Source organism: Pituophis catenifer, unplaced genomic scaffold (assembly GCF_029215685.1).
Source record: "Pituophis catenifer annectens isolate HBS135680 unplaced genomic scaffold, rPitCat1.0.hap2 SCAF_6, whole genome shotgun sequence".
Classification (NCBI taxonomy): Eukaryota; Metazoa; Chordata; class Lepidosauria; order Squamata; family Colubridae; genus Pituophis; species Pituophis catenifer.
This window is the reverse complement of record NW_027256886.1, coordinates 84717317-84788979: the sequence shown is the minus strand read 5'-3', so window position 1 is coordinate 84788979 and position 71663 is coordinate 84717317. Positions and strand designations below refer to the sequence as shown.

General features: G+C 44.2%; 2 protein-coding genes across 4 annotated transcripts in view; one reads left to right on the top strand and one right to left on the bottom strand.

Moving 5' to 3' along the window:
• Positions 1-7653, bottom strand: part of PLAC9 (placenta associated 9) — an 18390-nt gene extending 10737 nt beyond the window's left edge. Inside the window, exon 1 of the mRNA XM_070946063.1 lies at positions 7558-7653. Coding sequence (XP_070802164.1) covers positions 7558-7612 — 55 coding nt within the window. The 5' untranslated portion in view covers positions 7613-7653. The remainder of the gene's footprint in view (positions 1-7557) is intronic.
• An 11628-nt stretch (positions 7654-19281) lies between these two features.
• On the top strand, positions 19282-58035 carry LOC139318402 (L-threonine ammonia-lyase-like). 3 transcript variants are annotated; one of them, XM_070945830.1, is made up of 12 exons: positions 19282-19530; positions 22043-22069; positions 25098-25434; positions 27244-27360; positions 27553-27794; positions 36421-36586; positions 38583-38679; positions 43568-43637; positions 49231-49356; positions 52628-52795; positions 54233-54290; positions 57747-58035. In XM_070945830.1, exons 1-12 carry the CDS (start codon positions 19430-19432, stop codon positions 57843-57845), a joined length of 1608 nt encoding a protein of 535 aa, XP_070801931.1. In that variant the 5' UTR covers positions 19282-19429; the 3' UTR covers positions 57846-58035. The 3 variants fall into 3 exon arrangements, with proteins under 3 accessions (XP_070801931.1, XP_070801932.1, XP_070801933.1); XM_070945832.1 differs by having other exon boundaries at positions 19443-19728; XM_070945831.1 differs by lacking the exon at positions 22043-22069.
• The last annotated feature ends 13628 nt before the right edge of the window (positions 58036-71663 follow it).

Here is a 71663-nt window from a genome sequence, read left to right as displayed (position 1 = left end):
AAATATTTCTGGTTTTAAATCAATGGGCTGCTTTATCATCTTTTCCAGCCATGTATGTATTTTTGTGGGGATGCGGTGGCTCAGTGGCTAAGACGCTGAGCTTGTCGATCAAAAGGTCAGCAGTTCAGCGGTTCGAATCCCTAGTGCCTCATTAATGGGGTGAACTCCCGTTACTTGTCCCAACTTCTGCCAACCTAGCAGTTCGAAAGCACGTAAAAAATGCAAGTAGAAAAATAGGGACCAACTTTGGTGGGAAGGTAATAGCATTCCATGCGCCTTTGGCATTTAGTCATGCCAGCCACATGATCACAGAGACGTCTTCAGACAGCACTGGCTCTTCAGCATTGAAACGGAGTTGAGCACTGCCCCCTAAAGTCAGGAACGACTAGCACATATCTGCGAGGGGAACCTTTACCTTTATGTATTTTTGTCCAGTATGTTTTTTGCTTCTACACATGTCCACCACATATGATAATGCTATTTTTGTTTAATGTTTCTAGTAACAGAATCTTTCAAGTCTAAATGTCGTTGCCCCTCCCTCTCTTTATTTATTTATTTATTTATTTTTATTTTTATTCATTTCTATATGCTGCCCTTCTCTGGAGACTCAGAGCGGCTTACAATGCGTTAAGCAATAGCCATCATACTTTTGTATATTATCTTCTGAGAACCAGGGAGGGTCTTTTGGATTAGGTCAAGGACAAAGCAAGCTAGTTTTTCAAAGTTACAGGATGAAGTGCAGGCTTTGCTCCAGAGTGAATAAAACAATATTTTTGGTGGAGAACAGCCAAGAATGAGAAATGGATGTTTGTCCAAAACTGTGACTGCGGATGAGACAATTGGACTGCTGAGATCACTGTCTCCTACAGAGAAGATTTCTTGAGAAGACAGCCTAATTCTCTTCCAGGCAAGGTAATTGCTTTCTTGAAATGTTCAGGACGATTTAGAGGCTGGAATTCCCTGTCAAGGGAACTGTGGCATTTCCTAGCAATCTCATGGGGCTTCTTGAGTGACAACATGAATAATGACGCAGAGTTGAGAGGGTTTCTCAAAACGTGGCCACGTTAAGATGAGCGGACTTCAACTCCCAGAATTCCCCAACTAGAAACCCCTCACTTCCTGACCCGATAATTTTTTCTAAACGAAACTGTTTTAAAACAAATACATAGAAAGCAAGGAGAGAAGCAGCCTGGAACTAAGGAGAACTTTCCTGACAGTGATAACAATTAATCAGTGGAACTGTTTGCCTCCCAGAAGTTGTGAGTGCTCCATCACTTTCAGGAAGAGATTGGTCCAAAATGGAAAGGTTCTCCCCAGGGGTGGGCTGCTGGGGGTTCGCAGGGGTTCGGGAGAAGCTCTAACTAAGATTCTGTATAGTTTGGAAAACCCCCAAATCCAACTCCTGGATGGCCTTTCCCACCCCGCCTCTCCCCTCCCAGGAGGCCCATTTTGGATGCAGACAAGTGCATGGCGAGCGCAGAGGGTCGGGGAGGGTGAAAAACAGGCCTACTGGAAATTCAGGAAAACTGGGTCTCCAGAGGGTCTCTGGAGCCTGGGGAGGCCATTTTTGTCCTCCCGCAGACTCGAGGAAAGCCCCCAGAGCCTGGGGAGGGCAAAAATGCCCCTGCTGCTATGGTGCAGGAGGCCAACTAGGCCATGCCCACCATGGCCACGTCCATCCAGCAACCGGGCAGAGAACTCCTTGCTAAAATTTTTGAAACCCACCACTGGTTCTCCTGCTTGAAAAGGGGGTTGGACTACAAGACTTCCAAGACTCCTTTTCAACCCTGTTATTCTGTTCTGTCCCATTCTGGCATAGGACAGAAGACGCCAGCCACTATTAATGTATTATTTTACAGAAAAGTTTGGTGTTTGGGATAAAAAACCATCCTGGCAAATGAGGTAATTTTTTTGGCTAAAGGATGTTTTGTTTTGTTTTTTTAAAAATCCAGGTCACCTATGCAAATGGGGTCGGGTGTAATTTATTCTTTTGTCAATTTAGAATGGGTTCTGTTCAGGGGTGGGCTTCAAAATTTTTAGCAAAGGGTTCTCTGCCTGGTTGCTGGGTGGGTGTGGCCATGATGGGTGTAGCCTAGTCAGCCTCCTGCACCATGGTGGGGGGGCGTTTTTGCCCTCCCCGGGCTCTGGAGGCTTTTCTCGAGCCTCCGGGAGGGCAAAAACAGCCTCCCCAGGCTCCGGAGGCCATCTGGAGGCTGGAAATGGGCCTGTTTCTGGCCTTCCCAAACTTCCAGTAGGCCTGTTTTTCACCGTCCCCTGCACTTACCTGCATCCAAAACGGGCCACGTGGGGACTCCTGGGAGGGGCGGGGTGGGGTGGGCGAGGCCAGCCAGGAGTGGGATTTGGGGGTTCTCCGAACTGCACAGAATCTTAGCTAGAGGTTCTCCCGAACCCCTGCAAACCCCCAGCAGCCCACCCCTGGTTCTGTTTTGTTCTGTTCTGTTTTGTTGGGGAAAAAAGACACAGAACCATGAGGACTCAGCGATGAACATCTGGACTTGTCGGCACGAGGACAAACTTTGTCAAAAGCATTCCTGTGTCCCCAATTTGGAACAGGATGGAGTTCCTCTGCAAACAGCTCAAACGTCTATTGTTACCATAAAATGGTCTGATTCATTCCATTCTGGCTTGTTTACTGGCGAAGGTCTCCTCCTTCCAACAGATGACATCAGTCGGGTAAAAATGATCTTGGCTTAAACAAGTGTCTGCTGTGGTTATGCTTGCTTGTGTGCCCAGAAAGCAAATAAATCTTTTTTCAGACACTCACATATTTTTAAGAGCATGGAATTCATGGGTCTTATTGGGATTATTATAACACTTTGCTCTTAATATATTGTGGGGTTATATTTACTCTAAAAAGGGATGCGGTGGCTCAGTGGCTAAGACGCTGAGCTTGTCAATCGAAAGGTCGGCAGTTCAGCGGTTCGAATCTCTAAGTGCTGCGTAATGGAGTGTGCTCCCGTTACTTGTCCCAGCTTCTGCCAACCTAGCAGTTCGAAAGCACGTAAAAAATGCAAGTAGAAAAATAGGGACCACCTTTGGTGGGAAGGTAACAGCATTCCGTGCGCCTTTGGCATTTAGTCATGCCGGCCACATGACGATGGAGACGTCTTCGGACAGCGCTGGCACTTCGGCTTTGAAACGGAGATGAGCACTGTCCCCTAGAGTTGGGAACGACTAGCACATATGTGCAAGAATAACCTTTACCTTTACCTTATATTTTACTCTAATCTTCTAACAATTCTGTGAAAACTGGAGTCTCTTAATAAAATCTGCTTATAACTTTCCCTCAGAATCCATTTTTTAAAAAGTTTGCAGCTCCCTAAATACTACATATAAATATTTTTTAAAGTAATTAAATATTTAAACCTAGTCTAGTAAAGGCCACAGTGCAGTGGAAACAGGTTCCCAATGTTAACTCCTCATTTAATTTGTGTTGGCTTGTTGAAAATATGTTCCCTGTCTGAGGACAGCAGAATAAATATTCCCACGTGGTTATTTTAAGATACATTTCTGATTGCTTCTCAGTCTAAGCCTAAAATAAAAACACTGCAAAGAATTTTGGGGTTATACCAAGATTAGAAACCTTTGAAAAGGTTCTGAAAAGAAAATGGATTTCTACTTCAGTTCTCAAACTTTACAATGCTATGATCTCCTAAAATGATTAAATGAATTTGTTATATGAATTTCTGATGAATAAATACATTTCAAGGGAGGGAGGGATGGACGGAGAAGGGAGAAAGGGAGGGAGGAAGGGAGAGAAGGAGAGAGGGAGAGAGAAAGGAGGCAGGGAAGGAGGGAGGAGAGAGAGAGGGAGGGAGAAGAAAGAAAGGAAGGAAGGGAGAGAGAAAGGAAGAGAGGGAGGGAGGGAAAGAGAAAGAAGGGAGGGAAGGAGGGTGGAGACAGGCAGGCAGGGAGGGAGGAAATTAAATGAAATAAGGAGAAGGGAGGGAGGAAGGGAGGGAGGAAGGGAGAGGAGAGAGGGAGAGAGAAAGGAGGGAGGAAAGGAGGGAGGGAGGAGGGAAAGAGGAAGGGAGAAGAAGGAAGGGAGAGAGAGAGAGAGAGGAAGAGAGGGAGGGAGGGAGGAGGAAAGGAAGGAAGGAGGAAAGGAAGGGTGGGAGGGAGGGAGGGAGGGAGGAAGGAAAGGAAGGAAGGAAGGAAGGAAGGAAGGAAGGAAGGGAGGGAGGGAGGGAGGGAGGAAGGAAGGAAGGAAGGAAGGAAGGAAGGAAGGAAGGAAGGAGGAAAGGAACATTTGCTTGCTTTTCAGCAACATTTCAGCGTTTGGCTTTGAAACTTGGATTGGGGCATACAATACCTATATCATTTTGATGACCTTTGGCCTTTGGGGTATAGATTTGAGCTTTGAGCTTTGTAAGGACAGGTGATCGATTTAGAACATCAAAAACTGATTTGGCAGAGACAAATGTTAAATTCAAAACTTCCTTGAGCACCATGAAAAAGCCGCAAAGGTTTTGATAGGATTCTTGTGTTTTTGACAAGCCAACTAAGCATTCTAGTTGATCTTGAGTGGTTGAGAAAATCAAGCAGGGTTGACCTGCGTTAGGATTTGGATGAGGGACCATCAGGAATCCCCAAAAACATATTTTAGAAGGAAACAATGCCAAACCACTTCCACATCAAGCAAGAAAACCACATAAATGGATCTGTGAAGAATCAGACATATGTCAGGGTTCCAAGTAACACCCCCAACCAAGTAAGACTCCAAGGCAAGCAATTCCTCAAAGATCCATTTTATTGGAGATGTCATATTGGCATATCTGGGAGAACACGAATCTGAAAGCTCCTCACCCAAATGAAAGTCCAAGTCCCTTCCCCTGCACCCACATGTCCATCACATGGTCCAATCAATCCACCTTCCCAACTGGAGATGCCTCCCAGTCACGCCACTCCAAGTGCAGGCTGAACGTCCTTGACTCCCAGAGAAAAGAATGTTGTTATGGCTAGATATCTCTACAACTCCATGCAACCCCCCCACCTCCCAGTTTCCCACAGCACTAAGTGTGGCAGCCCCGAAGATCCAAAAGAAAAGATGGCCTCCAGGGCTGACACTTGACTTAAATTGAGCATTGCACTTTATATCCTATAACTATCTGATAAAATGGTCTCGGGACTATTCAGAGATACTGCTATAGGTAGTGACCAGCCCATGTTTTTTAAAGAGTTAAAGGTAAAGGTAAAGGTTCCCCTGCACATTTGTGCTAGTCGTTCCTGACTCTAGGGGGCGGTGCTCATCTCCATTTTAAAACTGAAGAACCAACACTGTCCGAAGACATCTCCATGGTCATTTGGCCGGCATGACTAAATGCCAAAGGTGCACGGAACACTGTTACCTTCCCACCAAAGGTGGTCCCTATTTTTCTACTTGCATTTTTTACGTGCTTTCGAACTGCTAGGTTGGCAGAAGCTGGGACAAGTAATGGGAGGTGAACCCATTACGCGGCACTAGGGATTCAAACTGCTGAACTGCCGACCTTTTGATCGACAAGCTCAGCATCTTAGCCACTGAGCCACTGCATCCCTTTTTTAAGAGTTAGGACACAACATCTGCAGAATTTTCTATGCAAGATTAGAAATGTTCTCCTTGGGGAAGAAAACAGAGATATTGGAATGTCATTTGTGCATTTGTATCTGTGTATACACAATGAGTCATGTCAGCGAGAGTTTTATGATCCGTCGAAAATAACCCCCTGAAAGACGTAGAAACATTCCTTCGAGCTCTGTGTACACTGGATACAGCAACCTTTACTTCCAGGTAAATAATTACAGGCTTAAAACCTTCCTAAAATTTGGCTTTGATTATACAACAACTTTTCAAACTTATCTGACACAAATACCCTTCAAAAACCATCCCTGCCCATCGAGCAACCGATTCAGTATTTTGCAAACCATTTCCCATATCTGCTGTGCTATTTATTTCAGGAGACATCGTGCATGTGAGTTCATATTGATGCTTTAGCCAAGGAAAGGATTAGATTGTTGATTAGATTATTGTTTAATAGAACTGCAGAAAAAAACAATTGCTACCAACCTGCCTTCCATTGAGGACCTGTATACTGCACGAGTCCAAAAGAGGACTGTGAAAATATTTACAGACCCCTCATATCCTGGACATAAATTGTTTCAATTTCTACCCTCAAAACAATGGTATAGAGCACTGCACACCAGAACAACTAGACACAAGAACAGTTTTCCCCGAACGCCATTACTCTGCTAAACAACTAATTCCCACAACACTGTCAAACTATTTACTAAGTCTGCACTACTATTAATTTTCTCATCCTTCCTAGTACCTATCTCTTCCCACTTATGGCTAGATCCATGTTGCTTGTATCTTTACAAATTATATTGTTTTATTTGTTTCCTAGTACGATTTGATTGCTTATTTAGTAACCTATGACTATAACTAAGTGTTGTATCTCACGATTCTTGATGAATGTATATTATTTTTCTTTATGTACACTGAGAACATATGCACCAAAGATAAATTCCTTGTGTGTCCATTCACACTTGGCCAATAAAGAATTCTATTCTATTCTATTCTATTCTATTCTATTCTATTCTATTCTATTCTATTCTATTCTATTCTATTCTATTCTATTCTATTCTATTCTACTCCCCAAATAATTGGGCCACTGAGACTTTCCTACTCATAGAACTGCTTCAGAAAAACTTCCGCAGCCAAAGGTGTTTCCAGCAACAATATTTGCACCTAACAGGGGGATAATCCTCTAATCAAGCTTCTGTGTTGTTAATATTACTCTTAAGATTGAGTGAGGACATTGAGGACCTGTATACCACACGAGTCAAAGAGGGCTGTGAAAATATTTACAGACCCCTCGCATCCTGGACATAAACTGTTTCAACTCCTACCCTCAAAACGACGCTATAGAGCATTGCACACCAGAACAATTAGACACAAGAACAGTTTTTTCCCAAACGCCATCACTCTGCTAAACAAATAATTCTCTCAACACTGTCAAACTATTCCCTAAGTCTGCATTACTATTACTGTTAGTCTTCTCATCATTCCTATCACCCATCTCCTCCCACTTATGATTGTATGACTGTAACCTTGTTGCTAGTATCCTTAAGATTTACATTGAGTGTTTCCCTATGACTATCATTAAGTGTTGTACATTATGATTCTTGATCAATGTATCTTTTCTTTTATGTACACCGAGAGCGTATGCACCAAGACAAATTCCTTGTGTGTCCAATCACACTTGGCCAATAAAGAATTCTATTCTATTCTAATCTATTCTATTTTATTCTATTCTAAGATCTGGGAAAAGCTTTGAGTGCCTGCCAATCTTCCCTAAAATGTATTTGTTTTCCCCAGTAAAACATAGTCTCCCTTTAACTAAAGAACAGACTTGCATGCCTCCTCCTTGTCAGGAAATTCATCCACTTTAAAAGTATCCTCCACTCCCCATTCAAACAAACATCTTTTACCCTCTAAATCATTTCACCTTTGGAAATGAACGCCGAGGAAGCGTTGCAAGCTTTTAAAACACTTACCCGGGTCTCGGTGGTTCGATATTAAAAGCAAAAGAAGAAAGACAGTGTAATGCATGGTTTCGCAGCCTCTGTCCCTCTCTCCTGCTTTTAGCAGAGGACGAGAAATAAATAGCTTTTCTTCCCAGGATCAACTTTTGGCAGAATAGCTGGGATTGGTAAGAAAGAGTCTGAGCTCAGCCAAATTTCTTACGTCGCCCTCTTGCCTTCCTCCCCTCCCTTCTCCTCCCCACCTTCAAACAACATAGAGTCTAGTTATCCATCAGGCTCCTTCTGAGCCAGGTCTGCCACCATGAGAAAGAATATTAATTTATTAATTTATGCTTGCTTGTGAATGGAGGGCGCTGGGAACCTTCTGCTGGTCGCATGGATGAGAGTGAAGCAGCTACTTTAGTGGTCTACATGTGGAATTTTTAGCATGCAGAGGAAGAAGCAGAGACTCTAGAAAGAGTGCAGAGAAAAGCAACCAAGATGATTAGGGGACTGGAGGCTAAAACATATGAAGAACGATTACAGGAACTGGGCATGGCTGGTCTAGTGAAGAGAAGGACCAGGAGAGATATGAGAGCAGTCTTCCAATATTTGAGGGGCTGCCACAGAGAGGAGGGGGTCAAGCTATTTTCTAAAGCACCTGTAGGCCAGACAAGGAATAATGGATGGAAACTGACCAAGGAGGGATTCAACCTGGAAATAAGGAGGAATTTTCTGACAGTGAGAACAATCAACTCATGGAACAGAAGTTGCCTTCAGAAGTTGTGGGAGCTTCATCACTAGAGACTTTCAAGAAGAGATTGGACTGCCATTCGTCAGAAATGGCATAGGGTCTCCTGCTTGGGTGGGGGGTTGGACTACATGACCTACAAGGTCCCTTCCAGCTCTGTTAATCTGTTAAAACATTAACGGGAATTCAGCTCAACTTGAAGGGCAACCTTCTGTTTCTACAGCATGGATTTATTTACTCCATTTATTTATTCCATTCCGTGCCTCCATTTTTAGCCGGGTAACAGAATGGCTAAATCAATCCATAAACCGCTATACAGCACAATGAAGCGGCATGTCAGTCAAAGCGCTACTACTCTTTTAGTAGTCAAAAAACTAGATACAGGGAGTCCTCATCTTCCAGCCATCCTCACTTAGTGACCATCCGAAGTTACAACTGCACTGATAAAAGTGACTTATGACTGTTGCTCGCACTTGTGACTGTTTCAGCATCCCCAAGGTCACACGATCAAAATTCAGAGGCTTGGCAACAGGCATGTACTTGTGACAGTTGCAGTGTCCCCGGGGTCACATGATCTGACAAGCCCAGTCAACGGGGAAGGCAGATTCACTTAACAACCTAACTTAACTGCTGCAGCGGTTCATGGACTTTTCATGGGCCGGACTTTTTGTTGAGCCCTTAAAACCTATTTTTTTCAGTTAGCCGGGCTGTCCTGATTTTATGGTGGGTTTTTAAAATTTGATATTGGTTTTGAATTGAAATGTTTTAAATTATGGGCCAAACTTTATTTAATTATTTTAAATCTATTTTAACTTTTGTGTACAAATGTTTTACTTTGGCTGTTTACCGCCCTGAGTCCGAAAGGAGAAGGGCAGTATAGAAATCTGAAAAATAAATAAATAAATGGAACAACTGGTGCAAGAAAGGTCGTAAAATGGAGGAAACTCATTGGGCCACTGTCTTGCTTAGCAACGGAGATTTTGGGCTCAGTTGGAGTCATAATTCAAGAACTGTATCTCCTCATTCTCAACTTGGCTTGAAATGTCTGCCCTTGTATGTTGTCCTTCCTTGCGCTGGATACTCACAGAGTTGGTTTTCTGCCATCAAATCTACAGAAAAAAGAAGAGATGCTAAGTTTGGATTCCTACAGACTGAGACTGGCTGGTTTCCCATTGGCTGGAACTGAGCCTGCTTCCTGCTGCCCAAGTTCTTCCCTTTCCTCTACAAGAATGCAGGTTGCCATGACAACTTTCCTTGGTAACAGCAACCATCAGGGAAATTTCCCAACAGTGAGAACAATTAATCACTGGAACTGCTTGCCTCCAGAGGTTTTAGGTGCTCCATCACTGGAGATTTTTTTAAAGAAGAGACTGGGCAGCCATTTGTTAGAAATGTTGTAGGGTTTCCTGCTTGAGCAGGGGGCTGGACTAGAAGACCTCCAAGGTCCCTTCCAACTCTGTTATGGTGGTAAGTGCTTGAGTAAGACAAGTTGATGTTGTCCTTACCGTAAAGTTATCTTTTTCCATCATTGTCCAAGGAGAAACCTTGAAGTGTGTAAGATCTGCCAAACTTTGTCACACATCACATTGCAGGGAAATCAAATGACTAGGAACTAAAACAATAAAGGCAGAAGGAGAATAGAATAGAATAGAATAGAATAGAATAGAATAGAATAGAATAGAATAGAATAGAATAGAATAGAATGGAATGGAATGGAATGGAATGGAATGGAATGGAATGGAGTGGAGTGGAGTGGAGTGGAGTGGAGTGGAGTGGAATGGAATGGAATGGAATGGAATGGAATGGAATGGAATGGAATGGAATGGAATTCAATGAAATTCAATGGAATTCAATGGAATTCAATGGAATGGAATTCAATGGAATGTATTTAGAATAGAATGGAATGGAATGGAATGGAATGTATTTAGAATGGAATAGAGTGGAGTTGAATGTATTATAGAATAGAATAGATGGGAAGAATAAAATAGAAGCAGAATTATTTTCTGCTTGATTGTTTGTCTGGAATTATTCCTTGCTTATCTGGAGGCCGCTGGATAGGAGGGAGGGAGGGAAAAGCAGTGGGGAGAAGGGGGGAAAGGAAAGAAATTGAGAGGAAGGAAGGAAGGAAATGGGGAGAAGGAAGAAAGGAATGGAGAGGAAGAAAGGAAGGAAATGGAGAAGAAGGAAGGAAGGAAGGGAAGGGAAGGGAAGGGAAGAGAAGAGAAGAGAAGAGAAGAGAAGAGAAGAGAAGAGAAGAGAAGAGAAGAGAAGAGAAGAGAAGAGAAGAGAAGAGAAGATGGAGGGAAGAAGGGAGGGAGGGAGAGAGGGAGGGAAGGAAGGAAGGCGTGCGGAGTGTATCTGCACTCTAGATCAAAAGGGGGAAAAGAAGGGTATTTGGAATGTGGCTTGCAAATTACCTCCCATAGTGATGCCCTGAGTGGTTTCTAATCTGAATTTCTTTTTTTAATCCTCACCAGAAGGTTAGTCCCATCACCTCTGTTCAATTTTTGGATAGAATTTTTGGACAATTCTCTTGTTGATTGAAAGACACAGTCTTAAAGGAGTCTGGGACCCCTTTACAAAGTTGCATTCCAATACTCCCATTTGAAGGAGAGGAATAAAAAGAGTCTTCCTCAAGACGAGCTTTACTCAGCGAGACTTCATTGAAATGTCCACAGATTTATTCTTTTTCCTGGCAATGATGTTTAGAATTTTTTGTTTGTTTGTTTTCACTTCCTAAATCTGGGATTTCCTTTTGGTTCCTGATCAAAATGCTAACCTCTCCCAACCCTGCTTAGTTCCCAAATCCAAAGAAAATCAGCTTTGTGCTGCCACCTGCTGAGACAAATAAATAAATACAATATATTACAAACAAATACAAATGGCAAGTCCATTTAAAAGCTGATATTATCCTAAGAAAGCTCTTGCTACCGAGAAAGAGAATTTTTTTTTAGCCTTTACAACTGATGATGTTACCTAGTTTGGTAATGAGACATCTTGCAAGAAAATAACGAAACTATTTTCTCCTTTATTTTAGCTCTTAATGTAATCCTGATTAACAAAGTTAGTTAATCCTTAACTTAAGCCATTGGAACGTGGGTTCCATGTACAACTGGGTTAAAGACACAACTTGTGCTTTGTTTAATGAACTATTCATAGTTGCAACATTATGAGAACATTGAAAAAAAGTGTGCTACATCCAGTTCTCACACTTACGACTGGTTGCAGTGTATCCATGATCATTGATCAAAATTTGGTTGCTCGGCAACTGGGATACATTCGTGACAGTTGAAGGATTCTGAGTTCATGTGATCACTATTTGCAGTCTTCCCAGGAGCCGTCCAACAACCATAGTCAATGGGAGAAATCAGATTCATTTCACAATAAATAAATGAACGTTCCTGATTAGGGCACAAAAGCTTGTAAAATCAGGGGTGACTCATTTAATGACTGCATTGCTTAACAATGAAGGTTCCAGTCCTCATTGTGGTTGTAAGTCGAGCTATCTGTAGAAATGAAAGCAAAACACAGAAAATTAACTGTTTTGGAATTGGCTGAAAATGTTGCTAACATCTTTTTGGATGGAGTTAAGAGTTGAGTTAAGAGAAACGGATATTATTTTAATGTATGCTGGTTTCCCTTCTGCTTCAGGGTTGATTCCAAAACACAATGAGTCCCTCATATTTTCACCATATTAGGAACTTAGCTCAACATAAAATTGCCACCAGCATTTCCTACCCATCTGGGAAGTGTGTGAATCAACACAACCTTCCACTTTTGCAGTACCCAGAAGAAGTTGGGTCAGACTGCAATGGAGTGAAGAAGGAAACCAACATTAGAAATCCAAGTTCCTGGCTCAAAACTTCAACAGGACGTTCAGATGGCAATAAATGTCAGACAGACAAAGTTGGAAGGGATCTTGGAGGTCTTCTAGTCTAACTCCCTGCCCAAGCAGGGAGACCATTTGGGACAAATGGCTGCACAATCTCTTCTTGGAAACCTCCAATGATGGAGCACATCCACAGCTTCCGGAGGCAAGTTAATTGTTCTCTCTGTCAAGAAATTTCTCCTTAGTTTTAGGTTGCTTCTCTCCTTGATTAGTTTCCAACCATTGCTTCTTGTCCTGCCTTCTGGTGCTTTGAAGAATAGGTTGACCTCCCTCTTCTCTATGACTGCCCCACATCAATGGTGGGTTGCTCCCGGTTCGGACCAGTTCTGCGCATGCACAGAAGCAAGGCTCGTGTGTGAGCGAAGCGCGTGTGATCCCGTTGCAAACTAGTAGTAAAGGTAAGTAGAACCCATCCCTGCCCCACATGTACTGGAAAACTGCTATCATGTCATCCTAATCTTTCTTTTCAAACCCAATTAGACATACCCAGTTCTTGCAATCAGGAGAAGGGAAAAAGGGCAACAGGAACATTCAGTATTAATTCTTTAATATTGAAGAGGATTAGAGAGGATTGAAAAAGATTAGAAGGTCAGAGTAAGGGGAAAGAAACCCAACGGTACGCCAAGGAAGAAGATCATGAATTGTATTGAACACTGTTCCGTTGAATAATAAGGCTCTTTTGTCCCAGTTTGCTCCAAATCTAAGATGGATACTTAAAGACTACTGCTAGTAATTCTGGACGAATGCTCCCTTTTCAAGACTTTGCAAAAGCTGTGTCTGGTAGAAAATAAGAGGATTTCTTAGGAGCCTCATGGAAGGAATGAAGAGCTAGGATAATTATAGCTCCTTTTCCAGTTTATCCCATTTTAAGAAGCTCAACAGTTCTGACCCCAGGCACAGTTAATTTTAAACCGAGGATGGCTACTCTTCACAAGGTAATCGCTATCACCATAGTTAAACTTTGTCCAAGATCTTATCCAAAATCACTCGCTGTAGGAGACAGCGTGTCCTGGAAAAGTCTCGGAGTTGCCTTATCTCTAGAAAAAGTGAGATCTGAAGTCGCCTTGAACTGAGATTGGCCTAACGGTATCTACTAAATTGTTTCCCACGCTGATCAACTTTTGGTCTCTTCCTTTGGTCTCCATTTTTGGGGAGGTTTGCTTCATTCCTTCCTTCCTTGACTTGGAGCAATCAATCAATCAATCAGAATAAAGCTGGAAGAGATCTCGGAGGTCTTCTAGTCCACCCCCCCCCCCACAAGCAGGAGACCCTATACTATTTCAGATAGCTGGTTGTCCAGTCTTTTCTTAAAAACGTCTAGTGATGAAGCTGCTACAACTTTGAAGGCAAGCTGTTCCACTGGTTAATTGACCTCACTGTTAGGAAATTTCTCTTTAATTCCATGTTGCTTCTCTCCTTGATTAGTTTCCATCCATTGTTTCTTGTCCTGCCTTCCAGTGCTTTGGAAAATAAGTTGACCCCCTCTTCTTTGTGGTAGCCCCTCAAATACTGGAAGATTGCCATCATGTCACCCCTAGTCCTTCTTTTCTCTAGACTGGCCAGACCCAATTTCTGCAACCGTTCTTCATATGTTTTGGTCTTCAGGCCTTTAATCATCTTAGTTGCTCTTCTCGGTCCTTGTTCCAAAGTCTCAACATCTTTTTGTAATGTGGTGACCAAAACTGGATGCAGTATTCCAGGTGTTGCCTTACTAGGGCTTTATAAAGTGGTATTAATACTTCGTGTGAATTTTGAGCGATTGGAGATCTAACTACCCATTAGAAATATCATTATTCCAAAATTCTGGTTGTTTTTCCAGCTGGAATATAATGCTGTGTTCTTTTTTTTTATGTGCCATAGATTCTCAGAAATCTATCCCCCAAATCTTTATTACTTTGGATTGCTACGACTATAGTTCATTGTTGAGAAAGCCTTTTCTCATTGTTGAACCAAAATGTTCTCCAACCATCCAACCGAACGTTCTCAATCATGTATGGTTGAGGAAACATAAGTATGTCCAGTCTACTGAAAAAAGGATTAAAGGATATGACAACTGTCTTAAGGGGCTGTCACAGAGAAGAGGGGGTTGACTTGTTCTCCAAAGCAGAGAATACCAAGGACCCCACTCCTCCTAGCATTGATGATGTTACCTAGTTGAGTAATGAAGGATCTGCGAGAAAACTACCAAGCTCAGAGAGCACCAAGGATCCCACAGTTGTCCCTCTTGATCAATCTCTTCTTAAAAGACTCCAGTGATGGAGCACCCACAACTTCTGAAGGGGAGCTGTTCCACTGGTTAATTGTTCTCAACATTAGGAAATTTCTCTTTAGTTCTAGATTGCTTCTCTCCTTGATTAGTTTCCATCCATCACTTCTTGCCCTCAGGTGCTTTGGAAAATAGCTTGACTCCCTCTTCTTTTTGGTAGCCCTTGAGATATCGGAACACTGCTCTCATGTCATCCAGGGGTGAAATCCATTTTTTTTTACTACCGGTTCTGTGGGCGTGGTTTGGTGGGTGTGGTGTTGTTTGGTTTGGTTTGGTTTGGTTTGGGCGTGGCTTGGTGGGCATGGCAGGGGAAGGATACTGCAAAATCTCCATTCCCACCCCACTCCTGGGGGAAGGATATTGCAAAATCTCCATTCCCACCCTACTCTGGGGCCAGCCAGAGGTGGTATTTGCTGAATCTCTGAACTGCTCAAAATTTCTGCTACTGGTTCTCCAGAACCAGTCAGAACCTGCTGGATTTCACCCCTGATGTCAGCCCCTAGTCCTTCTTTTCATCAGACTAGACATACCCAACTCCTGTAAATGAATTTTCAAATGTGCAATGATGGTGAATATCTGTATCTCCACCTTGATTCTTCATATGTTTTAGCCTCCAGTCTTCTAATCATCTTTGATGCTCTTTTCTGCACTCTTTCCAGAGTCTCAACATCTTTTTTTACAAAGAAGGGGAAGAAGGATTGGACACCATTTCATTTACTGTACAGCAGTGTGGAATTCAATTTTTTTTATTACAGGTTCTGTGGGCGTGGCAGGGAAGGATACTGTAAAATCTCCATTCCCACCCCACTCTGGGACCAGCCAGAGGTGGTATTTGCCGGTTCTCCAAACTACTCAAGATTTCCATTACCGGTTCTCCAGAACCTGTCAGAGCCTGCTGAACAGCATCCGTGCTGCACAGGTAGTCCTCGATTTATGACCCCAATTGAACCCAAAATTTATGTTCCTAAGCGAGACATTTGTTAAGTGAGTTGCGCCCCCTTTTATGACTTTTCATGCCACATTTGTTAAGTGAATCACTGCAGTTCTTAAATTAGTAACCAGATTGTTAAGTGAATTTGTCTTCTCCATTGACATTGCTTGTCAGAAGGTCACAAAAAAGGGATCACGTGACCTGACCCCAGGACACTGTGGCTGTCATAAATATGAGCCAGTTGCCAAGCATTTGAATTTTGATCACGTAGACATGGGGATGCTGCAATGGTCATAAGCGTGAAAAATGGTCATAAGTCACTTTTTTCAGTGATGTAACTTTGAACGGTCACTAAATGAACTGTCATAAGTCGAAGACTATCTGTACTTGATGGACCTTGGTTAGACTTGTATACCTCTTCAAAGAAAAATTCAGAAATTACACAGTGAGATTCCTTGCTGACTGGGGAATTCTGGAAATTGAAGTCCACAGATCTTAAAGTCACCAAAATTGAGAAAAAAAAGGATTATTGCTTTGTGGAATGTCCAGCAGAGGGCAGTATTTAGTTGGCCTGACTTGGTCTCAAAAGAGCTAAGCAGGATTGGCCCCGGTTAGCACTTGAATGGGAGACCATCAGTTACACTGAGCAGTTAAAAAGAAAAACACAAAAGACAACAAAGACAAATAATTTCCAATTGCATGAAGACTCCCTGAATGCAGAAGTGGAGCTCAACTAGAGTGTGCTGTTGTTATTTGTAGTTACTATTATTATGGAATAAATGAAAAGTCTATGCTACTTGCAAGTGCCTTGAACAGGCTGACTATTGGGGGTGAATCTCTCCCCCCCCCACAGAGAGGGCTCGCAATCTGGGCGTCCTCCTGGATGCATGACTGTCTTTAGAAGAGCATATGATGGCCGTGGCAAGGGGGCTTTTTATCAGGTTTGCCTAATCCGCCAGTTGCGACCCTTTCTGGATCGGGACGCCTTGCGCACGGTCACTCATGCCCTTGTCACCTCCCGGCTGGACTACTGTAATGCTCTCTACATGGGGCTCCCCTTGAAGAGCACTCGGAGGTTCCAACTGGTCCAGAATGCGGCCGCGCGGGTAGTTATGGGCGCGACCCGTTATGCCCATGCACTGGCTCCCAGTGGTCTTCCGGGTGCGATTCAAGGTGTTGGTTACCACTTTTAAAGCACTCCATGGCTTAAGGCCGGGGTACCACCGAGACCGACTTCTGCCGCCAGTAGCCTCCCACCGGCCAGTTCGCTCCCACAGAGAGGGGCTCCTCAGGGTGCCATTGGCCAAGTTATGTCGGCTGGCGACACCCAGGGGGAGAGCCTTCTCTGTGGGAGCCCCTGCCCTTTGGAACGAACTGCCCCCGGAAATACGTAAAATTTCTGATCTCCGTGTATTTTGCTGCGCTCTTAAAACCCTAGTGTTCTGCCAGGCTGGGCTATCTCTGTGAATGATTTTAAATTGGGTGTTTTAATTAGCTTTTAATTCTGAGCCAAAATTATCTATTACTTTTAATTGGTTTTTAAATTGATGTATATATTATGTTTTAATTGGCTGTACATCGCCCCGAGTCCTTCGGGAGGAGGGCGGTATAGAAATTAAATAAATAAACAGGCAGTCTAGCTTACTCTTAGAAATCCCAGATAATTGCATTTAGAGCTCATTACAACTCCAGTTTTTCGATGACTGGAAGAGAGAGGGAGGGGGAGGGAGGGAGGGAGGGAAACAGAGAAGAAGGGAGGGAGGGAGTGAGGGAGAGAGAAAGAAAGAAAGAAAGAAAGAAAGAAAGAAAGAAAGAAAGAAAGAAAGAAAGAAAGAAAGAAAGAAAGGGGAAGAGAGAGGGAGAGATAGAAAGGGTGAGGGAGGGGGCGGGGGAGAGAGAAAGAGAAACAGAGAAGGAGGGAGGGACAGAGACAGAGAAAGAGAGGGAGGAGGAGGGGGATAGAAAGTGAGAGGGGGAGGGAGAAACAGAGAGGGGGAGAGAGAGAACAAGAGAAAGGAGCGAGGGAGAGAGAAAGAGAGAGGGAGGGAGGGACAGAGGGACAGAGGGAGAAAGAGCAAAAGAAGAGACGGGGAGAGAGGGGAGAGAGAGAGAGACAGAGAGAGAGAAAATCACCTTTGCTGTCATTTAGTAGTAATCTGGTTATTTACACCCTTGATATGGCAGTCCTAATTACAGGCTACTTATCCTAAACCCTGATAGCAATTCAAGTCTTCAAAACCTCTGAGTGCATTGATTCCTTTCCAAAATTGAAACTGCTTTCAGACAGAAAGGCTTTCAGGCAACATGACTGTGAACATCGTTTCCTCCCTTTCAAAATTCCTTCCTTTGTTCTTTTATCTTTTTTTCTTTTTCTTTTCAACCCTGCCCTGCACACTTTTTCCAGCCATATGACTGCTCACCCTCAAGCTCTATTTGCACGTGGCATACGGTCAAATCCTCCATTCTTCACAGGATGGGGACAAGGAAACACTTTGGCCCAGAGCCAAAAGATGGCACGCTCTTTGGCTCTCAAATTTGTGTTGGTTGGTCATCTCTCCACAAAAGCATGTCGATAGAGGTTGTCTTCTTCTTGGTCTTCTTCAGGGTTTCCCGTATCTCCTCTATTCAAGACTGCCATTTTCCATTTGGCCAAACAGCTCTTGGCTATCTCTAAAAAGATCTAATTCCAGATGACTTGCAACTTTAGAATGATTTTAGTTCGAACAGTTCACCAGTGGAACTCCTGGCCTCCAGAAGTTGTGGGTGCTCCTCCATCGCTGGAGGTTTTTAAGAAGAGATTGGAGAGCCATTGGTCTGAAATGGCCTAGGGCAGCGGTGAAATCCAGCAGGTTCTGACCGGTTTTGGAGAACCGGTAGCGGAAATTTTGAGTCATTCGGAGAACCGGCAAATACGACCTCTGGCTGGCCCCAGAGAATAGAATAGAGTAGAACAGAATTTTTATTGGCCAAGTGTGATTGGACACACAAGGAATTTGTCTTGGTGCATATGCTCTCAGTGTACATAAAAGAAAAGATACGTTCATCAAGAATCATAAGATACAACACTTAATGATAGTCATAGGGTACAAATAAGCAATCAGGAAACAATATCAATATAAATTGTAAGGATACCAGCAACAAGGTTACAGTCATACAGTCATAAGTGAGAGGAGATGGGTGATTGGAACGATGAGAAGATGAGAAGATTAATAGTAGTGCAGACTTAGTAAATAGTTTGACAGTGTTGAGGGAATTATTTGTTTAGTAGAGTGATGGCGTTCGGGAAAACTTGGGGTGGGAATGGAGATTTTGCAATATCCATCCCCCAGGAGTGGGGTGGGAATGGAGATTTTGCAGTATCCTTCCCCCAGGAGTGGGGTGGGAATGGAGATTTTGCAGTATCCTTCCCCCAGGAGTGGGGTGGGAATGGAGATTTTGCAGTATCCTTCCCCCAGGAGTGGGGAGGGAATGGGGATTTTGCAATATCTTTCCCCCAGGAGTGGGGAGGGAATGGAGATTTTGCAGTATCCTTCGCCCAGGAATGGGGTGGGAATGGAGATTTTGCAGTATCCTTTGCCCAGGAGTGGGGTGGGAATAGAGATTTTGCAGTATCCTTCCCCTGCCACACCTACCAAACCACGCCCAACCAAGCCACACCCACAGAACCGGTGGTAAAACAATTTGAATTCCACCACTGGCCTAGGGTCTCCTGCTTGGGCAGGGAGATGGACGGTGTCCGAGTCGTTTTACCCCCAACAGAGAAGCTGGGAACATCTAAAGCTGCAAACCGTCAGCCTGGGCTGAACTAAGGATCACTCTCAGGCTCTGACTGAAATTGACAGTGACAGGTTGAAATAATCTCTTTATATAGCAGCCGTCCATCTTGCTACAAAGTCGCTTCTGTGTCCCCCTGTCAAATCAGAGGACAGCTGGACAGTAAACCAGACAACCTGCGGGCCTTCGCAGCCCGTCTGAGGATCAGGGGAATTGTTGCTGTTGTTGTGGTGGTTGTATTTTATCTGTCGCTGGGAAATCTTGCCGTTTTGGGGATAAAACCAAGAGGTGGCGATGAATTTTGCCGCGCAGTTCTTCTACTCCACAGGTTTAAAAAATGGATTATCCCGGGAAGAGAGCGAACAAGAAAATGAATACGACCCATTCTGGCAAAGGTTGGACTATGTTGCCCTGTTGATGTAGAACTTTAGAGTGTTGCTTTTTCTCCTTTAAAAAATTATGGACAGTCCCACGTTTGTACCTGCATCCAGATCAGTGGCTCTTGCCTCCCGTGGAGCCCACCTGCCTTCTTATAGTGCAGTAGTTGGAACGCTAGTTCGCTTCTTCATTTTTTTCATTGCTGTGCTTTATAGGTAATCATGAGAATCTGATGATCTCTCTCTTTCTCCTCTCATTTCTGCAAAATTGTAGAAAGCATGAATTTTGCAAAGAATGAATAAAATCTCCTTCCTTCCTTCCTTCTATCCCCTCTTTCTTTCTTTTTCTTTCTTTCTTTCTTTCTTTCTTTCTTTCTTTCTTTCTTTCTTTCTTCCTTCCTTCCTTCCTTTCTCTCTCTCTTTCTCTCTTTTTCCTTCCTTCTTTTCTTTCTTTCTATTCCTTGTCTTTCTTTTTCTCTCTCTTTTCTTACATTATTTTTCTCTCCTTTCTTTCTTTCTTTCTTTCTCTTTCTTTTTTCCTTCCTTCCTTCTTTTTCTCTCCTTCCTTCCTTCCCTCCTTCCTTTCTTTCTCTTTCTTTCTTTCTTTTCCTCTCTCTCTCCCTCTCTCTTTTTTCTTTCTTCCTTTCTCTCTACCCCCTTTTCTTCCTTTTTCTCTATCTCTTTTCTTCCTTTCTTTTTCTCCTCCCTCCTTCTCCCTCTCCCCTCCCCGTCTTTCATTCTTTCTTCCCAAAGCCATTTTTAGATACATCGCACTTTCACAGTGATTAGATTTGTTGTTTGTTTAATGCTGTATATTTTTTTTTGGTCATTTTCCTCTTATTTTCTATGGTTTTTTTTAATCTTCTGACTTCTTGCTCCCAATGAACTGAAACCAAGAAGCCATTTTATGGACTCTATTGTTTGATCTGAATTCCTCCGTGTTCTTTATGAACGTCATAAAATGTAGCTGACTTGGACAGCTGATTGTGGACTGATTTCAAAGCTAATTGTATGATAGCACCAAAATTCTAATCTGATGTTTATGATTCTACAATAGAAATCATAAATAAGTTATACTCAGCAAGGGGAGCTTGCTGACAACTTATTGACTGACTATGGTAGTTCTAATCCTTTCTCACATTAAAAAATGCATTTATACCTTCTCTATACATTTAGCATCTAGCAAAGCAACAGTTCTGATAACATTATAAAACAAGACCACTCTTTAATTAAGAAAATACCAGCAAACATTACATCCCATAACAACTCATACAAAATAGGAATAACTATGACCTAATTTCATCTGTTAAGAGAGAGAAATATGTTCCAAATGTCAAGACTGAAAGCAATAAAATGAACTGAACCAGCAGAGAAGTTCCTTTTGCTTAAAGGAGGAGAAGCTCTGGAAAGCATTAGAAAAATTAGTAAAATAAGATGAAGAAATAATGTATTAACTGCCCTAGGACTTCTTCACTATCAAATTACTGACTTTAAAAAAAAAAATCTTTTACCATTATTTGATTATAGAAAGAAAAGGAAGATAATGGCATGATTTTTTCCCCCAAAAGCAATTAATTGTTCATCTTACAACAGTTTGTTTAGGGACCATTCAAAGTTACACCATCCCTGAAAAAAGTAACTTCAGACCATTTTTCACAGTTATATAGAATAGAATAGAATAGAATAGAATAGAGTAGAGTAGAGTAGAGTAGAGTAGAGTAGAGTAGAACAGAACAGAACAGAACAGAACAGAACAGAACAGACTAGCTGGGTGGCTGGAGAATTCTGGAAGTTGGGGTCCACGGGACTTGGAGCTGCCACGTTTGAAGACCTCTGGTATAAGATCTCCTGCGTGAGCAGGGGGCTGGACTAGAAGAGCTCCAAGGTCCCTTCCAGCTCTATTCTGAATAGAATAGAATAGAACAGAACAGAACAGAACAGAACAGAACAGAACAGAACAGAACAGAACAGGAGTTAGAAGGGACCTTGGAGGTCTTCTAGTCCAGCCCCCTGCTTAGGCAGGAAACCCTACACCCCTTCAGACAAACTGCATATATCACAGCATATCACAGCATCCCCATGGTCATGTGACCAAAATTCAGAGGCTTGGCAACTGGCATGTACTTATAACGGTTGCAGTGTTCTGAGGTCACATGATCCCTTTTTGCGACCTTCTGACAAGCAAAGTCCACAGGGAAGCCAGATTCACTTAACAACCCTTTGAGTAACTTACCTGCTGCACTGATTCACTTCACAACTGAGGCAAGAGAGGTCATAAAATGGAACAAAATGCACTTAATGTCTCCCTTAGCCACAGAAATTTCAAGCTCCATTGCAGTCGTGCCTCGAGAATACTCTTGTGTGAAAACACATCTTTTGATCTTGTTAGGTTTATACCAGAAGATGAATGACTGCTAATCTGTAAAATGAAACTGTTTGGTTCCCTCCATTTGTTTTGTTTTTATTATTCTTTCGTTGTGGTGGTTGTTATTCTGTTTATATAATGGCTTTTCTCCATTTTCATCCCTAGCTCTGGAAAGATGTTATTTGCAAAAAAGTAGGTTTTTAAATCCCATTGCTTGTCTTATTAAACCCACTAAAATTAGAATGCAAACATGCATCAGTGTGTATTTGTGTGTGTGTGTGTGTGTGTGTGTGTGTGTGTGTGTGTGTGTGTGTGTGTTTGGGGGTCAATTAATTTTTTTTTAAAAAAAGTGTTCCATATAACATTTAAAAGTTACGCCTGTAGACAAGAACTAGTATTGTGATTTTGCAATGAGCTCTGTTGAACATGTTTTTTAAAAAAGATACGCAGGATTCCACTATTAGCCTTTATTGAAAAATACAAGATTCTGAATCCATATTAAGTATTAATTCAGTTCAGCGGAAGGAAGGCCATAAATAAAACAAAGATGAGCAGTGTATACGGCAATCTGTATCCTACCTGGACGATTAAGTCTGAAGCTGGTTGTACTTGGCCAGGAAGAGGTTAGACCTTTCAGTATTCTTGCTTAGAAACCTTCTTGCCATGTAGCCACCGAGAAAGGAATTGCCCAAGATTATTGGAGGAGAAATGGCAGGCAGAACCTGGGGTTGGAGTCTAAAGAGGAATCAGCCTGGAGTCATTATGTTTCTACTAGCGGTCTAAGTTCAACCTCTCTTGAATTCTGTTGACTCTCATCTAGTTCCAATTTATCTAGTGAAATGTTAATTCAGGGTTCCTCAAACTGTGGCCCACAGGCCGTATACGGTCTGCTGAAGCCATTAATTCGACCCGCGTGGGACCACGAGGCTGCCCTGCCCACATAGCCCCCGCCTACCCCGCTGGCCCCCACCTGCCTTCTTGAGGCCAAGGAGGCCAAATATGGGATATGCGGAGGCCACAGGAGGCCAAAAACGGGCCCGTTTTTGGGAGGCAGACTGGTTCTGGAGACCGAGGATGCTCCCCAGCAGAGAGAGAGAGAGAGAAGGAGGGAGGGAGAAAGGGGGGGAGGGAGAGAAAGAGAGAGAGGGAGGGAGAGAGAGAGGGGGGAGAGAGGGGGAAGAGAGAGAGAGAGCTGGAAACAAAAGTCCCTCACCCACCCCCCAAGGCAGCCACATCCCTTCACTAAGCTGCTTTCCACCCCCAGGAAATTAAAGTTTAATTTGTGAGTATTGTTTAATGGACTGCTAAATTGGCCATGCCTACCCAGTCACATGGCCACCTAGCCACACCCATCCAGCCGGTCTGGCCCCCCCAACAGTCTGAGGGACCGTGAATTGGCCCCCTGCGTTACTTAAAAAGTTTGAGGACCCCTGCGTTAGTTGACTAGAGTCTTATGTGTAGGCGTGAACAATAAATCAACTTAACTGAAACTTAACGTGTGGTGATGACAGAACTTCCTGGAGCATTGTGTTGTTTGGGGGTAGACTGTAAGGTAGTAAAGAAAATACACACCTACCAGAGGTGGGTGACGTACATCATGAGAGCACCAGTCAGTGCTTGCTTACCAGATGGCGATTCTAAATGATTTAGTCTGAATTTGAGAATTCCACACTGGAAGATTTTTGAGATCTTGCACTCAAATGCAACCACACTGGAATTCTGAAACTTCTGAGGTAAGGAAGCTCCACCATGAACCTTCAAATACAAGGGACCAGTGCAGAGATGGGTTTCAGCAGGTTCTGACCAGTTCTAGAGAACCGGTAGCAGAAATTATGAGTAGTTCAGAGAACCGGTAGTAAAAATTCTGACTGGCCCCACCCCCATCTATTCTCTGCCTCCCGAGTCCCAGGTGATCGGGAGGAAATGGGGATTTTGCAGTAACCTTCCCTTGGATTGGGGAGAGAATGGAGATTTTACAGTATCATTCCCCTGCCACGCCCACCAAGCCATGCCCACCAAGCCATGCCACGCCCACCAAGCCATACCCACAGAACCGGTAGTAAAAAATTTTGAAACCCACCACTGGTTACAGTGCTTTTCAGGTTGGCAAATTCCCCACCCTCATTAACAATGAGGATAAAGCAGTATAATAGTAACATTACAATATCCCTAGGTCTTTATATGGGAGTGGTCTTAAACCCTAAAGGATCCATTACATTTTCTGCTACAGCTTCACATTCCCCAAACCTGCCCATAAAGACCAGATGTTGCAGAGATGTGGTCCTCAAAACTTTGCTTTTTTTGCAAGTTTTCCCCCATCCACTTCAAACACGGGTCAAAGGAACTGAGCAGAAAAAGTAAAAAAAGTTAACAACCTCACCTTAGCTGTAACCTTTCTAGTCTCTAAAAGGAACCTATAAACTTCAAGGAGAACTTCAGACCATGAAGTTCCTGAAGCACTGGAAACTGAAGACATGAGAACTAGATCAACAACCTAAAATGAAAACTAGATCAACAATCAGAAGTGGTGGGAGCTTCATCGCTGGAAGCTTTCAAGAAGAGACTGGACTGTCATTGGTCAGAAATGGTGTAGTGCAGTGATGGCTAACCTTTTCTGGACCAAGTGCCCAAATGCACGCGCACGTGTGCACCCCACCCCCCACGTGCACCCCTTCAGGTCTCTGAACGGCAGAGACCCAAACACCAGCTGGCTAACGGGAGGCACATGCACATGTATAGCAGAACTGAACTGAGGTGGCACAAAGAGGGCGCTCAGTGCCACCTCTGACAAGCGTGCCATAGGTTCGCTATCACAAGTGTAGAATCTCCTGCTTCTGTGGAGATTGGACTAGAAGAACCTACAAGGTCCCTTCCAACTCTGTTAATCTGTTAAATTTAATCTGTTAAATCTGACAATCTAAAATGACCTTCTTGTTGGAGGTCTCATAAAACATTTTTACCTTGCCTGCATGTAATGCATCCATTGATTTACAGCTGTGGCACCTGATTTTCATAATTTTCTCATAGAATACTCACAACTTCCAACCAACTAACTGACTCACTTCCAGCATGTATATGTGTTTGCATTGGGATGAATGAATGGCTGAAAGAACATGAGTGAGAATCTAGGCCCTGAGTAGATAATGTTCTCCTACGTCCCACAGTTGGGTTTTCAACTCGGCAAATCGTTCATAACCCATTTCATTCCCTCTTTCTTTAGGAGTGGTGGAAGTAAAGCCAAAAAGCTAGCGGCATCTGCCAGCTCTGAATTATATTTGCATAAGGATCGGCAAAGAAGAAACAGCCGGGCTGAGCAAAGACGATCGTCCATCCACCCGGAGAGGCTGAAAGATTTTGGGGAGGAAGAGGAATTAAACGGGGGAGTGAAGACATGGGAAATGAAGATAATTAGCCAAGAGGAGGAAAAACTGAATGATTCTGCCACCTGCCCAGAGGTGGCCATTAGCAAATCGGTTTACACTACCTGCAAAAAAATTCAAGAGATCAGCGCTGCAGCACTCAAGATCCAGTATGGAGTCCTGAAGACCCCCTGCACGGTATTGTTTTTTGCTTGTTTTTCAATGCCAGTGAGGTTCCGAACCATTTTAGAAATGCGAATTGCAGAATAACAGAGTTGAAAGGGACCTTGGAGGTCTTCTAGTCCAACCTCCTTCTGAAAAGCCTCCACTGCAGTTAAGTTAATCACACAGTTGTTAAGTGAATCTGGCTTTCCCCCATTGATTTGGCTTGTCAGAAGGTCACAAAAGGGGACCACATGACGGCGGGATACTACAACCGTCATAAATATGGGTCAGTTGCCAAGCATCTGAATGTGACTTCAGCAACAAAGTGCTCAATGCCTGGAATGCATTACCTGACTCTGTAGTTTCTTCCCCAAACCCCCACAACTTTAACCTGAGACTGTCTACTGTTGACCTCACCTCCTTCCTAAGAGCACTCGTCACCTCTCGTCTGGACTATTGTAACGCTCTCTACATGGGGCTCCCCTTGGGGTACACCCGGAGGCTCCAACTGGTGCAGAATGCGGCCGTGTGGGGGATTATGGGAGCGACGGGGCGCTCCCATGTGACTCCTCTCCTGCGCGAGCTGCATTGGCTTCCGGTGGACTTCCGGGTACGCTTCAAGGTGTTGGTGACCACCTTTAAAGCGCTCCATGGCTTAGGGCCAGGGTACTTACGGGACCGCCTTCTGCCACCAATAGCCTCCCACCGGCCGGTTTGCTCCCACAGAGAGGGCCTCCTCAGGGTGCCGTCGGCCAGACAATGTTGGCTGGCGACCCCCAGGGGGAGAGCCTTTTCTGTGGTGGCACCTACCCTCTGGAACAATCTACCCCCAGAGATATGAGTGATCTCCAACCTCCGGACTTTTCGTCGGGCCCTAAAAACTTATTTTTTTCAGTTAGCCGGTCTGTCTTGATTTTAGGGTTAGTTTTAAAATTTTAATATTGATTTTAAATTGACAAGTTTTAAATTACGGGCCAAATTTATAAATTATTTTAACTCTATTTTTAACTGTAATGTTATGTATAGATGTTTTTATTTTGGCTGTTCACCGCCCTGAATCCGAAAGGAGAAGGGCGGTATAGAAATTTGAATAATAAATAATAATAAATAAATAAGAGGTCTGTAAGGGGCATGCATAAGTGCACCAGCGTGCCTACCGTCTTTGTCCTATTATTCCTTTTTACTTACTCTTTTCATGTATTCAAATTATGTTTATCCTTTTACCTGTTATCTTATAGATGCTTGAGAAATAAACTTAGGAGTTTGATTATGCCACAAGGGTCATAAGCATGAAAAACGGTCGTAGGTCACTTTTTCAGAGTCGTCGTAACTTTGAACGGCCACTAAATGAATTGTTGTAAGTCGAGGACTACCTGTACAATTGCCATTCCAAACTAAAACTATAATCTGATCCAAACAGTTCTGTTATCTCTTTTTTATGTTGGTATGGGAGACCCTAAGAGGGTTGGCCCAATTTATGACTTTTCTTGTCACAGTTATTGATTGCAGTTGTTAAGTTAGTAACACGGTTGTTAGGTGACTCTAGCTTCCCCACTGACATTGTTTGCCAAGAAAAGGTCGCAAAAGGGGAATCACATGACCCCAGGACACTGCAACCGTCATAAATGTGAGTCAGTTGCCAAGCATCTGAATATTGTTCACCTGACCACGAGGATGCTGCGAAGGTCGTAAGTGTGAAAAATGGTCACAAGCCACTTTTGTCAGTGCCGTTGTAACTTTGAATGGTCACTAAACAAACTGTTGTAACTTGAGGACTCTCTGTATCATCTGTATGTTTGCAAGAGTAAATAAAGTTATTCAATAATGTCCCATTGTTTTCAGTATTCTAGGCTTTCAAAGCAATATGGAATGGAAATATATCTAAAGAAAGAACTTCTTCAGTATACAGGAACTGCGAAGGAGCGAGGCGTCCTTTACCTTTTGATGTCTTTAAGAGAGGTAGGAAAATCAGAAGAGTGAAACACGAGCCCCCGAGTGAATGAATGGTTTGCTATAATTTTGATAGAACTGTGAGAAGTGAGCTAAGCGAGCCTGAAAGACAACAGGCTTCCAACTTCCCTAATTATCTTTTTACAACATTTCCCAAGGAAGTAAACCGGTGTCTTAAATTTGTGGGTTCACGTTCTCCAGGACCAGCAAAGAAATGGTGTGATTGTGGCCTCAGATTGCAACTTCTCCATGGCTGTCGCATATCACGCCTCGGAGCTGCACATTCCTGTCTTTGTCATCATGTCCGCTTGCACCCCGCCGACCCGAGTGAAGATGTGTCGTGAGTACGGTGCCATGGTCATTTCCTACGGTTCTACTGTCAGAGATTCACACCTCCATGCCAAGAGACTGGCCCAAGAAAACAATTACTTGTACCTCGAAGAGTAAGTTGTTATCTTGTAGATTGGGGTATCAAACTCAATTTCATTGAGGGCCGCACAAGGGTTGTGTTTGACCTCGGGGGGGGGGCAGGGAGGGTGTGGCCAGGGGGGCATGGCCAGTTCAATGTCACTCGCTGAGGCTCCATTTTCAGCCACGGCAGCTTCTGCAGCCCTCTGACAGCAAATATGGAGCTTGGGCTGTGCGCGGCCTCCCTGAGCTCCAGGGGTAGGCTTCAAAAATTTTAGCAAGGGGTTTTCTGCCCGGTTGCTAGGTGGGTGTAACCATGGTGGGTGTGGCTTAGTCAGCCTCCTGCACCATGGCAGAGGGGGTGTTTTTGCCCTCCCTGGGCTCTGGAGGCATTCCTCAAGCCTCCGGGAGGGTAAAAACAGCCTCCCCAGGCTCCAGAGACCCTCTGGAGGCCAGAAACAGGCTGTTTCCAGACTTCCTGAACTTCTGGTAGGCCCGTTTTTCACCTTCCCTGAGCCCTGCACTTACCTGCATCCAAAATGGACCACGTGGGGACTCCTGGGAGGGGCGGGGTGGGGTGGGTGGGGCCAGCCAGGATTGGGATTTGCGGGTTCTTCGAACTGCACAGAATCTTAGCTAGAGGTTCTCCCAAACCCCTGCAAACCTCCAGCAACCTACCCCTGCCGAGGTCTATTTTTGCTGGCAGAGGCACTGCGGGCTGGTCCTTCACTGTTTCCAGGATGGCCCCACGGACCAGATCTAAGTACCTCATAGGCCGGATATGGCCTGTGGGCCTGGAGTTTGACACCCCTGTCGTAGATGGTGTTCGCAAAACCCGCACTTGAAATGAGCACAACACAAGAGCATGAGTAGCAGTTTTCATTCTTACCTGCAGATGGTAGCATCTAGCTGATTTTGGGCTCAGAAGCTAAACATGGCTCAGAACTGATCAGGATTTGGATAGGAGACCATCACAAATAGCAGGCTAGATTGTTGGCTAGATTGGAAAATCAAAAATATCATCCTGAGAGACATCCCAGACAAGCTACAGTAGTCCTTGACTTACGACCACAATTGAACCCAAAATTTATGTTGCTAAATGTTAGAAATTCTGTATATAGCCCTACAGAATGGGAGAGAGAGAGAGAGAGAGAGAGAGAGAGAGAGAGAGACAGACAGACAGACAGACAGACAGACAGACAGACAGACAGACAGACAGACACCCTAAAATATAGATTCTATATATTGGTATGTCATCTTAAAATTTAGATCCTAGACTAAATCATACACACAGAGAGAGAGGGGGAGAGAGAGGAGAGACAGGGGGAAGGTAGGGAGGGAGAGAGACAGAGAGAGACAGAGAGACAGACTAAAATATAGATTCTGTATGTGTCATCTTAATGTTTGGATCCTAGACTAAACCAAATGTGAATGAAAATTCTTTCAACTGCATGGAACCATGGCTCACCTTTGGGCACATAAAAGATGTATGTTACATTTCTACACTTCACTCTTAACCCGCAAAGGTGAAAACCAGCATTTAGCGACAAGTTTAATGTTTTACCCTCCCAACCTCACACGGTTTTAAAGCTCCAGTTGGGATTCGGGAGCTGCTGTACAAAAGTCCCTTTGTTCGAAAGTATAAAAAGGAGGAAATCGTTTGTTTTTGTGACTCTGTGAATGGAAAAAGCAACGCAACCCATCAGCAACTCTTAAACTGTTGAGACAACTTGGAACTAGAGATTTTTTCTGACGTTTATTGTACCGTACGTACACTGATAATTGCCCGGTTCTTGGCTTGGTTAGATCGATTTGATAGAACAAATGAAACAAAGGCTGTTTTATACAAAATTCCCCTCAATTTGTCATCTTTCAGTTCAGGGGGTGAGGAACAATGGCCCTTTTATTACTTTTGGACTTCAACTCCCAGAATTCCGGAGCCAGACAACTCAGGAATTCTGGGAGTTGAATTCCACAAGTCATAAAGGGGCCTTCAAAAGGTTCCCCATTTCACCCCCAGTTCATACACTAAAGCAGGAGAAATTTTGTTTTGGAAATAGTCTGTTACATGTTCCAGCTCTGATCACCTTATCCTGACTTTAAACTTTCTTCCTGTTATTTATTCATAATCTCTTAAATGGACCTTTTTTAAAAAAAAAAATCAGTGTAAGATTGAAGTCTTCAGAGATGGAGGTTAAAGCTTCAGATTTTGGCTCTGCAGAGTGGAAAGAATTACACAGCTGAGCTTGATGTGCAAAATGAACTAAACTTGTTTCCTGTGAATTGCTGGCCACCTTTTATGCCAAGCTGCTTTTTAACCCTCTTTCTGGAATGATAGAAAATGTGAGAAAATAGCAGAGTTTTCTCTTGCTTGCAGTTTGGATAGCAGCAAAAGGGAGGGAGGGAGAGAATGACAGAATGAGAGAGGGAGGGAGGGAGAGGGAGAAAAGAGGTAGAGAACAAGAAAGGAGATGGGGGGGGGGGAAGAAAGGAGATGGAAGAGCAAAAGCAGTTGCAAAAAAAGACATTACTGTCTGCTATGCCAATGCCATGCTTAAGGTTTAGAATAGAATAGAATAGAATAGAATAGAATAGAATAGAATAGAATAGAATAGAATAGAATAGAATAGAATAGAATAGAATAGAATAGAATAGAATAACAGAGTTGGAAGGGACCTTGGAGGTCTTCTAGTCCAGCCCCCTGCTTAGGCAGGAAACCCTACACCACTTCAGACAAATGGTTATCCAACATCTGCTTAAAAATTTCCAGTGTTGGAGCATTCACAACCCCTGCAGGCAAGTTGTTCCACTGATTAGTTGTTCTAACTGTCAGGAAATTTCTTCTTAGTTCTAAGTTGCTTCTCTCCTTGATGAGTTTCCACCCCTTGCTTCTTGTTCTACCCTCAGGTGCTTTGGAGAATAGTTTGACTCTCTCTTCTTTGTGGCAACCTCTGAGATATTGGAAGACTGCTATCATGTGTTCCCTAGTCCTTCTTTTCATTAAACTAGACATACCCAGTTCCTGTAAGCGTCCTTCATATGTTTTAGCCTCCAGTCCCCTAATCATCTTTGTGTTGGTTTTATGCCCATAGAAGAAAAATTGGAAAATCAAACAAACTCTTTTTGGAAGAGGGAAAAATGTTAACTTTGGACACATCTGCATGAAACTTGCAACTCACTTAATGTTTAACTAATTTTTTTCTGTGCTGCTCCTGAAATTGGTAGGCTATGAACCTCTGGTGCAGAATTGTCTTAGCATAATAATCAAATGGAACAATTGGATCCAAAATTGTTCACCATGGCTGTTATGTAAATAGGTTTGTTTGGCGGGAAGTTTGAACTAACTGACCCTCAGCTGATTGGCTGACCACCACAGCTGCAAGGTATATAAAGGGAGCTGGCTCCCCTGGTCAGTTGCTGGAGTCTCACCATATAATAAAGAGCTGTTGTCACTAACTACTCTGGCTTGCTGCGTCCTCATTCACCCCACTTAACATTGGCGACGAGGATGGGATTTGAGGCCAGAAGCAGAGGAGAGCTGAAGCCACACTCGAGAGAAAGAGCTGAAGCCACGTTCAGAGAAGGGACCAGAGACCACAACCGAATCCAGCCAGGCGAGCGAGCGGAGCACAGGAGAATCCCCGAAACGATGTCTGCCTACACCCCGCCAGCGCCTTTCGACCCCAAGGAAGAGAAGTGGGGATCCTACATGTCTCGGTTCGAGTGCTTCATGGTGGCAAACGACATGCAAGGGCTACCGGACGTTCGGAAGAAAGCCCTGTTCCTGAGCCACTGCGGGCCAAGGGTCTTCGACACAGCCGAAGCATTGTCGGAGCCGAATTCGGTCCACAACATTTCCTGGTCGACGCTACAGACCCTGCTGAAAGACCACTATGCACCAACGCCATCGAAGTACGTCCAACGCTATGAATTCCGGCAACGGCTACAGCAGGAGGGCGAATCGATCAGCGAGTACGTCGCTGCCCTGCGTAAGGCCGCAACCCAATGTGAGTACCGAGACCTCGATGAGATGCTCCTAGAGCAACTAATTTGCGGAGTGAGAGATGGCCGGCTCCAGAGAAGGCTGCTTGCGAGGTCAAACCTGACCCTACTCATCGCGCTAGACGAAGCCAGAGCGCAAGAGTCGTCAGTAAAGGCCGCCGAGAGATTAAAGAGCTCCCACCTAACCAAGACAACGCAGAAAACGGCGCCAGTGCATTGGGAGGCCGTGAGCACCGCGAGCGAGGGGGAGTCTGAGGAAGAGGTCTACCGCACCGAGCAGTCCCGCACAGCCCGGAGGGAGCCCAGAGACGGATGCGCCAGCTGCGGAGGGTCCCACTCACGACAAAACTGTAAGTTCAGGGACGCCGTTTGCCGTGCCTGCGAAAAGAGGGGCCACATCGCGAGGGTCTGCAGATCGAAGGCACACCAGAGCTACAGACCACGTGGCCAATCTGCCCAATCCGAGACGGCGCCACACCGAAGGCCCAACAGGGATGGCGGAAACCAGAAGGGCGCGAAATTCAAAGACGTTGGGGCCTACACCATACGCATCGCACAGACCTGCACCTCGCCCGGAGAAAAGACCTACACCACGGTCGAGATCGAGGGACGGGAGTGCCAGATGGAGATAGACACGGGATCACCAATATCCATCATGTCTTGGGAGAACCTGAAGAAAGTCATCCCCAGCGTACACAAGTGACAGCTCCAGCCGCAGCAACGCAGACTGAAGGACTACCAAGGGAACCGCATACCCGTCGAAGGCAGAGGCGAGTTCCAAGTCCAGTACGGGGAGTTTACCGAGAAACTGCCCCTCACCATCGTCAGCGACAACCTTCCCAGCCTCCTGGGCATGGACTGGTTCAGGGCCCTAGGCATGGGATTCACCGGAGTAAGGAACGTTCGAAGCACCCTGAAGGAAGACCTGATGCAGGAATTCCAGGACGTGTTCGACGAAAGGCTTGGCAAGTATGTGGGGACCCCGATTTCGTTTAATCTAGACCCCAATATTGCACCCATCCGTTTAAAGCCAAGGCGGGTACCATTTGCCCTGAAGCCCAAAATAGACATTGAACTGGACAAATTAATCAAACAAGGGGTGCTCGTTCCAGTCGACCACGCCAAATGGGAGACCCCAATTGTTACACCGGTCAAGCCGGACGGGTCAGTGCGCATATGCGCCGATTATAAATGCACAATTAATAAGGCCCTGCAGCAGAGCGCCTATCCAGTGCCCGTCGTTCACCACCTATTGCATTCCCTGGGCCCCGGCAAGATTTTTGCAAAACTCGATCTTGCGCAGGCGTACCAGCAGCTGCCAGTAGATGGCGCTACCGCAGAAGCACAGACTATCGTAACCCACAGAGGGGCCTTCAAGTGCACCCGCCTGCAATTCGGAGTAAGCGTGGCCCCCGGACTGTTCCAAAGTACCATGGAGCGGCTACTACAGGGGATCCCCGGGGTGGTGCCCTATTTTGATGACGTGCTCATTACCGCCGACAATGAGCACCAGCTAAGAGAAAGGCTGAGGGAGGTGTTAAGGAAATTCAGGGACGCAGGACTCAGAGTAAAACGCAATAAATGCATGATTGCAGTCCCCTCAGTCGAATTCCTTGGGTACAGGGTTGATGGCACCGGCATCCACCCCACAGAAAGCAAGATCAGGGCAATCCGAGAAGCACCCACCCCCAAAGACAAGGCAGAGCTACAGGCCTTCCTGGGACTATTAAACTTTTACGCCATCTTCCTAAAAGACAAGGCAACAGTGGCAGAGCCCCTACATAGACTGCTAACAAAAAAGGCCATTTGGAAATGGGGGAAGGCTGAAGACAGGGCATTCGCCGGCATTAAAAAACTGCTGTCAGCCGAGAGTTTTCTGATACAGTACAACGCAACGCTTCCCCTTGTTCTAGCATGTGACGCGTCCCCGTTCGGGGTGGGAGCCGTCCTGAGCCACAGACTCCCGAATGGCCTAGAGGCGCCCATCGCATACTACTCCCGAACCCTATCAAGTGCCGAGCGAAATTACAGCCAGCTCGACAAAGAGGCCCTAGCCGCCGTTTCGGGAGTGAAGAAATTCCACGAGTACTTGTTCGGGAGAGATTTTGAATTAATCACTGACCATCGCCCGCTCCTGGGTCTCCTCGCGGGAGATCGACCAACCCCGGCAGCACTTTCGCCCAGGATGACACGCTGGGCCATTTTCCTCGCAGCATACTCTTATCGCCTGGTACACCGACCAGGGGCGGACATGGGCAACGCGGACGCACTCAGCCGATGCCCACTACCCGACAGTTTAGAAGACCCCACACCCGGCATCCCCATCCTGCTGATAGACGTTTTGGACTCTGGGCCCATCACATCAGCCGAGGTTGCGAGAGCCTCAACCAAAGACCACGTGATCCGGACAGTCGCAAGTTGGGTTATGAGGGGGTGGCCGGAAAGGATTGGGAGCGGGGAATTCAAACCATTCGCGGGAAAACGGGACGAGTTGACAATGCAAGGGGGTTGTTTACTATGGGGCGATCGGGTTGTTATTCCTTCACGCTTAAGGGAAAAGGTTCTAACGTTGTTGCATGAGGGGCACCCCGGGATTGTAAGGATGAAGGGGCTAGCCAGGAGCTACGTCTGGTGGCCCAGCATGGATACAGACATTACCGAGTGGGTCGGGAAATGCCAGCCCTGCCAAGAGTCCAGATCAGACCCGCCAACGGCACCCGTGAGAGAGTGGGAAAGACCCCAGGGACCCTGGTCCAGAATACATATTGACTTTGCAGGCCCCTTCCATGGACAGACCTTCATGGTCGTCGTAGACGCATTCTCCAAATGGTTGGAGATCAAGCTAATGAAGGCCACTACCACCGACGCAACCATTAGAGAGCTAAGACAATTATTCGCCACACATGGGTTACCGGACATCCTAGTGTCAGATAACGGGCCACAGTTCACCGCAACACAGTTCGAGGGCTACTTAGCGGGACTTGGGATCAGACACGTCCTTTCTGCCCCGTTTCACCCGGCTAGTAACGGACAGGCTGAGAGATTTGTTAGATCAGCAAAGGAGGCCCTCTCACGCTTAAGCCCCGGGGACTGGCAGGAAAGGGTAGACAAGTTCCTACTAGCCCAGCACTCCACACCCTGTACAGCCACAGGCCGAAGTCCGGCCGAACTATTAATGGGGCGGAAACTCCGGGGAATACTAGATAGACTCAACCCCAATTACTCCCCAGAGGTATTCAAGGGGGGGGAGAGGAAACTTAGAGAGTTCCCCATAGGAACACCAGTACACGCCAGAAACTATGGACAGGGCCCACTTTGGGAGGCAGGAACAATCACAGAAATCACAGGCCCCAAGTCATACCGAGTAGACATGGGGGACGGGAGAGTTTGGCGCAGACACATTGACCAATTAAGAAAACGGGTAACCACAAACACAGACGAGACATTAGACGACCCCATCTCCGACCACGACTACCAACCAGAGGCACAAACCACTAGCCCGAATAGAGCGGAGGACTTAGCTGAGGATTCTGGTATCCAGCGCCGCCCCATCGAGGTAGTCCCAGCAGCCGAAGAAGTCGCCGCCCACGAGGAGGCTCCGGAGGCCTCATTGGCGGAGCAGGGAGAAACAGAAAGTCCCTCCGACCTGCTCGACGCCGCCCCTCCGACTGAACTGCGCAGGTCAACTAGGGCTCGTACACGCCCTAGTCACCTGAGAGACTTTGTATGCAAATGACACCCCAAGTGACTTCTGGGAGGGGAGGAGTGTTATGTAAATAGGTTTGTTTGGCGGGAAGTTTGAACTAACTGACCCTCAGCTGATTGGCTGACCACCACAGCTGCAAGGTATATAAAGGGAGCTGGCTCCCCTGGTCAGTTGCTGGAGTCTCACCATATAATAAAGAGCTGTTGTCACTAACTACTCTGGCTTGCTGCGTCCTCATTCACCCCACTTAACAATGGCAGTTCCAGAAGTTCCTGAAATCAAACACAGGATAACCATACACCACACTGCAATAGTTAGCATGAATTAGCTCTGGAAAAGCCAAGCTATTGATATAAATACAAAAAGCAGGCTAGTTAGAAGAAGAGTTTTCCCTATAGTGATGTATGGGTGTGAGAATTGGACACTAAGAAGGGCTGATTGAAGAAGAATTGACACCTTTGAACTGTGGTGCTGGCGTAAATCATTGCATCAGGGGTGGGTTCCACTTACCTTTACCAAGCGTGCTGTCCACACATGCGACCAGCCTTTTGCACGTGCACCTTGCTCACTCGCACGCCTTCCACGCATGCCCCCAGCCTCGAAAACGTACCTAAATAGCACATTATGGAGCCAGGGCAAGCCACCGCTACTGGTTTGCCCGAACCAGTGTGAACCGGCTGCATCCTACCTCTGCATTGCATATACCATGGACAACCAGAGTAACTAACAGAGATGTGTTAAATCATCTAAAACAAGACACATCACTAGAAACCAAAAGCACAAGACAACGTCTGAGTTAGTTTGGCCATGTCATGGGTGCAAATTCATTGGAGAAGGCAATGATGCGAGGGATAGTTAGTGGAACAAGAAGAAGGGGGCAAGCAAAGAAGACGCTGGGTTGATAGCATCAAATCTGATACCAAGTTGAACATTTTTTCTGCTTGTGCCTGCAGAGATGATAGTGCTATCTATCTATCAGGGCTGGGGACTATGGGTTTGGAGATCTATGAACAGGTGCCCAAATTGGATGCAGTGATATTGCCAGCAGGGATTCCCAGTGGATTGCTGGCCAGCAACTCTGCAGCCTTGAAACATCTGAATCAGCAGGTCTTTGTGGTGGTAAGTACCTGTACAAACTTGCTTTTGTGGGTGTGTGTATGCATTTTGAAACCTCTGTTTCAGCTTTCAGTCTTGGGTCAAACCCAATTCAGTTGGAAGAGATTTTGGAAGTCTTCTTGTCCAACTCCTTCTCAGGCAGGGAACCCTATACCATTTCAGACAAGTGACTGTCCAATCTCTTCTTAAAACTCTCCAGTGATGAAGACCCACAACTTCCAAGGAATGGTAAAATACTACCACTTCAACAGGAAATGGCCCTATGTTCCATACCTCCTTCTATGTACTGGTGAACACACGATTAAAATAAGGAAGTGGAACTTCCAGCCAGCTCGTCTTTGTGCACCCTGGAGCACGCACATGTGCACCGGCCAGCTGCTCTTCAGGTTTCCGGCACTCCTGCGCATGCGAAGACCAGGTAGCCAGCACACATGCATGCGCCAGAAGCCAGAAGAGCAGCTAGCGATAGTGCATGTGCTCGCAGAGATTGCTCAGTGTGCCACCTCTGGCATGAGTGCCATGGGTTCGCCATCATGGCTCTATGGTCATCCGTCTTTTGCAGTCCAGTTATAGTAATTATGTTTTAATCCTTACAGCAAAAGTCCTGAGAAATACCTTGAGTTGAGAAAGAAGTTTTGATGCCATAGAACCCATGAGTTCCATGTCAGAGGATGGAGGTGAATCTGGATCTCTCCACCATTGGTCTAGCGGCCTAACCATAACACTGCATTGATTCTCCAAATTCTAGCAAATGCATTTGCAAACATGCCAAGTTTAGTTAGTTATGACTTTGGGCAGGGTTGGGCTTCAAAAATTTTAGCAAGGGGTTCTCTGCCTGGGCGTGACCATGGTGGGTGTGACCAAGGTGGGAGTGGCCTAGTCGGCCTCCTGCACCATGGTGAGGGGCATTTTTGCCCTCCCTGGGCTCCGGAGTCTTTCCTCAAGCCTCCAGGAGGGTGAAAACAGCCTCCCCAGGCTCCAGAGGCCTTCTGGAGGCCCTTCCCGAACTTCCGGTAGGCCCATTTTTCACCCTTCCCGTGCCTCCATGCATGCTCTACACTTAGCTGCATCCAAAACGGGTCACGTGGGGACTCCTGGGAGGGGCAAGGCAGGGTGGGTGGGGCCAGCCAGGAGTGGGATTTGGGGGTTCTCCGAACTGCACAGAATCTTAGCTAGAGGTTCTCCCGAACCCCTGCAAACTCCCAGCAACCCACCCCTGACTTTGGGTGTTTTTTCTCTCTCTGTCTCTTGGTGATTTAGAGTGCTGGGGAATCAATATAGATGGTGGTTTAAACTCTACTTCATACCATAAATGCATAGTATCCTCCTTTCCAGAAATATAGAGCGACACTAGATAAGGGTTGTTCCTTCTAATGTGTAGCAGCAGGAAAGTGTTATGTTTTGGAATCAATGGCAGACTGCTGCCGGTTCGGACCAGTTCAGGTGAACTGGTAGTTCTGACGATCAGTTGGCCCCGCCCATCCACCCCCACCCTATCCTGTCTTATATTTCCTGGCTCAGCTGATTTGTGCAGCATAGCTGATTTCTGTGCCTCCGCTGTTCTACTTACTGAGGCTGCCTTAGAAGTAAGCAGTTGAGCTTCAAATTGCTGTATTTTGAACGCTGCATGTAAGCACGTTAGGCACGTAAGCAAGCAATCACTGAATCGGTTATTAAACCAGTTGCAGCCCACCACTGTTTGGGATACATTTTAATTTCACCCTAATGATGCCAAGTCTATCCCTGTGTAGGCCATGTCCTCCCACTGCTTTCTGCCCAGTGCAGGAGTTTCTGCAGGAGATTGGAAAATTAAAGGGTATTTCTTTTTGACCGAATCAGATTACCCTGGGATACGTATATTCGCCTTCGTTCGTGAAAGAGTATTCTTAATTTAAAACATTTGGAATTCTGTGGAAAATGTAGAAGATGCTGACACTGGGATGTGCAACATGCATGAGCTCAACCAGAGCACTATTCTTATTTGTTTCCTCTTGCTCAGGGTGTAGAATTGGAGAACATCCCTGTAGATCAGCCGTCATTAAAGATGGGACAACCTATTGAAGATCACACCTACAGCTATCCTCAATTTTACAGAGGTAAGAGATTTGGACCTTTGCTCTCTTGACTGTAACTGTTATGCAAATATTCCTGAGGACCTCTTTTGTGTCCATACAACTTTGTCTTCCTCCTAACTCCCTAGTCCATGAGGCTCAGCAGCATTTCTGGAGGTATCTCCCTATCCTTCCAGCCCTCTCCAACAACAGTCTGAAGGTCTGTAAACTTTGTTAGGTTTTTATCCCTTATGACTTCAGAGGAAAATCAGGAGACTGGAGTGACCGGGAAGAGAGGCATTTGACACTGGAAAGCAATTGGCAACTAAAGTAGGAAAGCAGATTTCAAGATGATAAGAGATGTCTGCCAACTGAAGGACAGATGAGTGAAGAACCTTCAGCCATGGAGAGAAATCTAAAGACAGCTTAACTTGCATAATGTAATTCATAAAAGAAGAACCATTTCATGATAAGATGGTAGGCAAGGCAATTAATTGGAGTTGCTTTATTGCAGCTTGTCACTGGCAATTCTTTTGCTCACCCCATGTTATAAAAAGAACAGGTCTAAGAATTCTATGTGTAGCTATTATATGGAGTAATTCTGACTTTATTTTCCTAGAGTTGAAATCTGATAACAAGATCAACTACTGCTAAATTGAGCTACAGTTTTTCTTTCTTTAAAAGATGCCTTTGACGGTATCTGTAGACAGACAAAAAACTGACATTAGATCATAGATGAATTTATATTTAGGTAATTAGTCTTCCTGGATTACCCACACCACTTGCCCTTTTATTAGAAAGTCTTTTCCTTCCTTCCTTCCTTCCTTCCTTCCTTCCTTCCTTCCTTCCTTCCTTCCTTCTTCCCACCCTCCCTCCTCCCTTTTTTCTTTCTCTTCCTTCCTTTCTTTTCCTTCCTTCCATCTCCTTTCTTTTTTCTCTATCTCCTTATTTGTTCTCTACTTCCTTCCTTCCTCCCTCCCTCCGTTTTTTTTCTCCCTTTCTCTTCCTTTTCCTTCCTTTCATATCCTTCCTTTTTCTCTATCTCCTTGTTCTCTACTCCCTCCCTCCCTTCCTTCCTCTTTCTTTCCTTTTCCTTCCTTTCTTTTCCTTCCTTCCATCTTTCTTTTTTCTCTCTCTTTTCTATTTCTCTCTCTCCTTTCTTTTTTCTCTATCTCCTTACTTGTTATCTTTCCTTTCTTCCTTCCTTCTTTCTTTCTCTTTCTTTCTCTTTCTTCTTTCTTTTCCTTCCTTCCATCTTTTCTTTTTTCCTCTATCTCCTTTCTTCTCTACCTCTTCTTTCTTTCTTTCTTTCTTTCTTTCTTTCTTTCTTTCTTTCTTTCTTTTCTTTCTTTCTCATAGCAATTCAAGAAAAAGTGGGGGGTTTTTTTAAGTTGCACAATGTTTTTCAATAGGAAGGGCAGGCAGCTGTCTTCCCGAAAACAAACTCTGCTTGTTTGCCAGCATTTAAAAAGAAAAATATTTAGGATAACTAACAGAAAGATGTATAAATAAATATCACGGCAGAAGCACAGTATAACTTTCAAATTAGTCTTTTGGAGATTTTTAAGGGCCAGTCCTAGTTTTCTGCAGCAACTAGAAAAGTCACCAATAGCCAATTTTCATGAAGTTTTGTTAATTTGAAAAAAAAAAAAAAACAATTTTGGGGCATTTATACTGGTGGGAGGGGAAAAAAAAACTTCACGATTTCATCTTCCAGTCCTTTGCTTGCTCTCAAAGTACCTTACTCCGAATAGACTCTCCCTTTACTCAGCCTTCCAAACAAATTAGCTTAAAGGGCCGGAGGAATGCAGCCTCTAAGAGAGAAAGATCAAATCTCTACAGCTGTAAATCCTTAGGATGAAGCACCACCCCAGCTCTCTCTTGGTTGGTCCGTAAAGATGAGAGGCGTTCTCAGTAAAGTATAAATTTCCAGCCTTGCGAGATAAGGAACATTCCAAAATGTTGTTTGTGGGTTGGAAAAACTGGTCCTGTGTGCTTAAAATGTTGGGGATTTTTTTGGAGGCAGAAAGGTGGAATTTTCAGACCCAACCGCTTCCTTAAATTACAGAGACTGAGTAGTTTTGTTTTAAAATGGCCAGAGGGGTGTGTTTTTTTTCCTACAAAAACCACGTTTGAGTTCCAGAAACCAGGCATAGTTTAACACAGAAAGTTCAGTGAGGCTCTGTAGTAAATTTTAGCTTGAGTTGCAAGAGGGTGGAGATTTCCTATTGCAAACTCTTCTTTGAAAGCAGAAACGCCTCCGTTTTAAAATGTTTAAGGTCCTACCAGAAAGAGTGGCAGGGATCATGGATTCATTTCCTTCAGCACATGCTGGTTTAGCTTGCAGAAACAAGTCATTTCCTATTGAAATCTTTGGTTTAATTCAGTCTATAGCAAAGGGTTACCAGTGACTAAATACCTATTTACTGAGGGCTTCGCTGCAACAAAATGTCAAAAGTAACATTTTGTTTCTATAGCACTATTTAAAACAGAGTAACTCTTTCAATTAGAGCTGAACTGTAGTTAGTTTCGGTCTTACTCTATCGTGAGTAAAACTATTAAAAACTAGAGGGGAAAATAGAACCAGGCTGTCCATTTGTTACCCTATTTTAATGTTATCTATTTGAGACTGCTTTTAAACAGGGAAATGTGCCAAAAATGAAAAATGGGGAAATTGAATTCTGCACAGCAGGCAGCTGAAATTCTAAACGTTGTGATGTTAGTTGCATTTTTAGCAACTGCAATTCTCATCAGCTTATCTTGGGCTACAGCTGCATGACAAACCCCAAAAGATGGTTTGCAAAGGCTGTTTACCTCATGGAGTTCTATCTCTGCTCAGGGCAGGAATGTAATTAAACTTGAAATGATACCTCAGTGTCAATAGAGAGCCTGTAGTACAGTGGACTAAAGCACTGTATTTAACATCTGCTTGCAATTACTGCAAGTTCAAACCTCACCAGGCTCAAGGTTGACTCAGCCTTCCATCCTTTCAAAGGTAGGTGAAATGAGGACCCAGATTGTGGGGGCAATAAGCTGACTTTGTATAAATATACAAAAGTATGAAGGCTATTGCTTGATGCATTGTAAGCCGCCCTCAGTCTCCGGAGAAGGGCGGCATATAAATTAAAGCAAATAATAATAATAATAATAATAATAATAATAATAATAATAATAATAATAATAATAATATTTATTCAGTTAATGACCAGCAAAATGAAAAAGTTCAAAACCGGTGGACCAAATAAATACAACAATCTACTAAAAACCAGCAAAATGAACTGCATAGTATCACATTCACTCCTCTATTACTAAGTTAATAGATAGTATTGATAGCTTTCCAGCAAGTTATGAACAATTCCTGTTAGGAAGTTTTCCACCAGTATTCCCTTGAAATCTACTTTCCCACATCTTAAACTCCAGAGCTATAATTAAAACCACCAATGATATTAAAAAAAGGAAGATCCAAGTGATTTCTATAAAAAAAAGATTTCACCTATCAAATATTTTAAAAGGTTTTATCTCCTTCAAACAAGGTTTAGCATATCCGTTTGTTGTTCCTTTTCTACAGCCACCCATCTCAGTCAATGATTCTGGGCAACTTGCAATTCAGAAAATATATTATGATTGAAAATTTTAAAAAAACACACACATTTAAAACAAAAAGAGTAAAAACATTAGAAACAGCCAATTCAAGATTATACGAGAGCAAGTTATTTGGCTTGTTAGCAATATAGCGAGGAAACTGGGCCCTTGGCACATTCAATGTCCCAGACTTGGTGGAAATAACCATGTTTTAGGACCTTATGAAAGGCTAACAATGTTGGGGCCATTCTGGTTTCTGAAGGGAGGATGTTCCACAGAGCAGGGACCACTGCAGAGAAAATTTGCTTTTTCCCCCTTCAGTCTGCTGTCTTGAGGCCTAGAGTGCTGCATCCAGTTTTGGGCACTATACTACAAAAAAAGATGTTGAGACTCTAGGAAAAGTGCAGAGAAAAGCAACCAAGATGATTAGGGGACTAGAGGCTAAAACATATGAAGAATGGTTATAGGAACTGGGCATGGCTAGTCTAGTGAAGAGAAGGACCAGGGGAGACATGATAGCAGTCTTCCAATATTTGAGGGGCTGCCACAGAGAGGAAGAAGTCAAGCTATTTTCTAACCATCTGTAGGCCAGACAAGGAATAATGGATGGAAACTGAACAAGGAGAGATTTTACCTGGAATTAAGGAGAAATTTTCTGACAGTGAGAACAATCAACCAGTGGAACAGAAGTTGCCTTCAGAAGTTGTGGGAACTTCATCACTGGAGACTTTCAAGAAGAGATTGGACTGCCATTTGTCAGAAATGGTGTAGGGGCTCCTGCTTGGGTGGGGGGTTGGACTAGATGACCTACAGGGTCCCTTCCAACTCTGTTAATCTGTTAATCCCAAGTGCCTTTTCCCCCCCCCCCTCATCTCCCTCTGTGCATGTGGTTTAAAAGCAAATAACCATTTATAAAACTCTATATTCCATTGTAAAAGTATCACTCCGAAGAACATAGCCAGAATATTTTTCATTAACACCGATGGACTTGATTAACACTGTGGGCTTAAAAGTAGTGCTTTTGATGGCTGCTTCAAAATGCAATTCTGACTATTAAATCTAGACAGCCGTATCCATTTCTTTCATATTCCCCAATGTCTTTCCACCTTTTTACTCCTCTTGTTATCTTTCTGCCTTGATGGTCCATCCTATCTCCTGTTTTGTACTGCTCTTTTGACTGATCTTTATCCCCAATCTCAGAATAACCGGTGGCAACTTTTCTTGACCTTACAAGAAGCATTGCCTGAATTAGACTGCAAAACAGTCAAACCTTGTACATTGTTTTAGCATTTATTTATAACCAGTGGGTAAAACCATTCATGTATTCCTTCTTTGTCACTTCGTTTTTCAGAATTGAGTGGTTTTGGCACCAACTCTTTTCAACTGACAGGGAACTGGGTTGATAAAGTTGTAACGGTGAGGTATGTAAAGGCAGTGCTTATTCTGATTTTTTAAAAAATTAGCATTTGGGGTGATTACTTTCTTGGTCATTTCCAGGTGATCTTCAGAGCCAATCCATATAGATTGGATTTTCTGACTTGGGTGCAAAACAGATTTGAGTTTAAAGGAGGAAAATGGCAGCAGGAGAGATTCTAATTGCAAGATAATTGATTCACATCCAGTACAGCATAGAACAAAAGTTTCACTGATGTAGTCATTTAAAGTATAATTACAAATACACAAGTGGATACAAAGGTAGTTTCCACTGTTTTAGGAAGTGAGTGTGATCCTCAGAAGGGTCATTTTTACTTCCTCTGTACTCATTATATATCCTTTTTAATTGTACGCAATCTCTATCAAACCATTTTTTGTTCTTTAAAACTGGCTTTTTGAGCTAGTATTCTCTTAGTGAGAACCGATTTCAATTTTGAAATTAAAGTTTCAAACTCCTCTAAGTATGGTCCTTCAAACTTCTTAGTAGATATGTATGTAATTCTATGGTTTCTGGAACTAACATCCATTTAGTAACCTCCTTTGCATTTTTCTCGGTCCATTTAATTTTTACCTGGGTATTTTGGTTCTCTAATCTGGATAGGTAATAAATAGGACATGTTCACAGTAAGTCATCATCCTTGCAGGTAACCCCAATCTGATCTAAATATTCCATCCTCTTTGAAATGGCCTTTGACTTGATAGCCATCTTCCAATACTTGAAGGGCTATCGCAGGGAAGAAGGGGTTGATTTATTGTCCGTAGCACCTAAGGGTAGGACAAAAACAATGAATGGAAGTTGCTCAAAGAGAGAGATCCAACCTGGAACTAAAGGGGAATTTCCTTGATAGACCAATCAATGGAACAGGTTGCCTTCTGGTGCGTCATCACTGGACGACGTTTTCATGAAAAGATTGGACAACCATTTGTCCAGGAAATGCTATAAGGACTCCTGCCTTGGGTTGGGAATTGGACTAGAAGCAGGAGTGGAATTCACTTATCTTTGCTACTGGTTTGCAAAAGTGAGTGCACATGCCACCTACGCTCATGCGCAGGGCCTTCTGCGCATGCGCAGAGCTTCAAAAATGGGATGTGATGACATCCGGGTGGGTGGGCAGAGCCTCCCGCAGCCGCTGCTACCAGTTCGCCTGAACCGGATAGAACTGGCTGAATACCACCATTGACTAGAAGGCCTCCAAGATAACCTTCCAGCCCTATGAATCTATGATTCATGATAGGCAGGCTTATTCCCTGCCAAAAGTTTTTTAAAAAGTTTTTCCAAGGTGCCCCAATATTATTTATTTAACTGAAATAATCTAAGTAAGTAGCCCTTTCTGTAGAGTACAGTTTGCAGTCAGAACGAATGTGTCCAGTGTCTCCAACAGTTGGGTTCTCCACAAACCCACAATCTTTCTTCAGATGGAACTCCATGAAACCTCCCATATCTCACCTTAGAAGGTAATCTAGATTCATATCCAGAAATACTGGAGTGAGAAGAAGCAACAGGTTTGCTGGTTCCAGAGAACAGAACATTGTGCCGCTGAAGGATGCACTGTGTTCCTACTAAACACAAAGTCCCTTCTAGTTATGCAGGAAAACCTTATATTTTAAAGATGGATGTGCCATTTATGGTTAGTTGCACCCTCTTTATGGAATTACCCCTTTAAACTTGAATATCCTACGTCAGAAGGGGACACAGTGGCTCAGTAGTTAAGACGCTGAGCTTGTCGATCGAAAGATCGGCAGTTCAGCGGTTCGAATCCCTAGTGCCGTGTAACGGGGTGAGCTCCCGTTGCTTGTCTCAGCTTCTGCCAACCTAACAGTTCAAAAGCACATAAAAATGCAAGTAGAAAAATAGGGACCACTTTGGTGGGAAGGTAACAGTGTTCTGTATGCCTTTTGCATTTAGTCATGCCAGCCACATGACCATGAGTGCTGGCTATTCAGCTTTGAAATGGAGATGAGCACTGGCCCCTAGAGTCGGGAACGACTAGCACATATGTGCGAGGAGAACCTTTACCTTTATCCCACATTGGAGTTCCAGTTCTGAACTTCTTTAACAGATGTGAGTGCAATTCCTTTGTAATTTAGCTGCAAGCCATCCGTGCTTATACTTGAAGACCATCTCTTTAAGCTCAGACCACAGAGCTTTAAGAAAAGAAGGAAATGAAGTGATTCAAATGGCTTAATTTTTTTCCAACTGGAATTAAAATCCAGTGCAGCTGCAAGACATCAGGTCAAGGTGTGCCATGGGCTTCCAGCCATCCCACTGCAACCCATTTTGAATTTATGGCACCTGCTCCAAGTATTTGGGCAGTCTAAAATATTGATTGGGATTTATACTTTGGGGCGGCTAAAGTGGAGCAAGGGGCCCCATTCAGAAAGGTGTGGTATTTGCAGTGTTACCAGTGTGTAAGCTCTACTCCTCGGAGTAAAACTAAATGCCGTGGACCTTGAAAGTTGACATCCTGAGTGGCATCCCAACTCCTCCAAATTTGAAAAAACCAAAACGTTTAGGAAGTCAGCCAGCCACCAGGTCTTACACAAAGTCTAGCTGAGTTGTGAAAAACGTACCTATCACACCAAAAAGACTATTGGAAAATGAAGTCGATTCCCCACCCAGCCCAGCAGAACAGGAAAAAAGAATTTACTCAGGAGAAGATTTTACACAGTACAGGGAAATTACCTGTGGGGTGGGGGGTATGGAGGCACTCACAAAGGAATCCCTCCTCTTTTGTAAGCAAACACCAGCAAAGGCCATTGGGATACACATTCCATTGCAACATAACAAAGATTAGATTATCGAACAATGCAAGATAAACTAACAGTGCATTTTGTCAAGTCTGATGGTCATGTGGCATAGAGAGAACTATTTTTACTAGTTTACTCAAACTCTGGAAAAATCCTTTCATATAAAGCCAGTTTCTCTTCCTTTCTGCATATGCCATCTAGATAAATGGATTTAAAAGTACATCCCCCCCACTCTCGGCAGTCCTTGGATTAGTTGATTATTTATTTAGTGGCTGGGTGGCAATTTAATAGAACCATTTTTTTTATTTTAAAAACAAAACTTTATTCAACATATAAAAAGTAAAATGTTATATCATGTATATACAAGATACATATATTAATACAAACGACAATACATAAAAAGAAAAAGTGACTTTGGTCTCACGTCCATTATCTTATTAACAGTGCATATTTGTTAATTATTATTACTGTACAGAATTTTACATTTACTCTCATTTCTACGAGTTATCCAATTACACCACCTATTCCATGCTATATAACCTTTTGAGTCTACCTTAGCCTTCATTTCAAATGTTAGTTTGTCCATTTCCGCACAATTATAGATCTTTTGGATTATCAATTGGTCTGCTGGCAGTTGATCAGTTTTCCAATATTACGCAAGCGCCAATCTGGCTGCAGTGACTATGTGTAATATTAAGTACTTTATTTCTTTCTTAGTTTTCTTTAATCATCCCTAGTAGGAAAAGCTCTGGTTTGAGTTCTATTTTTTCCGATGTTATTTCTATTAGCCAAATTCTTATTTTTTCCCAATATTTCCTAATTTTTGGGCAAAGCCACCAGACGTGGAAGAAGGTGCCTGTGTAAACAGTGTAAACATTTTTTTTTAAATGCTTCATCTTAAGCTTGTCTCTTTTGAGGTTTTTTCACCGTCCAAAGTCTAGTTTTGCCCCCTTACTTTGAATTTGAAAATGGGATCGCTCTTTGCTTTTTCATATTCAGTAGTAAATCCCAGATTTTGGACACATTCTGTAAATTGGTCCATTTGATGTATGCTGGTTCAAAAATTGTTGCCGTAGGAAGAACTATTTCACCAGCGATGGGTTTCCAATATTCTTACCACTGGTTCACCGCATGTGCACCTTCCACGCATGCGCCTGGCCTCAAAAATATGCCTAAATACCACTAGATGGCACTGCAGGCTAGTTCAGTCAATCAAGCCAAGCATTTTCAACAAAAATCTTTTCCGCTTTCAATTCTGTTCAAACTTTAATCACAATTGTTTACAACTATTTCATCTCTTTGTATAAAAAGGTTCAATCTTCTCAAATTTGGTTAGTCCAAATTTTTAAAAGAATTCCCAAGTTCTTTCATTTCTCCTCCAAAAAAGAAAGTTTATTTTGGATTTGTTACTTTCATTTTCCTCACCGCCCAGTATCGGATGTGAGAGCTGAATACACTCCCGCACTAACTCTTCTCTCTCAGCCTCTTTTCCACTCTATTTGCTTACAAGTGGAAATGAAGGGAGATGATTTTTTCCAAAAAGAGAAATTTTCTCACCTCGATGACACACATTGTCATCTTATTCTTTCAACTGTGGCCGCCCCAGCTTCTTAGCGACTTCTAAGGTTGCTTTCTCCACCGCCCAGTTTGAGGAGCTTCTCCAGACCAACCAGGGAGTTTGTGATCCCCTTGTGTTGGTTTGTCCATGCTCCTCTTGTACGTCTTCCCTACAGGAAGACTTAGGTCGTTTAAGACTCCTGGGCAATGGAGATATCAACGAATCTTTAGGAGCACCCAAAGAGTCTGTTGTACTGCCGCGACGCTGGCCATGCCTTCTGCTTATGTGTCTGGCCTCAAAAATGTGCGTAAATAGGCCATCATAGAGTGTGGGCAGGCTCACCCACCCGCAATCTCTGCTACCAGTTCATCCGAACCGGTATGAACTGGCGGAATACCACCTCTGTATTTCACCCAGTTAAAGGTTACAGGAATGGGAGTTTTAGTAGTACATAGATTACAGAAAAGAGATGAGACTTACTGTCAGGGTTCCAAGTAACACCCACGACGAAATAAGACTCCGAGGCTTGAATTTCCTCAAAGTTCATTTAGTGACTGTTCAAAGTTACAACGTCACCGAAAATGACCGTTTTTGACACGGCCATTGAAGCATGCCCATGGTCATGTGATCGAAGTTCAGATACTTAGCAACTGACTCATATTTATGATGGTTGCAGTGCCCCAGGGGTCCCGTGATCCCCTTTTGCGACCTTCCAACAAGTCGATGGAAAAGTTTCACTTAACCGCTGGGTTACTGACTTAAAAGCTGCAGAGGATTCACTTAGCAACCATGGCAAGGAAGGTCATAAAATGGGCCAACATTCACTGAACAAAGGTCTCGCTTAGCAACAGAAATGTTGGGTTCCATGAGGGTCTGCCCCAGTGGTGGGGGTGGCATGGGAAGGATACTGTAAAATCTCCATTCCCTCCCCACTCCAGGGGAATATTATTGCAAAATCTCCATTTCCTCCCAATCAGCTGAGACTCAGGAGGCAGAAAATAGATGGGGGCGGGGCCAGTCAGAATTTTTACTAGCAGTTCTCCAAACTACTCAAAATTTCCGCTACCGGTTCTCCAGAACTGGTCAGAACTTGCTGAACCCCATCTCTGGTCTGCCCGTATTGGGCATGACAAAGATTGGCCTTTCCAATTCACTTACTCTGTTCAGTGCAATATATTTGAATAATTAAGAAATAAAGTGTTCGTATTTGCATGGGAGGAGGGCTGGGGCAGAAGCCCTTCTGTTTGACCCTGCTGATCTTTCCCCATCTTCAGAGAAGAAGACATCTTGATTTCTATGCTGAGGTTGCTGGAATACGAACGTGTGGCTGTTGATGCAGAAGGAGCCATTGCGCTGGCTGCTCTCGTGTCTGGGAAACTGCCAGAATTAAAGGGCAAAAGGTATAAAACTTATCCGAAAGCTCAGTTTTGTATATTTATTGGACTGGAAAAAAAGACCACCCAAGGAATTTCAAGGTTCTAACATAGACTGCAGAATTGCAAAACCACCCCGAGAGAGTTGACATTGAGAATGGAGATCAATGATCAATGGAGAATGATCTTCCTCCTCCAATTTGGTTGGCAACTCCTAGTTGACCTTGGCTGGTCTTGTAAGCCTAGCAGAGCCAGTTTTGGCCAGGTTTTGGTTGAGAGATTACCAAGACAAGGGAAAAAGTACTTCCTTAGTCTCACCAGAGAAACTGCTTGGACATGCCCAAGCAGCCGTCGAACTCAGCAACCAGAAAGGAAAGGGGGACGTTTATCTCCAAGTCAAAAGAAATGCAGGGGAGGGCTGGACTAGAAGACCTCCAAAGTCCCTTCCAACTCTGTTGTTCTGTTAAATGTATCTCCTGCTTCTAACTGCTCCTCCTCTTGGAAGCTGATGAAAGAAAGCTAGTGGAGGGGCAGAAGGCTAATCTTTCTCAGATTTCTCTTAATTCCATAAAATGAAGCTCAATGAAATGTCTGATTTTAGGACATTGTAGTTGTCCACCTGAGGGGATATTCCAAAACCATAATTGATGAATTGGAGTTGCTTCTTCATGGCTTCTGATGAATGACTTGGGAAGTGGCCGGGAGGGGGACGGTACTGTACGGAGCTCCTTCTTTATCATCCCTGTCTTCCAGAAATGGTCAGCATGTTGTCATAGAACTGTTAAGACTTAGGCTTCCCCAGCAGCACGGAGCCGAGTCCTTGTCCCGATAAACCCCTTTTTTCAGGGTGAATTTACAGTGAATTTCTCTCCAGCAAAGTCTTTCCTCTCCCACAGTCATTCAAGATAGTTCACAATTACTGACCTTTATCAGGCTTGGAGAGTGGCCAGGCCGATATCTTTCAGATGCCTCAATACTTGGCAAAAATGCAGGAATGAACTAATTGTCTCCTGCAAACACCCCTTCCCTTTTGCATCTCTTTTATTCCCTGTGGGAGGGGCTCTTCATTGTCCATTTGTGGCCTTACTCCCAAGTCGATCCTTGTTCCTTAGCTGTTCATCTGGCAACTCTGTGCATGCGCACACTGGGAACAGCTCCAGCTGTTTGTCTGCCTCACTGATATCTGACTCCAAAGGCAGCTGATACCTGTCATAAGGCCCTGGCCCCATCTCTGCCTCCAACACAGACCACTCATCAGAGCCTTCCCCAGACTCCAGGACTGGCCCATGTTCCTCCCCAACCTCCCCACTGTCCAAATCTGCTGCCAGCTCCGCTGGTCACTGGTGGGCCACAACAAGAACCTCTTTATTGTCCGGGGACCACTTCAGGCTTTTGATAGATAGGGCAGCTACTGCTGGAGTTCTGCCAGATAGAGATGGACTCTGTGGATCCATCTCTGCTGGGATGGGAACTGCAGGAACACAGGAGTCTGGAACAAGAGGACCTGTCAGTGGAAACAATTGTCCAACTGGCGCTCCCATCTCTACTGTTGGAATCTTGGGATCCAGAGGGACCAAGATTCTTTTACCCTACATTTGATATAACCAGCAGTTAATTCCATGCCTCAGCTCCAGGATGAGGGGTACAAGAACTCCACCTATACCTCCTCCAGCAGTCACCATGAGAAGGTGCCCAGGCCATGTATCTCAACTGTAAGAGTCATGATTACTCCCTTTGATTTGGGATAATTTTAAAATCCAATTTGGAAATAGGAAGTCCATCTGCTACTTCAGTTCAGGAATAAATTTGAGTGTATATTTACCACACTCAGCAGGTGTAGTCATTAATGGAACTTACATCTACATGGAGGGAAGAATGCAATGGAGTACCTAAAGGTTCCGTCTTACATCCAGTGCTCTTCAATATCCTCAAAGTTATCTAGATGAGGGGATAGAAGTTTGCCTCCCAGTGTTGTGGTTGCTCCATCGCTGGAAGTTTACAAGGAAAGGTTGGACAATCATTTGTCCAGGATGGTAAAAGCTCTTCCTACGTGGCCATGGGTTGGACTAGAAGACCTCCAAGGTCCCTTCCAATTCTATTATTCTGTGCTTTATGTTCTAGACATATGGTTTAGTTTTATCATTATTTTGGATGCTGTTTGTTAGAAATCCTTTAAAAATCCCTTATAGGAGTTCTTAAGGATTTTTGTCCCCTTTGAAAATCTGATGAAACCAATGGATCATTCTGAAAATATACCTAATTATATGGTATAGAATAAAATAATAAAAATGACATTGTCATTGTTATCCCCGTCCAAGTTTACATGGAACCTTGAAATTTACCCTACCCTACTTTGTAATGCTGGAGATGAAGGATGAATTAAATCCTTGGATTGTCTTAATACCATGGTGAAGTGAACATATGTTGGGGGGGAGGGAATGCTGCAAGTGCTTCCTACATTTTCCCATCCCTGACTTAGTGGCAGGTGGGTCAGATGGCTCTAAAATTAGCAAGTACTACTTGGCCGTATCCACCAGGAACTTCAAGGGGGAGTATGCAGATGTGACAATGAAGTAGTTTCTGTTTTGCTCCATTTGGCCATGTATTGAGGAAGCAGAAAGGCAGGTGTATGAAGAAAAAAAAAAACACCCTAATATAATTCCTAAGTAGAAATTTTACCCTGAAAAGGAGTTGCTGTACAGACTTCCTTGAGTATGGAAGTTCAGCAGATGATATCCTTCACCTCCTTGCTAGGTTGACATCTTCACCCCCCCCAGGTGGTGTTTAAAAAAATAATAAGGTGGAACCAAACATGTGTCGGTTTTCTTTATAAATTTTCCTGCCCCCCAAAAATGGGCGAAGGACTATCCTACCCTGAGCTTGGAATGAGACAAGAGAAAGAGAGATTTTAGTCCATTCCACTCTGGAGAACTTTGTTCTCCAAAATCTCCTGCTTTATTGGCTTCAGCTTGTCCAAGATTCATTCAAAGGAATGAAAATCAGGAACTCATTTTTACTGAGAGACTAGTTTTCCCCAGCCTTGTATTCTTCTGGTAGTTGCGCCCACATAACAGGATGATGGAAATTATAATCCAAGAAATGGATTATTATATATTTAGAATGTAGAAGAATGGAAGGAGCTGGGCAGATATGGAGACAAAGGCCTACAAATCTTGAAGGCTTGTAAAACGCATCTACTAGAAGGCTCTTGTTAGAGATGGCCAACGGGAAACAAGTTATGAAAGATGTTCTCCTAAAGGGAAAAATGGTTTATTTAATTTTCTCCCCCTTGTTTCAGAGTGGCTGTGGCTGTGAGCAATGGAAACATGGAACTCCCTCTGATGAGGCAGTGCATGGATCAGGCCCTTACTCTTGATAACAGAGTGTGCAAATTTACTGTCATGACCGTTGACTGCCCAGGAGAGATTTCAAAACTACTGGAGACCTTAGCTCGTGAGGAGGCAAGGTAGTCTAAACGTGATTTGACTTTGACGGGGACCATAATCTACCGATTATGTACAGTAGGTTGAAACGATTAAATAACATAAAAGAATATTTACTGTTATCGCCAGTGAATACCTACTTGGATGTGTCCATATAGTCACCAGGGCCCGAAGTTGCCTTAATTCCTTGTCATCTTTAGTGGAGACCTTGATGTGGTAGGAAGCCAAGTTTTGCCCATGAAAAATCCGCCATATCTAGAATACACGTATGCGTAGAAAACTTATTTATCTGTTAGATTTATTTGCTTCCTATCTTGCCATGGGGCTACTTTATTGTTTGGCTTACAACAATAAAAAGGGAGAAAAAAATGAAAGGTGTATAAACAGAAGAAAAATAATAGAACAATAAAACAAACCATCAACAAAGGTAGACAACAAGAATACCTCGGTATGATAACCAACAAGATAGATGGGTGGAGAGCAGAGAGGAAGGAAGGAGGTGGAATCTGCCATCAATCCAGCAGACACCTCCAATGTGGAACTCCCTCCATTATAACCCAAGACCAGCCAGGAGAGCCAGGTCTTCAGGTTCTTGTGAAAAGACAGGAGGATGGGGGTAGATCTTACCTTAGTGGGTAAGATGCTCCACAAGACAAGTGCTACAGCAGAGAAGGCTCCTCTTCTGGACTCCAGTAGTCAGACCTCTTTGACCAATGGATCCAAAATAGGCCCTCTCAGCCAGCACAGGTAGGACACCAGAAAGGACAATTTGTATCCAAAGAAGAAAAGGTCACTTCATTTATTTGCCCTAGCTCCCAGTCACTAATCTAAAAAAGTTTAAGGTGTCCATCCAACATAGCAACTTCATATCTTTTTCTTTTTTTAAAAAAACCTCTCCATTTAAGAAAAATACACAGAAACCAAGAAATGCTTTGAGAAAATAATCTTACTGTCTAAAAGCAATGGAAACAGTGCCACACAAGGCTCTCAGCCCGAAGTGGTGGAATTCATTTTTTTTTACTACTGGTTCTGTGGGCATAGCTTGGTGGGCATCGTGTGGCTTGGTGGGCGTGGCAGAAGGATACTGCAAAATCTCCATTCCCTCCCCACTCCTGGAGAGAAGTATATTGCAAAATCTCCATTTCCACCTCACTCCTGGAGAGAAGGATACTGCAAAATCTCCATTCCCACCCCACTCTGGTGCCAGCCAGAGGTGATATTTGCTGGTTCTCTGAACTACTCAAAATTTCCGCTACCGGTTCTCCAGAACCTGTCAGAACCTGCTGAATATCATCCCTGTTTTGGGGTAGACTTTTTTTAAACGTCTTCATTTCCACGATTCTTGATTCAAATTGGCCTTGACTGGTTTGTAGAAATTCTGCCAAAAACTCCATTACTGCTTCAGGCCTGTGAGACTGAACTAGCTATAACCTTACATTAAAAGAATCTCTTTGTTCCAGAATCTTGAACATCAGACAAGAACAGCCATACATGAGATCTGATTTGTTCACCAATGAGGTAAGCAAGGGAGGAGAAAGCTCCATGAAATTCTGTTTTAACTGAGCTGTGCCAAGTTCTGCATATAATACTTTTTGACCAAACAACTCTCTTTTCCTCCATTGTTGGCCCAGATAATCATAAACAGACCTTCACAACTTTCTGTCCATTTTAGTTAGATGATAAATTTTATCGGCCCACTATTCCGGAGCCGGGAAAAACTTTTACCGGCTCATCAGGCTGTCAGGCTCCGCCTCCCTATACTTTTTGAGCTGCGCAGGGAGTCCAATTTCTAGCAATTCGGTTAAAGAGCTTTGCATTCAAGATGGGAAACCTGAAAGCTCCATGAAGCCTTCTTAATATATATTACAGGCTCCATCCACGACTAGTGATGGATGGTATTTGGCTTGTAAATTGATTGGAGGTGCCTTTTTAATATGTATTTTTTTTTTTGCTGAGAATGTTTTACATAAGATTAAAACTATGGAAATGTCAAAGGTGAGAAAGAAAAACAGAAATAAAAGTGAGAAAGTCAAAGTCAAGGAAAGAGGGAAATGGAAGGAAAAGGATCAATATATAAAGCAATCTCTATTGTTTTTTTTTAAGCAGTTAACAAACCAAAGAACAAGGGAACCATCTTCACCCATCCAAATTACATATCTTGGTCCCCTTCTTCCCATAAATAATCCTTTTTCATCAGTCAACCCTGAAAATATCCATTTGGTTTTATCCAGCTTTAGCAAAAGAGTCCATATAGGCTTTCTAGCCTTCTATAAAAATAGTTATTTTTCTTTTCCTAATTGGGTAAGACAATTTAGCCATTTCAGCAAGTTCTAACATCTTTACAGTCTACTCCATTGTGGATATTTCTGTCAGAGTTTGTTGCAACACACACAAGCAGACTATTAAGCAGGGTTCAAATGTCTTTATATACATAACACATAAGGCATACAATACCTTTGTAGATTTTTTCACATTGTAGGGAAGAGAAATAGCAAGTGCAGCACAAAATGGAAGCACAAAAAGGAGAAGGCAAAATGGAGGAGAGCAAAATGGAGGACAGAGAAGCTAGTGCCCTCAAGCTTATATACAGAATAGTTAAACCATGCCCAGGCTCCAAACTGTCTCTTATGGTCCCATACAACAAATATTATGTTTCAGTTACCAAACAGCCCTCATTGGCTGACCTGTTGCTACGCTGTATTCCAGTTCATGAATATACTCTGGCAATTTCTGTATTTCCTCCCCCTCCCATTTTTATGCATATAGAGTAGCCCTGCTGCAAACAAAACCAATCATCTAGTATAGAGATGGACATCACTTGCCTATAAAGTTGCCAAGAATTGGATACAGCTGAATGGTTAAAACAGCAACAACAGTGTAGATTATTATTCAAATAATTACCATACCATGGTATGCATTACCATTAATACAAAATCAATCACTCATGAATTTTTTTTCTTTTTTTTTTAATTTTAAAAACAAACTTTATTAAACATATAAAAGTAAAATACTATACCATGTATATACAAAATACATATATATTAATACAAACAACATTACATAAAAAGAAAAAGTGACTTTGGTCATAAGTCCGCTATCTTATTAATGGTCCATATTTGTTAATTATTGTTATCATACAGAATTTTACATTTACTCTCATTTCTATGAGTTATCCAATCATACCACCTATTCCACGCTATCTAACATTTTGAGTCTATCTTATCTTTCATTTCAAATGTTAATTTATCCATTTCCGCACAATTATATATTTTTTGGATTATCAGTTGATCTGTTGGCAGTTAATCAGTTTTCCAATATTGAGCGAGCACCAATCTGGCTGCAGTGACTATGTGTAATATTAAATACTTTATTTCTTTCCTATAGTTTTCTTTAATCATCCCTAGTAGGAAAAGCTCTGGTTTGAGTTCTATTTTTTCCGATGTTATTTCTATTAGCCAAATTCTTTTTTCCCAATACGTCTTAATTTTTGGGCAAAGCCACCAGATGTGGAAGAAAGTGCCCTGTGCCTGCTTGCTTCCAGCAAGTTGGACTTAAATTCAAATACATTTTTGCTAATCTCAAAGGGGCCAGATACCATCTATACCACATTTTGTATTCATTCTCTTTATAAACCATTGACTTTGTTATAATATAGTTATTTTCCCACACTTTTTCCAGTCCTCCAATTCTATGTTATGTCCAATATTTCTTGCCCATGCTATCATTTGTCCCTTTACTAATTCCTCTGCCAAATCAAATTCCAATAAATATTTGTAAATTTTTGAAATCAATTTTTCCTCCGTGGGTTCTAAAAGTTGATCCAACCGATTCGGTTTTAATTCAATTCCTCCTTCCTCTTGATCCTTTTTGTATCTTGTTTTTATCTGAAGATAGGGCCACCAGTCTATCTGTATTCCTTGATCTCTGAGTTCTTCTTGTGTTTTTAGTGTTCCCTGGGGATCCAATATTTCATAAAATCTTACCATTTTTTGAATTGCTAAGGTATTGGGGTGTATCATCGCCTCCATTGTGGAAAACCACCCAGGAACTTTCATATAGTGTTTACATTTTAATTTCTTGCCATGTATACATTAATGAATCTCTTAGTATATGATTACAAAAATACCTATGCATTTTGTTCCTGGTGTTCCATAAGAAGGTGTACCACCCCATCAACAAATCATGTCCCTCCAACTAGAATATTTTTTTCTAGTTGGGTATCCATAATGGCATTTTCTTTTGGGTTTCATAAGCTTTCTTGAATGCTTGCAAAAACAGGAAGGTGGAGTACGAATTAGATAGTACTAATAGTACAGTAGGTTTCTACTTACTCCCCACTTTGCCACAATTGTACCCCAGCAGTATTGAATTTCTCCCTTGTTCCCAAGATGTTTTTTTTATCCTATCCATCAATGAGGAGGCTTAAAATGTTCTTAAGATACAAATCTGTATCCCCCCCCTTATTGTTAACACCACGCAGTGAAAACCTCAAAAGTGGTAAAATTAGTTAGGCCCCATCCATTTGGTTGGAGAAAAATTAAGGTACTGGATAACTGGGAAAGTGGAAGAATACAGATTGGCAATGATTACAACCCATTAAAATATGGTTATGGAATTCCATAAATTCCTGCCTACCTTTATTTTATGTGGTGTAATTGATTGAGATCAATAGGGAGTGGCATGGTGGCCTAGAGGTTGAGTTCTTGCCTCACAATCAGGAGGCTGTGAGTGAGTTTGATCCCAGGTAACAGCAGGTATTTCTCTCTCTGCGCAGAGAAAATATCTGCTGTGAACTTTGCATAGGCATTAGGAAGGGCAACGGGCAAGTAAACTCTCTGTTCCATTCACTTCGCCCCGACTCTATCTCGATGTGAGGGATTACAGGGTCTTTAAGAGAAAAAGAAAATTTGAGATCAATTGTTTTCTAAAGCCCTGATTTAGTTTACTGAAACGTAATACACTTTTCCTTCCCAGGTGTCCTGTGTGATAGAAACCAGAGACAGAAGCCATACTACTCAATTAAGAAAGATCCTCACAGAACGTTATCCAACGATAATATGGGTGGAACGGTGAAGATGATGACAGCTGATGGGAAACTCCATTTTTTAAAAAATAATATGGAAAGCTAAATATATTGCAAGTAGCATTTCTTCCTAGAACTTGGCGATCCATTAGTGACAGAGTTGATGTATGTTCTCCCCAAGAGGTTGCAATCTAAAAAGAACAATCAATATGGAGTAAATAGCTTTAAGTTTTATTTATTTCATTCAGGAGAGTTTTTGCACAGATCCGTAAAAGGCATATATTAAACTCCAGTTCATAATTCTATCTCCCTTTAGTGTAAGGTGAACCAATAGAGATACAGTACAATATTACCATAGATGTTCTACTTGATGACAATTCATAATTTCTGGGTCAATCCAATATTGCTGCATCAGTAGTCCATTAAAAATTACTAGTTAAATGTTTACTAATCAGTCCAGTCACTGTTAGTTATTTCTGGCACACAGTCTGGGGGGGAAAAAAAGGACCAATCTGTCATCTTCATCTTTTAGGAAAATTGATCTTGCAAATATTTTTTTCCCCAAGTCTGAATTGTTTTTTATCTTTTCTTCATCTAGATCATTTTGGACATGGCTAGTATTTCCTATTAGGACCCAATCTTCCCATTGCTCAATTTAAATTTTTAGGTTTTTAAAGACCACACTGGGCTACAATATTTTGGGTTGGAGATTTCCTTAGAAGTCTGCTTCTTGGTTGTTGTTTTTTTTAAGTAAAATATATTCAGACCACAAAGCAAGTTGAGTTTGTTCATAGGGAGTCAAATCACGCAGAATTTGCCTTGTGTTTTGCCTTCCTGGTTGGAATTTGCCTTCCTGGTTGGAAGAGAGAATGTTCAAGAAGGAAAATAAATAAGTAAAGATGGCATTCACATGAGGAATCCCACATGTATGTATTCCTGGCAAAAGATTCAGTCACTTGTAATCAACCCACGTTTTGTTTCTCAACACCGAAAGCCACAATTTTGCTTTAATTTCCAAAATCTGCAGGTATCTGAGTTAAGGCTGATGCCTCTTTTGTTTCTTAGTCGGTGGTAGTGGACAGTGGATATTGCCAACACACGGAGTCAATTGCAAGACTTGCTGTTTTATATTTATATATGTGTGCTAATTACAAAGTCACAAACTTAATTGCACAAAGTCACCTCTTTCTGAACAGTAAGTCAATCGCTTGCTCCTTCCTCATCTACATTGTTGAACTTGTCACCGTTTCCAGTTTGTAAAGGGACAAGAGACTGAAAAATTTAGTAAGCCTCTCTTGACAGCTCTTGAAAGGTCTAAAGCAGTGGTGAAATCCAAAACTTTTTTACTACCGGTTCTGTGGGTGTGGCAACGGAAGGATACTGCAAAATCCCCATTCCCTCCCCACTCCTGGGGGAAGAATATTGCAAAATCTCCATTTCTACCCGACTCTGGGGCTAGCCAGAGGTGGTATTTGCCAGTTCTTCAAACTACTCAAAATTTCCACTACCAGATCTCCAGAACCTGTTAGAACCTGCTAGATTTCACCCCTGGTCTAGAGATCACACTTATTTGCAGTATGATCTGAGAATTCCTGAAGAATTCCCCCCCCCCTTAAAAATCACTCTTTACCTAAATGATGTTTGGTTACTGCATTTGGTGGGTCCTAAGAAGATGCAAACTGTGTCTATTGAAAATGTTCTCAAGATTTTAACTTTTTTGTTCTTTTTGGTTTCTTAAAAGACCTGTAAAAAGGATGTTTTGGAGCTGAACGGGAACTATAATGTACTTGTTAGATTCTGCCTTTTATATAGGGTTGCAAGGCATTATAGGTAATTTTTCTTCATAGCAATAATTCTGTCAGATGGGTTATCTGTCAGATGCACTGTAGCTTAGACAGCTCTGGTGAGTCCGTTTATTAGGGCCAATGACCCCAATTCCACTTAAAGAAGATAGAAATTAAACATTTGACCAAATAAAATGAAACAAATATCGATTTATTTAGCTATTACTACATTTTCTTTCTTTATGAGATTCAGAGGCAGCTTGACTGCAGAATGACTCTGGCCAGCTTGCATCAAACAACTGGAAAATGATAATATAAGAAACAATTGGTTACAGCAGGTTTTACAAACAATGAAACAAGACTCAGCTACCTTCAAAGAAACTAAGTGTACTCATTGACTAGTAACATCTGTATGTAAAATAAGCTTGACAGATCTGAAATATAGTTAAGAAATGGAATATGAAACCTCTGTAGAAAGTTAGCACTCACCCTTCTAGATCAATGAAATATTCTAGGAAATATTAAAAAGGCAGAATATTATACCTCCCTGGATGAGAAAAGGAGATATGTGCTCTTGGAAAGCAGTCCCCCCCTTTGTTAATAGCCCCCAAAAGACTAGGCCATCCTATCTACAAGACAAAAGGCTGAGCCAACTTATCTACAATACAAAAGATCTTCACCCTCAGGGCATAATAGGATTAACACTCTACCCATCTCACCACATTGCACCTGGGAAGATTACATCACCCAGCAAGCCTGGGACTCAAGACAACCTACACAGTTACCCCTGCATGAGAGTTACCCCCATGAGAGTCTGACAACCAATCAGGATACCTGTACTTACACAGAAACAGGAAGCTCTAAGGCAGGGCCCAAGCGAGGGTATAGATTCTCTGTCTCTCTCTCTCTCTCTGTCTCTCTCTCTGTCTCTCTCTCTCTCTCTCTTTCTCTCTCTCTTTAAAAAAATATGTTAAACTACGTCAGGGTTAGCACTCTCCTATATTGCAAGATGGGTGTTTGGTTTAAATATCTTGCAGGTCTACAAAAGGAACACAGTGTTGGTAGCGAAGCCATTGAGTTGAATCTCAAGACTGAAATAATGGTCAAGATTGAATGGGATGGACCAAAGTCAACTTTTCAATGTCTTCAAGGAGGCTTCATTTCATAACTTTTATGTCTTCAGCTTGCTTTGCCCGCTAAAAAGATGTAAAAAAAAAAGATGGTTACCAAGGGAAAGAGGAGAAGGGCATTTAAAAAAGTGCAGTAAAACGAAACTTCATCACTATTTATTGATTTAGCGCATGGCAAATACATGTACTTATAGTAGTTCAAATGTTAATATCAGACATTGGGCTGGTGTAAGCTCTTGATGAACATTTGGACACAATGTGGTGGACATTTTGTCGAGGAGCACCTCAGCCACACTGAGGGGTAGAGACAAGACCATGCTTCGGTCAATGAACACAGCTGTAGTTTTTAAGCCTTGCTGGAAACCAGCCTTGATATGTCCTGTTAGGCCCATTTTGTTTATCTGTTATCTGTGTATTTAGAGAGCCAGGAGTTCTACAAAGATGTCTGGCTGCCAACTGTCGTTAACTGCCAATTCTTCAATGTAGTCTGGCTGCCAGTTGTTGCTAGTCATTTGGTTCACACGACTGTGCTATCCAGGGTGTATCGCAAGGAGTCGAACTAGCATCACAGCCAACTTCATCACTACTAATATTACATGGATCAACCAGCCTCAAAGATATGGTTTATTAGCAGTTCTCCTCATAATGTAATAAGGTGGCAGCTTCCAAAAAAAAAAATGTTGAGAGAAAATTAAGATTCTGTTAAAGAATCTTCCCGGCTTGTTAAGGTATCTCCTCACCTGCAAGGAGTTTTTGAAATTTTAATTTAATTTAATGTCAATTCATTAAATAGCAAAACATCCTCAGCAATATCATGCTAGTTAGTGGGCTTATTTATTCAGAATAATAACAGAGTCCTGAGCTTGGGAACACAATAGCCACCTGAATGTGGAGCACAACCTTTATGGAGGAAGAGAGGCACTAAAATGTGGGCTGGCAAAACTGACTGAAACCGATACAGCTGTCACATCTAAATTTAAACTCTACCAAGATTGGGTTCTTCAACAAAATATTTGAGTGGGAAACTGCAACAACAGGGAAATAAACCTTTAGAAAACAGGTTGATCCACCATCTTACATGGTCTGTGGTCTGTGGCCATGTGTAGTGGAAAACTGGGTTAAAGAAAAGAGATATTTCTCTTTTTGTGATGACCTGGGATGTGGAACGAAGGTAACACAGCCAGAGAACAGGTATGAATCCCTTTATTTGTTCCAACTTTGCTCCCAATGCCCCATTTACTCTCCGGCCTGAAGAAAAGCTCTCCCACAAACCTGTAGCTGGCTATGGCTGCAGATACTCGAGTCCAAATGCTGTAAGCAGAATGACTGCAATCAATCACTCCAGCAGGGCAAGATAATGAGTCCAAGAACTGAAGAATCACGGCAATAATTCCAGCAAGACAAGATAAGCACACAGAAGCACAGCAATAATTCAAACAGTCAGGAGGAATGCCAGGAATGGAGGCCGCAACTCAGTGTTTGTTCCTGACAAACGCCCCTCCCAACTGCATCTCCTTTAAACTCCATCCCCAGGTGTTCCTTGTGAAGGGAATCTGGGCCCTTTCCTTCCTCCTAAGCCACGCAACCCATGTTGCTCTCTTCTGCGTTCTTCCCTGTGCACCCTAGGATGAGGAGTGGGTGGGCCTTGTTCTTCATCTGAACCCTCTCTCCGTTGGTCTACCTCTCCCCTGCTCTGCCCAGCCTGACTTTGCCTTTCCCCAGTTTCCTCCACAGCCAACGGAGCCACTCTCCCGCTCTTTCTCAGCTGTTCGTCTTCTGTCTCAGATTCAGACTCCAACAGGGGTATGACACTTTTAATCCCATTCAACAAAGATATGGAGATCTGGGAAGCGTCATGTAATAGTTTCTCCCTTCCTTTACTATTATTAGTAGTAATGAGTCATCGTAAGAAAGAACTTTTTATAATGGAGACAATAAAGATTTTTTTTTATAATGGAGACTAAATTTGATGTCCATGCATCCATTTGGAGGGCAAATAGACATTTTGTCCATTCCACAGCCAACAAGAATTGGATAAAACATCCAGACGAGAATAAATGATTGCAATGAAAAATAGCCTGTTGACTTTCTAAAGGTTTTTGGGGAAGAGAAGCAAACTCATCAAGACCCTGCCTTTCTAGATTTTCCATGCATCCTCTTGTATCGGAGGTTAACTTTATTTTTGCAGACAGTGACGTGGTTGTCAAAGATTTTAGTTTTGTGAGTTGGTTTTAAAAAAAGAGAACATACACTCAAATTGGAATTGGACCACTGCACCTCAAATGCTGAGTCCATGAAGTTGGCCGTGGCCCCCGAGTCCACCAGGGCCTGAATCTCCACTGTTCCCTGACCTGGCACGAATACACTTGCTGCTAGCACGAGGTGCTTCACAAAAGCTGTCTGTGGTGGAGACGGTTGGTCTGTTGCTCCTTGAGCCCAACCTATGGAACTCTCTAGGCCAGGCCAGGCCCGTTTCCTGCCACTACTCCCACCATGGCTTTACATGCCTTAGCAGGACACTTGGCCACTGCAATACAGGCAAAGGCCTTTGTGGCACCGCCGATCCTTTTCAGCTTGGGTCAGGCGAAGTCGTGCAGCCCCCAACTGCATCGGTTCATAAGGCAGAGGTACCAATGGCAGCACTGCCTTAATGGGTACGGGCGTGGCCTCTGTCCGTTATTGTGCCCATCGCTGCTGAAGCCTTGCGTTGATGCAGAGGCACAGATGCATGACCAGCTTCATTGATCAAGGGTATTCGGTGCAGCTTCTTTGATCAAGGGTGTTTGGTGCACACCAGTTCATCCAGGAGCTCCGATGAAAGACCTTCCTGGAACTGGTCCATAAGTGCCACCTCATTCCATTGCAGGTCCTGGCAGACCACCCAGAAGTCCACGATATAGTCAGCAAGAGAGCCACGCCCCTGCCGCAACTGTCTCAACTGCCTGTTAGCCATTTGGACCCTAACAGGGTCCTCAAACATGGCTCTTAGCTGGCGGCAAACCTCAGCATAATTATTCAAAAGCTGGTTGGGCTGGGTCAGCAGGGGCATCGTCCAATGTGCTGCTGATCCCAAAAAGATGCTTATAAAAAACCCCACCTTATCCCGGTCAGTGGGGAAGTCCTCAGATCGAAGGCTCATATAAAACTGGCACTCCCAAAAAACACTGGAAATTGGGCCAGCGAGCCATTGTCCGCTCAGAGCTGATTCATGGTCACCCAATGTGGTTCAAGAAGTTAGAGTTGGGATGGGAACAAAATCTGATGACCCAGGGCACGACACAGAGATAACACAAACAGCTGGCAGTTCAAACCACCCCTTTATTGTTCCAAATCTCCCCAAATTTTATTTATTTTATTCAGCTTATATGCCGCCCTATCTCACAATGGACTCAGGGCGGCTCATAACAATAAAACACAAGCCACAATATAAAATAAAGACCAAAATCTAAAAAATTTAAAATTAACCCTTAAAACCAATTAAAACCCCATCATCAGTCCAGGTCAAGGGATTTGAAAAGCCAAATTTTTAATTCCCGGCAGAAGGTGCGAAGGTCAGGAGCTAATCGGAGCTCCAAGGGGAGTTGATTCCAGAGGGTGGGCGCACCGACTGAGAAGGCTCTACCCCTGGGGGCCGCCAGCCGCCACTGTCTAGCCGACGGCACCCTGAGTAGGCCCTCTCTATGGGCGCGAACCGGGCGATGGGATATCGTTGCTTGCTGTAAGTGGTCCGCCAAATATCCTGGTCCTAAGCCATGTTGGGCTTTATAGGTCATCACCAGCACCTTGAATCTCACCCAGAGGGCAACCGGTAGCCAATGCAAACCGTGCAGGAGGGGTGTAACATGGGAGTATCGGGATTCTCCCATCACAACCCGCGTGGCTGTATTTTGCAGCAGCTGAAGCCTCCAAGTGTTCCTCAAGGGCAGCCCCAAATGCTCCCACATTTATGGCAAGTCCCAGAGTAGAGTGAGAACAAACCTCCACACAAACCTCAAGCAGCCTCTGGCTGCAATTAGTCCAGCCAAGCTCTGTCTGCACCATGGCTGCACAGCAATAAATCCCAAATGTATTTGGCAAAACAAGAGCAAAGCAAGGAGTTCAGGGAGCAAAAGATCCAGATAATTAGTCCAGAATGCCAACAAGGAATGCAAAAACTCTTGGCCAGTTCAAACACAACACTTCAGGGACTCAGCGTTTGTTCCTGACACTCCCCATGGCGCCTCCTTAAGTCTCATTCCCCAGGTGTGCCTGGCGAAGCCAGGCAGGGCACTCCTTATGAGTGGCCTACTCCATCTGTGCTGATCATGCCTTCTCTGCACTCTCCAAGCCCTTGCATCAGGAGGGGGTAGTTCTTGGTCCTAGTCTAAACTCTGTCTCTCCTCCCTGTACAGGCCTTACTAATTCCAAACAGCCTTGCCTGGACTGACTCTGCCCTTCCCCAGTTTCCTCCAAGGCCAAAGAAGCTGCCCTCTCACTCGCTGTCAGTTCTTGTCCAGTTCATCTTCTGCCGCAGATTCAGACAATGATGGGGACATGACAGAAGAATTCTACTCCATATCTATTACACAAGCATTGAACCTAGCTCTTGTTCCAAGATATTTGGAACTAATTTTATGTTCAAAACAGCCTAGATTTAGACTAGTTACTTGAGATCATGGGTCAAAGTATTCTACTCTGCTCACCGTACCACAGATTAGCTGGTAATTGGCATACAATTCCCAAGAGTGAAAAACAAGCAGTGAAAACATTAGATGCTTCTTATGCCTTTATGCATTATTGTTTTGGGGCCCGTGACATTGACAGTTTCAGTCTTGTGGCTGAATAAATTGTGTGGATCCTTCACATGCATACCTGTCCAACAAACAGCTACCAATACCTCAAAACATTAGGAGTGATACCTTAGAATAGAGATATAGAGAAACAGCTTCTATGTTATTGCTTTAATTGCTGAAGAACATTGTGAGTTTATTATGAGAATTCTAAACACTGCGATCCAGATTATATCATTACTACTGTATTTACCTGTGAGCCTCCAGCCTTACTGTAGATCTGCCTTTAATATAATGTGACGCCGATAGATAAATGAGCAAAATCTTTTGTTTCTGACAGTTCAAGCAATTGTATCACAAACCTTTATTAGTACCACTCAGCCACTCTTGTGCCGTCAATGACAGCTGGACCCCATCTGTCATAGGATAGAGGTCTTCTTGGAATGATTCAGACTACAAAGGAAAACATGAGAGTAGAGTCCCAACGTCTGGGGAACTACAGTATCCTCAAAACAAAGGCCCTCCCTGCCATATTGCTAAAGAAGAGCTATCCGCTTATCCAGTGTGGAACAATCATCGAAATGGCTCAATCAGTCCAGAATTTGTTGATAAAACCTGAAGATGTCACAGGCACAGACATCAAGGCCCCTCTTGGGCATCAAATCTGACAGCCCAAAAAATTTTTTTTTATTTATTTATTTATTTTAAATTTATACACCGCCCTTCTCCCTCAGGACTCAGGGCGGTGTACAGCCAGAATTAAAAAACATAAAATACAAATATTAAAAAACAATTAATATATATATAAATTTGGCCCAAAATTAAAAAATACAAACCAATTAAAACATTTAAAATTTCTTCTTAAACCAGCCCGACTTGCTGGAAAAGGTGGGTTTTAAGGGCACGGAGGAAGGCACTAAGGTCTTGGATTCTCCTTATCTCTGGGGGCAACTGATTCCAGAGGGTAGGTGCCCCCACAGAGAAGGCCCTCCCCCTGGGGGTCACCAGCCTACATTGATTGGCTGATGGCACCCTGAGGAGGCCCTCTCTGTGGGAGCGCACGGGACGATTGGAGGTTGTCGGTAGCAGCAGGCGGTCTCGAAGATAGCTAGGCCCGATGCCATGGAGCGCTTTAAAGGTGATAACCAGCACCTTGAAGCGCACCCAGGAGACCACTGGGAGCCAGTGCAGCTCGCACGGGAGCAGTGTTACATGGGAGCGCCATGCTGCTCCTGTCACTACTCGCGCTGCTGCATTCTGGACCAGTTGGAGCCTCCGGGTGCTCTTCAAGGGGAGCCCCATGTAGAGAGCGTTGCAGTAGTCAAGGCGAGAGGTGACGAGGGCATGAGTGACTGTGCACAGGGAATCCCGATCAAGAAAGGGCCGCAACTGGCGAATCAGGCGAACCTGACAAAAGGTCCCCCTGGTTACAGCTGTCAGATGTTCCTCCAAGGACAGCTGCATATCCAGGAGGACTCCCAGATTGCGAGCCCTTTCTGTGGGGACCAAAGACTCACCCCCAATAGTCAGTGATGGAGTCAACTGACTATATCGGGATGCCGGGAGCCACAGCCACTCAGTCTTGGAAGGGTTGAGCTTGAACCTGTTCCTCCCCATCCAGATCTGCACAGCCTCCAGGCACTGGGACATCACTTCAAGGGCATCATTGGGGTGGCCTGGGGTGGAGATGTACAGCTGGGTGTCATCAGCGTACTGGTGGTATCTCACCCCGAAGCCACAGATGATCTTGCCCAGCGGCTTTACATAAATGTTGAACAGAAGGGGCGAGAGGTCCGATCCCTGCGGCACTCCACAAATGAGAGGCCTCGAGGTCGACCTCTGCCCCCCTGCCAACACAAACTGTGACCGGTCGGAGAGAAAGGAGGAGAACCACCGCAACACAGTGCCTCCCACCCCCAACTCTTCCAGCCGGTGCAGCATGATACCATGGTCGATGGTATCAAAAGCCGCTGAGAGATCTAGCAGGACCAGAACAGAGGAGCAACCCCTGTCCCGAGCCCTCCAGAGATCATCAACCAACGCGACCAATGCCGTTTCCGTGCTGTGCCCAGACCTGAAACCTGACTGGAACGGATCTAGATAAGATGTTTCCTCCAGGAATTGTGGGAACTGTTGCGCGACCACACTCTCCACAACTTTCGCCATGAAGCGAAGGTTGGAGACAGGACGGTAGTTGGCCAATATTGCCGGATCCAGGGACGGCTTCTTGAGGAGAGGCCTCACCACCGCCACCTTCAAGGCAGTGGGGAAGTGGCCCTCACTCAGCGAAGCATTGATAACACCCTGGAGCCAGCCTCGTGTAACCTCCCGGGAAGCCAGTACCAACCAGGAGGGACATGGGTCCAGTAAACATGTGGCCGCACTAAGTCTCCCCAAAATCCTGTTCACATCATCGGGAGTCACAGCGTCAAACTCCTCCCAGATAACATTCTCAAGACTATTCCTCGTCACTCTGCCCTGATCTACCCAGTCAGAGTCCAAATCCCCCCGGATCTGAGCGATTTTGTCATACAGGTATTGTCCAAAATCCTCCGCCCTGCCTTCCAAGGGATCCTCCCTCACTCCCGGATGGAGCAGGGAGTGGGTCACTCTAAACAGGGCGGCCGGACGATTCCCTGATGACGCAATAGAGGCAGAAAAGTAATTAAACTTTGCCATCTCTATTGCCACTAGGTAGGTCTTAATATGCGACCTTATCAGTGTTCGATCAGATTCAGCGAGACTGGCCCTCCAACCGCTCTCCAGGCATCTTTTCTGGCGCTTCATTTCCCTCAGCTCCTCGGTGAACCAAGGAGCCGCACGGGATCGGCACCGGGTCAGAGGCTGCAAAGGCACGACTTGGTCCAAGGTCCCACCAGCCGCCCGATCCAAGGCGGCTACTAGGTCCTCGGCTGAGTCATGTGCTAGAATCTCAGGAAATGGCCCAAGCTCCATCTGGAACCTCTCAGGATCCATAATACCCGCCAGGTCCACTCCTCCCTCTTGAATAAGATTGTGAATGAGGGGGGCCTTATTTACCATGGACCTGGCGTTGCACAGCATCAGCCGAAGGCCCAGATCCTGAGTATCTAAGCCACCTAGTGTCCGAGCGGAGCCTTGGGGACCGGGGCAAGCAGTTGCTCTCAGATAGCAAGTGCGAGCCCCCGACACATGATATCGTCCCCTGCTCCCGCCATATCTGCCCCTCCCATTCACCTTGCTGATGGAAAATTCCTCCTCCGGATAGTCCTCCAGCCCCTCCCCAATCCCTCAACCTGCACCCTCCAAACTGTCCCCCTGTGCCGGCTCTGACCCTAGTGGGTTCGTCCCCCCAAACCCCTTGGTCTTCCTCCCGGTTCCCCTTAAAAAATCATTATTCCCACCCCTTAAAAATTTCATTAAAAATTTACGTAGAAAACCCCTCAACCCCCTCTTCGCTGCATGCCATCTCTCGGGGTTCCAAGACCCGTCATCAAGATAGGCCCTCGATAACATGGAGGGCCAGGCCTGCGAGAGGGGGGAGTCTCGCAGTGCGAAGAGATCAGCGGATGAATACATCTTAAGGTTCCAAAAGTCTGTCTGGGGAAGATGGAAAGAGGCCAAGGATTCTTAATGATGGTTTAAAAAAAGTCCAGGGGAGAGAGTCCACCATTTCGGCCGGGGGTCAAACCGGACTCCACTGTCCTCCCACGACAGTGGAGAGGAGTCTCAGGCAGCTGTCCCAGAGGGCAATGACCCAGTCACCCTCTCACAGTGGCCAGTGTCAGCAGGTCTTATACAGTGGCAGCTGCAACAAGATGACTCCCTCGGTGCCCCCACCCAGGCTCACATCTCTCCTCACAGCAAGTGGATGTTAATGTCAATAGGGCCGATAGAATTGCTGGAAACCGGAGGTCAGCTGTGGGCATACAAGGAGCTATTAAGTCCGGGTGCAAGAAAAATCTGGTCGGGGAGATAGTAATCCAGGCCGCGCACACAAACCAGGCTGCGGTGGAAAAAAGAAAGAGGGAAGGAAGGGGGGGTGGAGACAAACCAAGAGGGGGCGGGACAGTCCACACCATCTTCCAGCTCTTCCCAGCTCCCCCAGTCTCCACCAGATCTTCTTCCCCCCCTTAACTCCCAGATCTTCAATAAACCCTCCAACCAGAGAGCTCCAAATCGATGGTTTGCACTCTCTCCCTCACAGCTGACAATAGACCGAGTTTGTAGAGGTCTAGATTCGAAGAGATTCAGGCGGGGCCCAGCAGTCCTCCCTCGGTGTCACCCCAGCGGACAGCATTTTATTCGTTGCCACTGCAGCCCTACGTCACCATCGCTGCTGGTAGCCTTCCCTTCGGGTGGGGGATGCTCCACCATCCCCCATACCGATGCTCTCCGTATCCCCCCCCCTGCTCTTCCGGCCCTTGCTGGGGGGACATCGAGGTGAAAGAAACGCCGCCCCAATGCCATCCCAACGCCATCCCCACCGCTGCTAGTTCTTCCAAAGGGGGGGGCAGCGACGCTCCAGGCCTTGCTGGGGGACATTGAGGCAAAAGAAACGCCGCCCCAACGCCGTCCCAACGCCGTCCCCGCCACTGCTAGTTCTTCCAAGGGGGGAGGCAGCGACGCTCCAACCCTTCCTGGGGGACATCGAGGCAAAAGAAACGCCACCCCAACGCCGTCCCAACGCCGTCCCCGTCGCTGCTAGTTCTTCCGGGGGCGGCAGTGACGCTCCAACACTCCATCGCCATCACCACCACACTCCCACCCCCATTTCGGCCATCACGAGGGGACCGCTGGGGAGACGCCAAGGCAGGAAGCACCGCCCGGCCATACCTGAACCTCCCGTCAGCGTCGCCATAATCCCACGGCGCTCTTCGGGTCCACATGAGTGACCCAGGACAGCCGAAAAGATCACAACAGGCTGTCCTCAGTATTCTCTTGCTGGGCCGGGGCTCATAGATAGAAAATTCAGCCCTCGGAGAATCCAAAACGGCCCTACATTGCCCCAGGTTTCAGGAGCCTCAGTCACAAACCGCCATCTTTGGGCATTTTATTTTATTTATTTATTTTATTTGTTCCTATTTCTATACCGCCCTTCTCCAAATAGGATTCAGGGCGGTGAACAGCCAAAGTAAAAAACAGGACATACAAAATTTAAAAGCAGTTTAAGATAATTAAATATTTTGGCCGTAAATTAAAACAACCCAATTTAAAATCAATTTAAAATTTAACTCAAGCCAGCCCAGCTAGTTGAAATAAATGGATTTTCAGGGCCCGACGAAAAATCCGGAGGTCTGTTATTGTACGTATCTCTGGGGGGAGGTTGTTCCAGAGGGTGGACGCCGCCACAGAGAAGGCTCTCTCCCTGGGAGTCGCCAGCCGACATTGTCTGGCAGACGGCACCCTGAAGAGGCCCACTCTGTGCGAGCGTACTGGCTGGTGGGAGGCTATTGGTGGCAGAAGGCGGTCTCGTAAGTACCCCGGCCCTAAGCCATGGAGCGCTTTAAAGGTAGTCACCAACACCTTGAAGCGTACCCGGAAGACCACCGGGAGCCAGTGCAGCTCGCGCAGGAGAGGTGTTACATGGGAGTGCCTCATCGCTCCCATAATCCCCCGCAGGCATGCGCAGAGGGGAAGCTCATATGACACTCCAGCAAAATATGGGTTTGGGAAATGCAACTGCTGCTCTTCTCCTCTGCAGAGGTCATGGAGGAAGGAAACAGAAAGCTGAAATCTTTCCTCCTATCCATGGACTGGCAGATAGGACTTTCTTGCTCTTGTGATTTCAAATAGACTAGATGAAAACTCCTTGAAAGAGTTGGAAGCACTGTGAAAAAACAATTGACAGATAGTAACTTCAGCTCTTTATTTAAGTAAGTGACTTCTGCAAAGGCTTAGCCAGCATCGTTCCCTTTTAAAGGAGCTGTCCCACTGATTCAGCCACTGACAACGCTTTACTTTTCCCTCCGTTTGAATCCACCAATCAGTGGTGGCCCCGTTTGAATCCACCAATCAGCGGTGGGCATGCAAATGTCCAGCTAAACCCGGACTTGAGTGAAGCCTACATCCCTGGCTTCACTTGCTATTTTCTTATGTAACAGGTTTCTCCACATTTATTTCATAGTACCTGATTTCTTACATAGTGTCTTTGGAAATATCTATGCGTTTTATTCGTTGTTTTTTTTTAAAAAAAATATTTTATT

Excerpts from the sequence above, each read along its gene's own strand:
- LOC139318402 (XM_070945832.1), top strand. The coding sequence starts at position 19,595 with ATGGACAGTCCCACGTTTGTACCTGCATCCAGATCAGTGGCTCTTGCC. Across the intron at positions 19,729-22,042 it reads TTCATTGCTGTGCTTTATAG|CTCTGGAAAGATGTTATTTG; the intron begins GTAATCATGAGA and ends TTTCATCCCTAG. Across the intron at positions 52,796-54,232 it reads TTAGCTCGTGAGGAGGCAAG|AATCTTGAACATCAGACAAG; the intron begins GTAGTCTAAACG and ends TCTTTGTTCCAG.